We start from the raw sequence: 72089 nt of genomic DNA on the forward strand, positions 1-72089 counted from the left end.
ACATGTCTCAACAATTTGTTGGGTCAAAACTGTAAGGAATCTCGCTTTGAGCCAAAAATTAAAGTTTCTTAAAATGATGTTTTACATGTCTTGGAATTTTTTGATAATTTTCTGGGTACGTTTTTTGTCCTACTTACATTGTTCCGACAGTGTACGAAATTGTTCCAAATCAGTGTATCATTTGTTCCAAATCAGTGTACCATTTGTTCCAACATAATACTTATATTGTTCCAACAGAAAATCTTTTTATTTTTTTTCTTTAAAATACATTTTTCCGACATTTCTAACCTCATTTTTCGAAATTTTTTATATATTAGACTCGTCTAAATTAGACGGTCATTTTAAGATCCTTGAAGCTCAAGTAAAAAAAATTTCGGTGAACGGAATCCAGGTGGGCGTTTTCTGGCAAGGAAAAAGGTACCCAGAAAATTCTCAAAAAATTCTAGAAAATGTAAAACATTATTCTAAGAAATTTTAATTCTTGGGTCGAAGCGGGATTTCTTACGGTTTAGTCCCAATAAAACTTGTTCCTTAATTTTATCCATTTTACATGCTTCAACAATTTATTGGGACTAAACCGTAAGAAATCCTACTTCTGCTCAAGAATTAAAGTTTCTCCAAATAATGTTTTACATTTTTTGGAATTGTTTGAAAATTTTCTGGATACTTTCGGATATCTCACCGGAAAACGCTCATCTAATCGCCAGATTCCGTTGATTTGGGATTAAACCGTAAGAAATCTCACTTTGAGTCAAGAATTAAAGTTTCTCATAATAATGTTTTACATTTTCTGGAATTTTTTGAGAATTTTCTAGACATTTTTTCTCACAGAAAAACAGGTCGCCGGATTCCGTTCACCGAAATTTTTTTTTACCCGAGCTTCTGGGATCTTAAAATGACCGTCTAATTAAGACGAGTCCAACAGTATAAATGTTTTTGAAAAACGAGGTTGGAAAAGTCGGTAAAATGCATTTTAAAGAAAAACAATAAAACAATAAGGCTGGTCACACCATTAGAAATGTGTCACACCTGATCTCTCCTATATATATATATATATAATTAAACTTGTATTATAAACCAAGAGGGCAAACATCATCGAGAATTTTCAAGTGAGAGAGAGATCGTGCCTAATCATCTAATTTGTGTGCAGGAACATTCGCTTGACTTCTCTAAAAAACAAACTCAACCGAAACAAATGCTCTTGCCACTTCAATTATGTCATCAAGAATTACACCCAACCAATTTGACAACTTTTGATCTCATTAAAGTAATGAAATCACCGAAGTTGAATCAGATGCAACTAGAATCCATTTATACCCATAATCCTTAATGACACTCAGTGAAAATAAAATCGCTAATAATTCAGCATGTAAAGTAGAATTTCCGGTCTAACGGTTGCTTGAGGATATGTTGGGCGAAGGGAGACTACGACCTAATCAACATCAGTTGGTAGGTATGAGCCTCATAATACTCTAAAATGATTTTAACAACCTGTGTGAAGTCTGGGGGAGCTTGAAATTGTGTGTCTTCCCTTTGATGTGGTGTCAAATGTCTCATATATACGAAGACATGATAATATCGATCAAACATGTAATTAGTATCCTAGAGATTCAATGGCTTATATGCATATGTGATGAACTTCGCATAGATGGATTGAGTGAATGGGGGTCGTGATATCATAGAAAATGTAGGACCATTCAGTGGCTAAACCATGCACCATAGCTAGAAGAAAAAAGAAACATAAGAAAAAGGCATGGAAGATGCAAAACCTAGCGTTACAAATAACATAAGTAGTTTCTTTCGGCTTTCCATGCAATTTTGTTTCTACTTATAGTGTGTGGAATGCTTCTTCCATACCAGTTCTCTTGGCATAGCCCACGTTCTCTTCTTTCCTGTGTTGTGAGGCCATTATAATGATAAGGCTTTGATACCCCCACGATTTTGCTGACAAGTTGGTCGATTGTCTCGGGGGCTTGATACCCCTATGAGTGTGATAAGACTTTGAGATGTTGGGAGAATGATGAAAGCTACAACCACTCCTTTCTCTGAACATGACGGATCCATGATAATTTTCTTAGGTGCACGCTCTCCACACCAATGATAATTTAAGGGGAAATCTTTCTTAAAAGGTCTAGACTACTTCCAAGAAGATCCGACCATAAGTTGGTTTTGAATCATGCAAAACAAACACATAGGAGTTGGTTGGATCCTGACGAGGGACTTTCTGATGCTCAAGTGAATTTTTATCTAAATAGTGAAATAGCGAGTATTTGTAAAAAGGAGAAAGAAGTTTTCTATATGTAAAAATGTGTACCTTTTTTATGAGCGTGGGGATTCTTAATCTGAATAAGCATAAACTGACTCTTATTTAAATAAAAAATAATTATATTTATGTAACCCATGCGGGTCACATTGAAAACACATAGGAAACCAAGCAATTATCATAATTAAGCACAAACACCAATATAACTACATAAAGGCTCCTCATTTATTGCCGTCTACATAATTAATAATCGCCCCTCTCTTCAGTTCTTTCCACTCTTCTTTTCTCATTTTCTCTCCAAATTTCATCATCTGTCAAGTTTTCAAAGTTTTCTTCTTTTGACGATCTACTTTGAGTAGGAAGATGGAAGTTTGTCTTCCTTCTTCCTACCCCACTACGGGTTAGCTTTTATGTATTTTATTTCGTTGCTTTTTTCTTTTTAGTCAATTTCCATATATTTTATCGGATCTCTTCATCCGTCTGAATTGTATCTGCTTTCTATTATTCTTTCATTTATACCTTTTTCGAATTTAGCAAGAACGGAAATGATTTATCTTGTCCGTGGATTAATAGATCTACGTGGTTGCATCAACAAAAAGGATTCAGATCCGAATATTCGAAATGACCTAAATACTGAAGATTGGATTGCATCTACTTTTCTGCAGATTTTGATTTACGAAAAATATATGTTTTGTTATTGTTTTGTGTTTTTTTTTATGCCTTTATGGTCTATTTTGCTCTTTGTAGTCGGTTTGTCTCTTTGTAGATCTCGTAAGGTTTGATTCCTTACTGTGTTTCTTTGTTGTACTTATTGTGTTTTAATCTAATGAAATTATAAGTATTTTCATCAAAAAAAATCTCATAACGAAAGAACTAAATAACCAATCAAATAACTTAATCTGTCAATAATATTAATTTAAATTTAAGCAATTAATCCAATCCAATAATATAATAAATTCTAATGAATGTCCCTAAAATTTGCTAATTGGAATGAGACATTTTTGCTGGCCAACCTGAATGCGGAATGAAACTAAAAAAACACTAGCAAACATGAATCTTCCGAACTTAGCCTGAAAATTTCAACGTGGCAAGGGTAAGATGTCTACTCAATAAACATAATTACATGTATTTATATACATAAATATATACATACACATTGCCCTTCTTTTTTTTAATTTATTACCCGAGTTCTGTTTCTGATTCATTGTTACAATTTTGCCATGATCTGGCTAATTAATGCATTGTTTTTTTTTGTTTCAAAAAATATATATATATATATATATATATATATATATATATATATATATATATATATATATATATATATATATATACATACATACACATATATACAATTAATTTCATGCATCTTACATTTAATTAATTAAACAATCGAACAATCAATCAATCAAGAATAAAATGTGAATATAGCATCTCGTATATGACTCACTTTACTTCAAACAATAAAACTATAATTGATTATGTTTGTTTTAAAGGGCCCAGTTAGACCTAAGCAATGGTCTTATAGTTAACAATATTCACAGTACAAGCTTAGAGCAAAATAGCACCCTATCGCCTCCCTTCCGAGACAGGTGCATGCAATCACATTTATCAAGCCTCCAGACCGATGTAGATATTCACTTAAGCTAACTATTTATCAAACCTCCACACAATTTCATAATTCATTATCTTTTTAATCTCATCATAAATCAAATCATATGAACTTCACATTATTTTGTTCTGATCACATGACAATAATCTTAGTAACATAAATATCTCATTCATGTCGTCTAAATATTTCACAGCAAATACATCTATACTCAATAGTTCAAACCACTCAACCCAAACAATTAGTATTCGTATAACTAACCATAGATACATACATACATAAATAAATAAATATAAGCAATTACGTTTACCTCTCATCCAATAAGCTAATCAAATTGTTCGGGTTCCTGTTGATTATCACTTGCTCCCCTATAAATGTAGAATGTATTTTCTATAATTGATCAACCTATATATCAAACTAAATATGCTTATGCATGTCAAAATAAACTCCAAGGGCCTTAAAAAAATCCAAGAATTTGTATTTAAAGCTCTGAAATTCTTAAAAGAAATTTCAAATCGATCAGACAAATATGGAATTAAAACAGAGAAAAATAGTGAAAATGAAAAACAAAGTTTTATCATATGTATCAAATTACGAATCCATTTTGAAGCTTTTAGAGTTCGAATTTAGAATCGTTTCAAATCTTTTTGTTAACCTATGTCTTAGGTTTATTCTCCAATTTGAATCGCTACAATCGGAGTTCGTATGAAATAGTTATGGTCAAAATACTAATGGTTGTCAATTTTGCCAACAGTTATGAATCTAAAAGAGAAACGAATTCAGCCTTATTTCAACTCCAATTGCCACCAAATTCGACCAAAATGAAGCCAAAACAAAATTAATAGTATAAAAGCTTTTTAGAAAAATAAATACTTGATTAAAATATGTTTTTACATCATCAAAACAACAATTTGAAAGTTAATCATGAAATATCAAAATCCTAACTCATATGTTCTTCAATTGAAATAAAGACAAAACTTTAAAAGAAATTGACATTACCTGAAATATTTTTTTAACGAGGATTAAGAATACGATGTTCTTATTCTTCAAATATCATCGAACAAGTTTTTATGGTGGTCGGAAAATAAAGAAGAAAACAGAAAACAGAGGAACAAAAAGAAGATGAAACGTTTAACCCTAAAAAAAGCATAATAAAAGAAGTTATTAAACTCTTATATAGGTCTTCCAATAAAGGTTTAAATACCAAAAAGCCCTTAAAAAATATGTAGTTCTTTTAAAGAGAAATTACCAAAAGCTTATGTTGGCGATATTTTCGAAATATCCAAATTTTCAACCTTGATACTCGAGTGTGGGGATTAAAAATGGTAAAAAATAATGCGGGCGTGCCAGAGAAGCTAATTCTCAAAAGATAAAACGGTAATTGAATAAAATAAATAAATATAGTGCGTCTAAATTACTTGAATTCTAAACGAAAAGCGATTAACGACCATTACAAGGATTGAAAATAAAAACAACGGTCTTGGATCCCGACATTACTTGACAGGTCGGTCGGGAAATTTTTTTTTAAGATAAGTACCAAAAATAAAAGCAATAGAACGACACAAAGATATACATTTTTTAATTTTCTTTTATATTTTTATTGATTTTGTAGATATTTTTCAATGTTTTTTGTATTACAAATAAGCATAAAGCATGAAAATTACAACTTAAAAAATAATAACTTTAAAACTAGAAATATAAATAAGTCATAAAAAACAATATGTAGGGGATTAAATAAAATTAACCGATCTCTTTGACATTGTTGGGATGCGTGAAAATAAGGACTGGAACTCTGAAAACTCGTCTCGGGGGCAGTTGCGATGTTCGGGTAATTCTGGACAAATTTGGAGCAATTTAGAGAGTGCAGGGACTTGACCAGAAAGTTACCACCAAGTCAGCAACAATTCTGGGACTAAAATGATGCTTTTGTGGGACTTTCGGGCTCGATTTCGGGGGCTGTAGAGATCTGATTGGAGCAAAACGAAGGCTAATATTCAAACTTAGTGTGCAAGGGAAGGGTCTGGAATTGGAATTTTAGAAAAACGTCAAGTAACAGAGTCGGAACAAATTATTGAAAACGGGCCTGACATAATAGTTGTTTGATGGTTGAAAAACAAAAAGCTTGATTCTGTTTCGTGTAGGGCACTTTAAGGGCGGTTTTGAAAGCTATAGAAGGTCGTTTTTTATGAAATAAAAATTGGGAGTTCTATAACTGATGTAACTAAGGAGATTAAAATTAATTTAGGATAAAATGATAGACTAACAAACTCGGAATAAATTTTGAAAAACGGCTCTCTAGAAAAGTTGTTTGATGAATTCTTCCATAATGAAAAATTCAAAATATTATTTCTGGGTCTTTTTAATTGATTGAGATCAATAAAAAGTTTCTAAACATGATTTGGAATAGGTGTATAAACTAAAAATGACTCGAAAATGGGGTTTCGATGATCTCGGTTTCACAAAAAATGCTTAGAGGCGTTTGGTTTAAACTTCAGAATCGGAATATGGCGGAATCAAAATCGGAATCAACATTTATTTACTTTGTTTGGTTCAGTTCGGAATCGGATTTGATTCCTTTTGAAGTTGTTTGGTTCTTGACCAGAATCGGAATCAGATTCTCTTTGAAATTGTTTGATTCTTTCATGTTCGGAACGAAATTAATACAATATTTTTAAAAATATTTTATTAAATAATAATAATAATATTAACTTCAACATAAAAAAAAATCAAAATCAAAATCAAGAAAATCAAATCATCCTAAAAATAGATGTTCTAGGACCAAGAAAAATACACGCAATTATATAATGTCTTCTAAAAATAAAATTCAAATACTCCAAATCATCCTAGGCATAGATGATCTTGTAGGAGGGTAAAGAAAACTCATTATATATTCTCTTAAGGTGTGGTGGAGCTTGATAGAAAACTCTTAATTTATTTTGTTTAGCGGTGAGAATATCTGCAGCTTGTAATGCCTCAACACTTGTTAAACCTTCAATTTAAAGTAAATGTTCTAGCACCGTATTGCTTTTATTAGCCATTTCTTGTTCATGTTCCTCTGCACGAGACCAAGCATTTGCCATAGTACCAAGATGTGTGTTCATATTTTTCATAAAACTATTTAAATTGGAAGATACATTTTGAAATGTAGCAACCATGGTACTTGAGATTCTTTAGGCTTAGCCATGCTTTGCTTCCTTGATCTCTTAAGTTTTGAATGAGGTTTTGGTTGAGTCACTGATATTTCATCATCATCTTCATTGTCTTCATCACTAATAAGATTTTTTTCATCATCTAATTCTTTTTCCATGTTATCTATAGCTTCATCAAATGTCTCAACATCCTTCCCCGTTGCTCTATCTTTTCCGCTTAACTCTCCAATTTCATGAAAAAAAGGAAAATAATCTTCCAGAGACTTCTTGCTTCTTTATGATTCTACAATAAAAAAAACACAAATAATAAAAATTTAAATAATTATAATAAAGAATAAAAATAGTATAATTTACCTTGCACCATTCGTCATAAACACTCCTTTCGCATTGTATCATCTTTGACATATCATCCCAACCAAATCCAGATTTGTTCAACATTTCAGCAATGGCATTATATTTTGCTTTTAATGTTTTCCACCTAGAATCAATATGAGGATCTGCTCTTATACCACTCATAGGAAGTTTTTGATTAATCAACTCTTCAACACGAACAAGATATCCATTTTCCCAAGTATTGTCTTGTTTGAATCTATAATCGGTAGCTACTTCTTGTGAACTTTCTATTGATGCTTGATCATCTTGTAAAGTCAAAACTCTTTTGTTTCTATCTCTACCACGTAGAGCTTGACTACTCTCAAATAAATTCATCCTAGTGTAAATTCAAACATATCAAATATTGCAATATATAAGCATAATAAGAAAAATATCATATTTAAAAAATCAATTACTATTTGATACACAAGGAAAAAAAATAAAAGTTTATAAATCAAATTATTAACTTCTATTAGAACGAAACCTCCAACTATTGAACATTTATTGAGCAAATGTATTTCTAAAATTGGTCCAGTCATTCGATGTTTGAATTGTAGTAATAAATTCAGGTTCATTGACATCCATATCATTCTCAAAATCTTCATCAATTTATTCATAAAGTTGATCCTCCATAACATCAACATCAATGGGCATATATTTTCTTATTAAATTATGCAATAAACAACATGCCATGATGATACGTCCTTGAGTTTTTATTGGATAATAAAAACAACTTCTAAGTATTGACCATCGACCTTTAAGTAAGCCAAAACATCTTTCAAACACATTTCTAGCCTTGGAGTGTTTCATATTAAAATACTCTTTTGCGATTTGTGGTTGTCTATCGCCCCTCCATTCATTAAGGTGGTAACGTTGGCCTCTATATGGAGCAAGAAACTCATTTCCATTAGTGTAGCCAGCATCGACCAAGTAATAACAACCTTGACATTTATTAAAGAAATTAAACAAATTATTTGTTTTGACATTAAATAATTATTTTCTTTATTCAAATAGAATATGTTAGTACTACCTTGAGGAACTTTTAAACCATTAGCTCTAGATATAGCATCTCGTAAGACACGACCATCATGAGCCGAACCCTCCCAACCAGGTAGTACATATATGAATTGCATATCAGGTGAACAAGCACCTAAGACATTCATTGCAACAAATAGGTGTTGATTGTCCTATTTTTTTTATGGTGAGATAATATATATAGAAACATTGCAACAATTTCATCTATTGATATATTTCTAGTTCCTTTTAGACCTCCTACATCTCTAAGCATCTCACAAAATTTCACAAATATAAACCTATTCACACGAAGTTCACTTTTACATTTGACGTCACTCTCCCTAATTAGCATATTTAGATTTTCAATTCTTAATCTCTTCTTACTTTCTCTTTCCTCTCAACTCTTGATCAATGAAAATATTTGATCCCATCAAATACCATATAATATGCATAATAAAAACTATGTTAATAATAGTAACAACCAATTGTAGTTCTTGTAAATTCCGCTTCCTTCTCATTGATAGGCCACAATGATCCATTTATCTACATTGTCATATAAAATTGAATGACATAATAATATTCAGAAAAGTATAAATATATTATATATAACAATTAAATTAAATAAATAGTCATTTGACAAAAATGATAAAGGAAAAACATTTTAGCTTTAAGACTATTTTTTATAATTTTATAATACTTCTGCATAATTTCTTTGGATTGTGCATTTAAAAAGTATTGTAGTATTGTGGAAATGTTGAATGTCAATCCTGCAATATATATAACTCGACCTCAACTTGGTATCCTAATCTCATTCTACAATATATCTACTTTCTAGACACATTAATCAAATTGGGAATTGAAATTAGGGGACCTACTGCCCATTAATATATGCTTTCATTGCCTAAATGAATTGATTGAGATATAAAAAAAAAAGTCCATTAGCTATACTTAATTTCCTATAACAAAAATTCCAATTTCGATTAATTTGCACCAGGGACTATAAATCCTATAACAAAAAGTCCATTAGCTTATACTTAATTTGCACCAGTTTGACTCTAAAAATTAATTGAGATGTTGCCAGCCTAAACGAATGGAAAACAGAACTTTGGGAACCAGCTATGGGATACATGTTTTGCAATTCAGGCATTGATTGCGACCAATCTGACAGATGAAATATTACAAGTGCTGAAGAAAGGACAAACTTTATTAAAGATCACAGTGCAGAGTTTCATACTTTTAAAATCGGTGAGCCACTCCTTCTTGTTAGGTGTTATTTCTGGGTGAAACTCAACCACGCTTTTGTCTTTTCTTCCCCAAAGTTTTTCATTGTTCTTTTTTATAGCTTTCAGTCCTGCTGTTCTGCCTCTAAAAAAATTGAACAAGGAAGACATGGATCTATGTTCAATGCGCAGTCACATGATTTCTCTAGATTATTCCATCCTATAATGGGTTAACCTATCATCTTTTACAAAAATAAACTCACAGTCCAGAATTTTAGAATAAAAACCAAGGATTCAAATCATACAATTTCAAAAGTCCAGAATTTTGGAATAAAAACCAAGGATTCAGATCATACAATTTCAAAAGATAAAGAAGAAATCCAGGTGATGAATCGACATTGAAGATAGAAGCTATTAAAATCATAAATGCATACCAATGAAGAGGAAAATACATGGATCCGAGCTTGAGAAAAACAGAGCTGGAAAAAGATGAGTTGTTATTGAGCTAGAGAAGATGACTGATGTTGGAAGGTGAAGAGATGAATGTTTTTGTTGTTGTCAAGAGTGCGTGTTTTATTCTAATTTGAGGAGGGAATCAAAACTGATTAACACATAATCAGGCAGGAATCCCTCATTCCATTATTTCAGGGAATCCAATTCCCATTCAACTTTTAAATCAACTATCCAAACAACAGGAATAGCAATCACGTATCTTCATTCCCATTCCATACTATATTTTTTATGAACCAAACACCCCCTTAAAATTTTGAAGAAGATGATGATGGTGAAATTCGTTCTAGACTAAGAGAGCTTGAATTGAGAATTTGGTAATGATCTTACTGACTTAACTAAGAGATTGCCAAAAAACAATTTAGGAATTAATCGAGTAAACTAAGAGAATTTCGGACTTAAAGTTTCTGAAAATTTGAAGCTTTGTTGAAAAAGGAAATTGAGAGCTTGTTTAAACTAATTAGATGCTAGAGAATGATTTCTAAGAACCTAAAGATTGATAAAATGACCGAATTTGGCAAGAGATTTGATAGACATTGATTTGAAGATTGACTTGTTGTGTTTTTTTATTGAGTTGAGTGGGAATTGGAATGAAGGAATTGAGCTCAATTTATAGACTTTTGAGCAACAAATGTTGTGCTTAAAATTCTCCTCCATTATTCCCATTACCTTCCTATTAGTTAAGGAAAGAACATGGGTGAGTTAGGAGCTAGAAAAATGGAGTCGAGGCCATGAAACACGTTCTTGAAATGTGTAGAAAAGTTCAAACCCGTTTTTCAACACTAGTGCTTTTTGAAAAATTCTACCGGCTTCGTTGTAGATCCATTTTGCTCCGTTTTTTACATTCCGGAAAGCTAACGTCCTGAACTTTCTGAGACAAATATTGACCGTCCGATATTTCGCTGTTTCGGGGTCCATTTTTATTGTCGAAGTTGCTAGACTAGTTGCTGAAAAAATGGTGCAAATTTTCCCCTGATTTCTATTATTTCTTTTTCTTTTTCGTTTTTATTTTGGTTTTGTTTTTTGATAATAATCTTTGATATTGTTTCTTATTTTTTTATCACATTTTGATTTTGTTGAGAGATAAATTTAATTAAATAAAAATAACTATAGAGTAAAATTATAACCTATGCTAAAAATATAAAAATTTAATTACTCCCCAACAGCTTCTTATTTAAAACATTAAAATTAAGTCTTAATGCATATATACACACCTAAACTTGGCAAGTTTTGTCTAATGGCACCCTGAACTTTTAAAATAACCTATCACACACCTATAGTTGCATTTAAAAACCTATCGCACACCTATAGTTGACTTTAAAAACCTATCACACACCTATACTTGGCTCATTCAGACCTCTTACACACAAAATCGTTGACTTTTCATCTTTGATAGATGAGGTGGCATACCGAACGAACTCCCACGTTTTTCTTTTTTTCTATAACACGCATACCACCTCGTTCGTTAAAAACGAAAGCTCAACGATTTTGTGTGTAGGAGGTCCGAATGAGCCAACAATAGGTGTGTAATAGATTTTTAAAGCCAACTATAGGTGTGCAATAGGTTTTTAAAGCCAACTATAAGTGTGTGATAGGTTATTTTAAAAGTTCAGGGTGCCAATAGGCAAAACGTGCCAAGGTCAAGGGTGTAAAGATGTATTAAGCCTTAAAATTAATATATGTATACTATATACAAGTTAACAGGACCAGCTCCAGTATTTTAGAGGCCCTATGCAGGGTCGGTCCAATTTTTTTATGGGCCTCGATGAAAAAGGAGATAAAGAAGCCCTTAATTAAAAAAAAAATTGTACTTAAAAGTTTAAAATAGAAATTTAGATATATTTTAGATCTAAAATATCATATTATTGGTGTCTTCTATGCTTACTTTGTTTTTTTACAAAGTAAGCTTTATTTTGTTTTTTTCCTACCATTGGATAAGCTTACTGAGTGTAAAAAACAAAGTAAGCATAACATAACTCTCATATTATTTGGTCATTTAAAAAAATTACTAGATATACAGTAAAAAACAATTTGAGGCCATTTTGGATCAGGTCCTAGGTGATCGCACTCATGGCCTATGTTCAGGGTCGGTCCATAGAGATTTGAGCTTTTTATGATTTATTGTCCTACTAGATTGTAATTTTTATTTTGAATTTGTAAAAATATTCAGCATAAAAAATTTGATCGGTACAGGTTGTTATGTAATTAACTCAATATGTTATATTACAAAAAAAATATATTTTTTTTTATTAAATCACGTCATAAAACTCGAACACCGGTACAGGTGGTCCATAACGTTTTGTGGTGGTCCATAAATATTCGAACCTTCTTATAAATTGTTGTCCTATTAAATTATAATTTTCATTTTGATTTTGTAAAAATACTCACCATAAAAAAATTGATCGATACAAGTTGTTATGTAATTAACTCTTATATGTAATTAACTCAATAGCATGAGTAAATTAGTGAAAATTAATCGTGTCCTAAAATATATGGTAACAAGTAAATCGATATATATTAGTCATTTTAGATTGAATATATATTAACATTTTGGTTTAAAGAAAAAATTAAAATTATTAAAAAATAATTATTAAAATTATATAATAATAAAAAAACAAAACATATGAAAAATAAAGAGAAAAGAACTTTATATACTAATAAGAAATATATAAGAAAATCAGGAATAAAAAAATGGAAATTGAGAACCAAAACATTCATTTCTGGGAATTAAACTCACACCCTCTCAAATAGATCTACTATGTCTTTACCATTCAGCCTAACAATATATTTTGTTATATATCCAAGTCTACATATTTTTAACCATTGTAATTTTAATAATTATCAAATTTGAAAAAAATTCCAATCGGAGGCCCGTAAGTCGGAGGCCCTAGGCGGCCTCTCCGTAGAGCCGGCCCTGCAAATTAATGAAAATTTTGGGATGTTACAATTTAAGTGATGACTCAGTGGTGTTTAGTTGTTTCCTTTTCACTTTGAAAATGAGAGTTTTATCTATTTGGTTAGACAACTCATGTTTGTCTTTTATAACTGAAAAGTAGTTTTTTTTTTTTTTAATAAAAGGATGATTTTGAAAAAACAGCAAATAGCATGTAAGCGGAACAGACCCTCTATAAAAAGTAGAAGAAAAATTCATATGGCCATAAAGTTCCTAAATGGAAAGAAAATCAATTGGATATCTAGAAATTGTGGTTTTATGTAGTATGAATTAGTGTTATTGTCTTTTATAACGTTAATAACCAAATTTAATTGGGTTTGAAAAATGTTAATATAAGAAGAATTTTTCCTTTTGCTTTTTCCTTTTTTTCCCCTGGAGTGAAAGATTTTTTTCCCATTGCTGAGTTGAATTTGAGAATAGAATAGTAAGGAAGGAGCGAATGATGTTGCACTAGTGTAGTGTGCTGGTCCACCACCCAACGGTCCACATTGACTCATCTTTTATTATACAATCTCAAAAGGAAATTCACCTTATACGGTTGATATGTAAGCAGAAAATAAGTTTTTTTTTTTTTTTTCCGAAAAAAAAAAGAGAATAAGTTTTTGATCACTAGTAATAATGACATGCTACGCTATATAATACAAGCCTTTGCAGGAGCTGGAATGCCTTTCTGTTCAAAAATACCATCACTTTGTTTTTTAATTTATAACCTCAATTTTAACTTTTTTTTTTTTTTTTTTTTTTTTTTTTTTTTTTTACAACTAGTGACCACTCATTTTTAACTAACTCCTCAAAATAATCGTTAACGATTTCAAAATAAATATATTCACTAACTAAAGTTATTCAGAATGACATTTACAATGAAACCGTATTTTTTATTTTCCAAAATCACATTTTTTGGAGCTTTCTCTCTCTAAAATTTCATTATCTATCTCCTCAGTAAACAACACCTAAATGATATCAAAACGAAAATTTTCAAGATTTAAAGTTCCTTGAATATCATTAACTCTTCGATTTTTTTATTTTGAGATCGACAACAGTCGTTTTGAAGCGTTGAGTGGTCATCGATGTTAAAAGGTATAAAGTTCAATGGTCATACAATTAAGAATTGAAGTTCAGTGGCCACAATGTTAAAATGAATAAGTTCAATACCATGGGTGTAATTTACCCCTTAAATTTATGGAACATTTCATGGACCTTTTGAACTTATTGGACACCTGAAATTACTTATAATGACTTATTAATAAGATTGCCAACGGAACGATAATCCGCTTCGATAACAATCCCTGCAGGGTGATGATGGAAATTTTTATCCTCAAAATCAGGACGGGAATAGTGTCTCCAGCCTGCGGAGATCCCTGTCCCCGATATGCTCCCACAAGGATTCCTATGTATTCTCCAAACAAATCTTTGTTTAATCCTTTATTATTATTATTATTATTGTTATTATTATATGTTAAATGGGTGTTTGGTTACGCCATTTTTTTTCTCATATTTGCGTTTTCACTTTAAAATTAAGAGTTTTAGGTTTGTTAGAGACATCTTGTTTGCTTTTATAATTGAAAAGTAGTTTTTTATAAAAGCAATGAAACACTGTTTTTTGGAAAACTGTTTTTCTTTTAAAATTTGAAATTTATGTAATTGATAGTAAATTTAGTTTTTTTTTTCTTTTTAAAAATTTGAGTTGAGGATTAAAAAAAAAACAGAAGTGGAGGAAGGAAATGGGGAATGGGGAGAAAATTTTCCATTTTTTTTAGTTGTAGGGGTGAATCCTCATTAGACCAGGGAACAAGGATGGAAAATGCAATCCTCCAACCACTTTATTCCGTTTACATTCTTACTTATTAGCTGAATTTTCATTGACCTCCTCAATTTGGTTAAAGTGATGAGTCAAATCTATTTTTATTCTATCATGTTATCTGATTTTAAGCAAGTCAATGGATTATATAAATTCAAAGAGTAGAATCAGTTATTTTAGCAAGACATTGTACATTGTTTGTATTAAACAAGGCTTGGTACATTATGTGGATGACTGGTTCTCGGATGGTATTAGTGGAAAGCTTCTGTCTTTCATGGAGCATGGTGACATTTTCTTTGCCATTATCTGTCACCAAGTTTGGAAGTGGAGAAACGATGAAATTTTTGGTAATAAAGCTGTCATTATGCCAAACTTAGTTGAGTTCTTCTCAAATAAACTCACCTCTATTATTGATAGTTTCAAGGAAGAGTCTCTTGCCAGATCCTCCCAGATTAATAATGTCCACCTTGTGAGTTGGAGTAGGCCGAGAGAGGGGGTTGTTAAGCTAAACACTGATGGCTCCTGTCTCAGTAATGGTAAGATTGCCGCCGGAGGGGTTCTTAGAGATGCAGGGGGCGCCTGGCTTTCTGGTTTCTCCCAGAATTTGGGGATGGGTTCTTCCTTTTCAGCAGAGCTCTGGGGCATTCTCACTGGTATCAAACTTGCTTTAAGGCTGGGAGTTAAGCGACTTTCTGTAGAGTCTGATAACCTGGAGGCCGTCAATATGATTACTGAAAATCATGCTTTGGGTCTGAACAACCGCAACATTATCAAAGATATTAAAAGGCTTTGCTCCTCCTTTGAGAGCTTTGAGTTCAGCCACATTTTCAGAGAGCAGAACCGTGTTGCAGATCGCTTGACGGCGGCTGGCCATGAGGGGATGTTAGGTGTTTCTACCCTTTCTGATCCCCTGTCTTTCTCTCTCCTCTTCTTTTAGAAGATAGGATTGGGGTTAGCTTCCCGATGCTAATCCCTAGGTAGTTGTTTTTTTTTGTTTGATTTTCCTTTCATTTTCTAAAAAAAAAAAAAAAAAAAAAAATCAAAGTTGAAGGATTCTAAAATGCACAGAGAGCACCTGCGGAAATAGCCCCACCCTAGACTTGGTGGTATGTTGCTCATGTAGGGGGGTATATAGTACTAAACTGTTAGATTATCATAATTTTATGGTCTTTCTTATTTTACCTTTGAACCTGCACTTCCATTTTGTTTTATAGGTTCTTGGAGCTGCAATTGTTTTTATTAAAAGGTGGGAGACTCTTCTACGGTACACACAGGAGACTATAATATAACCCCAAATAGACATCTTGGATTACCTAATTCAATCATTAAAATTAAAATATGACTATTTCAATTTCAACTATTTTATTGTTGCTGTTGACGTTATTTTTTCAGTTGAAATGTTTGAATTTCAAAATTGATGGGAACGTTGCTAATCTTGAGTAGTCCATTAATCACATTATGCATAATGGTGAATGCTAAATAAAGTTTTGTTTTAAGATTAATTCTCCCAAGACCTGGCTTGAGAATGTTTGCCTATAGACCATCAAAAATTGATTCAGTAATGATTTCATCACCCTTTCTATCGCAGTAATCATTTCATAAGTCTTAATATAAATATAACCATTACAATATAACCGTTACAAAAATATAGCCCTTAAAATATACTAACTCTATAATTTAAAAAAAAATCTCATCAATATTTTATAAATAAAAGCATAAAATAAAATACAAGTTTATGAAAAAGAAAACATAAAATAGAAAGTGGATAACTTAGTCTTGTTAAAGCATACACACATTCCAATACTTAACATCACACAATTGTTAAATTTAGCTAAACAATATTGTAGCTTATTCTGGAGAACAAATTTCGAAAGCCTTCAAATGACTAAAGTCGTTATTATCTCGAGCATCTCTCCATCTCTGGTCCTATCCTTATTTTATTTTGCTCTATCTTCTCTAACTATTACGAGAAGTATTATTAGAAAAGATATATTATCTTTTTTATTTATATATTAACTGTTACTAATAGCCAGTTGAAAGTGTTTTAAATAACTTATAATGTTGGAAACGCTTTTACTTACAATCCAATTTGGCAGCACTGTAGCTAGCCCGAGAGCCCAAGCATGTCAAATATCGAGCAAAAGTATATGTACGAAGTATGACGGTCATATATCCAGTCCTACAAAACTACATTTGGACCTCTAACATTCGATAAAGGTTTAAATCACTATTTGGCATCACACTATTTGACCCTAACTGATTCAAAATAAATATTGATTCTTATCCCTAACCTATTATATAGTTATATTTGACCTCTAACCTCTCACGTATCCATTTTTACCCCCTTTGACTTAACCAGTGTGGATAGTTAAAATTTCACCAATTTTGAATATGTGATGCCAAATATTACCAAATAATTAGATAATAGATCAGGGCAAAGACTAAAATTATTATAGGTCACGAGACAAATATTCCCAAATGATACGTCAAGGGCCAAAACCAAAGAAGCCAAATAATGCTTTAATCCTAAATAAAAATGATGAAGTAACCAAAGATGAAGGTGAAAGGTGAGCATCAGTCGGACCAAGAACAACAGCATGAAGCTTAACTTGCCAAGGCTGGCCCAAAAGAGCTGTAAAGAGGCTAATTTTCTCCACCTTTGTTTCCTTTTAAGTTATAAGGATCAGATTACATTTCATATTAATCTCTACCTCTTTGTTTTCAGAGATAACGAGATAAGAGACTGGAATTGATGGATGAAAATGACATCCACTAATTCCCACCCATAGTCAATACTCGCTCAATACAACATCAAAAATAAAATAAAAAAGCGCCCTTTCGCCTATCTTTGTTATTTTCACACACTCGTTTACATGCTTACACATTAAACCCTTAAAATTCATAAAAACAAAATATCAGAAATACAATATAAGAAAGCAAAACAGCAAACAAGCTTTAATCCACAAAAGATCTGCCATTGTCTCTCATATTGATATAAATGGCAGCCAAGGCCCCATTCACATTTCAAGTCCTTTTTCGATTTATAGTTTTAAGGACATTGATAGCTTAGCAAAGCAAAAACACCATGAAAAGGAAAGTTAAACGAGATAACAAAAACTCCTATTATTAGATCATAACACAACACAGAGAGGTCTGCATCAAATAACCATTTACATGTTCAAAACACTGTCAGATACTTATTTTCAACAACTACACATTTCTATATATCAAACACTAATTGCAAAACCCAGTGGATTTTAATCACTCTTTCACTACTTTACCATTTCTACGTCCAATTCAAAGAAAGATAAGTAACAGTAACAAAAATTTGAGCACAAATAATCTAATAGTCTGTCAAGAGTGAAAGGAAGTGAAAAATTTATAGCAGAGATTCAAATTTATATACAGAATTATAACCACCAAACCAAAGGGAAAAAGAAAGGCTTTTTCCTTGAGTATTCATTCCCCTTTGGATGGTTTTTTCTTCTATTTTACAATTTGTCATTTCAGAACAAAAACCCAACAACAACAAAGCAAAAGCAATCTAAAGACCAAACTCATAAACTATTAATTTAGCTAGCTCAAAAGGGTTTCTTCTAAACCATAATCAATCTTCCATCAATGGCGTATATAGACAAAAAATTTCCACACCAGAGAAAAATTACCAGGTGGAAACTGAGACCAAATCAATGCATCATCATCAACGCCATGAAGAAACAGTAAGCAAAGGCACCTCATTCCAGGCTAGAGAAAGAAACCCTGCTGGTTCAGATTCTATCAGAGAGTACAAGGAACTGTAATTATAGTTCCATAAAAGAATCTTAGCCTGACTTATTGCATAATGGCTAAGTGCAACTGATTCAAAACCACAATTTTCCATTAAATTCCTCCATTCTTCTTTATCTTCAATCCGTTCTCTTCTTATCCCTGGTTCCTCTGGCCCAACAACACCAGCAATTCTGCGACCGAGTAACAGTTTCTCAATTTGGAGTCGTTCCGGTGAATCCCTGGTCAAGTTAGGCTCAAGAGATTCAAACACTGCCGAGTAATATCTCAGAGCATTTCTGAACCGGTTCAAGTATCCAATATTGTTCAAACTTGCTTCATATTCTCCTAGGGTTACAATTTTGGGGTCCAACGATTTAGCCATTCTAAGAGCGGTTTCTACAGCAACAGAAGTTTCATCCAATAAATTATACAATTGAAGCATGAAATTCACAGCTAATACCTCATCGGGATCAACTCGAAAACTCGATTCTTTCAACTCCTGAATTGGAGTAAGAATCGGCTCAAACTCGAAATTCAAATCCAGAAGCTTTGCAAAATCATTAAGCCTATTACCAGTAGCAAAAAGAGAAGCTTCAGGAGATTTACCAAGAACTGGTGCAGGTATACCAGAAATCCGGATTCTTGCTGGTTTCCCAGCGGAACGAGTAGCCAGAGCTTGTAAAAGAGCAGCCCATTGAACTCCTTGAACGATCCCGAAATCAACTATGTGAATCTTGCTTGCTTTCTCTGTAGCCTCCAGGATTGCTTGATTCGCCGTTAAATGAGCGAACTTAGAATAAGGGCAGGCATCGTTGAAGGCCTTGTAAGAGAGAGTAAATTCTTCGCTGGTGTTTTCAGAACTGGTTAAGCGTTTCTCTGCTTGAAGTGAAACTCTGGTGTTTAATGCTTCAATGAAGTAAAACGCTACTCTTTCAGTTGGATCTCCATCATCGGATACTGATTCCCTGAGTTTAACAAGGGATTTCATAGCTTTCTCAGGTTCTGACTCGGCCAGTCGAGCACATTCAAGAAGAGCCTTCAACAGCTCCGGTGCAGACTCGATATCCGGTGAATTGTAAGAGACACCGATAGTCTCTTTCTTGACCGTCGATGTTAGGAGAGGATTAGCGTCTTTCACCGCCGTTTGCGGAAGCGGCGGCGGTGGAGATGGAGCCCAGGGTGGGACTTGGAGCGGGTTAGGGCTTTTGTGAGTGGTTTCAGTAAAGATGACTCGGTTGAGATCGGACGGAGGAGAGCAACGAGTTGGACAAGTGGCAAAAGGATCAGGACCGTAGAGACCAAACTGAGCACTATTTTGCCACGCGTCACAGGCAGAGGGTAGATTAGAACTATCCGTTGAGTCTCCTCCACCCATCAAACTATCCATCCACTCATCCGAGTCAAACTCGGCGCCCCCGCCGGCACCACCGAAATCCGAGAACCTAAATCCAGCAGAGTGGTGTTCGATAGGGGGGAACTGAAATCCAGATTCTCCGGCATCTCCAGCAGCAGGAACCTGAAAAGGATCAGCGAAGGCAGCACCGGCGAGTCCAGCGTAAGTGAGATTAGGATTAGTAGCCATAGTAGTCGCGGACCAAGGATTATTAAAAGGCAAAGGGTTAAGGCCCAAGAGTTGCTGCTGCTGCTGTTGTTGCTCTTGTTGTTGTTTCTGGTTAATAACTTGTTGAGCAATTGCCATTAGATTGCCGCTGTCAGTACACATATATGCCATTCTCCGGCCAAATCTCGCCGGAAAAGTAACTGCAATCACATTAAGAAAGGTGAGTAGTGGCAAAGAGAGAGAGTGTAGAAAGGTTTTATAGCTAAAGAGAGAAAGAAAGAGTACATACGTAGTAGCTACAGCAGGAAGGAATGAATCAAAACTCGCAACTTGGATTTGCTTCGGAGAGGGGAGAGAGATCTTTGAAGAAAGAATGAATGAATGAAAGCTCAAAGGTGATAGGCTGTGCTGAATAAAGACTAAAAGTCCATACAGAGTGGGGCCTATTTGTTCGTTTAATTAAGAAAAATATTTAGTAGAAAACAAATAAATAATAATGGGAACTTGTGTAGTGTAGCTAGCTGTGCTTTCTGTTACAGTACAGTATACAGTACTTCACTTGCCTACTAGTACTGTCTACACTCTCCTTTTTCCACTCTTCAAACAAAATGTATCCGTTCATAAATACTTGCTTAATCTTTTGGTTTGGTCTATCCAAAATTTATGCATTTAATCTATTATTTGGTTACATTTCATCCCTGACCTATCAAATTAAATAAATTCAATTCATATTAAATGGAAAATTAACTTTATTAGAAAATTAACAGCAGTCACCAATATAAAAAAAACACATGACACATAAATAAAATTAATTTTCAACTAAAGATGGTAATAGTAACTATTTTACACAATAAAAGAAATCCTAAAAACTTTTCTAGTGTTCCGATAGAGTGAAAATTAATTTTATTTATGTGTCATGTCTCATTTTTGTATTGATTACTGCCGTTAATTTTCCAACACAGTTAATTTTTCATTCAATATGGGTTGGATTTTATCTAATTTGATAGGTTACCAAATATGACCAAATAATAGGTCATGGGCCAAATACACAAATTTTGGATAGGTTAGGAACCAAAAAGTGCTTTAAACCTAAATAGTTCGCGGTAAAATTATGGTACCACCCACATAAATACATCAAAATAAAAATAAAACAAATCGAAATTATTTGTTTATTCTTAATTCACATTTTCTAAATTATATTTGGGAAAATTATAAAACTGGGTCAAATGGGAGGCTCATTTACATATTTAACCTATTTACTCATCCTACTACATATCTAGACTGATTTTATGTGACTTTCCCATAATACCCTCAATATTTACGTGCGTCTGTCTCCCTCCCGTCTGACTTCACAGATTCGACCATATGCGAAGATTGCGAAGCTAATGTTTGGATGTACTTAATGAATTTAGTTCGCATATGCGAAGCCTGCGAAGCTGAAGTTTGTTTTACTTGATGAATTCAGTTCGCATATGCGAATGCTGGATATGTTTTGAAGCTAATTCGCGAAGTGGTATATAACAAAAAATGGCAAACAACAACAGATTCTAACATTAAAATCATAACATTATCAAAATTTACAACAAGATTGTCACAATGAACTCCTAACTAATCATTTCAAAGTGAACCTAACTAATCTGGTACCAATTTTGAAATGAATGAGTAATCTTGGTGTGCACCATGAGACACATCCATCCCAAAAGGTATGGACTTCCATTTCTCATCCCAAAAGGTCTGGACTTCCAGACCTTTTGGGATGGACGTGTCCCACGGTGCACACCAAGATTACTCATCCGATTTAAAATTGGTACCGGATTAGTTAGGTTCACTTTGAAGATTGGCACCATAGGATGGACGTGTCTCATGGTGCACCCCAAGATTGACACAACCTCTCCTAAACAACCACTTTAGGAGTGAAAGTGTCAATCTTGAGGGAAGTTAGTCCATATACAGGAAGGAAAATCATCTCCCCTGCAGCCCAGTACGTCGCCTTCCAGAAAGGGATGTTACGTATTCAACCACATTCAGAAAAAATGAATCATGTTAGGCAGGGAAAAAGATGATTTTGGCTTCGCGAAATGAAGATTAGCGAAGCATGCGAATGTAAATGTGCAGGGAAAGAGGTGATTTTACTTCGCTAATAGATTTTTTCGCGAAGTTTAAGAGGTCTGAAACGTGACGATCTACGTCGCATATCGATGCTTTCGCGAATTCCGCGAGGTCTGAAACGTGAGGATCTATTCGCAGACTTCGCGAACTAATCGATTTGCGAGGTAGATCCATACGTTTCAGACTCTTTTGTTGAAACATCTTTCCACATAATTTTGATTTGACAAAATTGTTTAAGTATAATTAAAAACATATTCTAAAAACACTAAGTTTAAATGCTTTGATTTATTCTACTAATGTGTTTGTTCAATGTTGAGTTAAATTGTTTATAAGACACAAGGATTAAAAGGCCCAAGCCCAATACAAGAGTCAAAGCCCAAGTCAAACGGTTCAATTCAACTCGGCCCGCATTTATCAAAACGTTGTCGTTATAGACAAAACGCAACTCAGCAAAAGAAGGATCTAGAAGACCTTCAAGGAACAACTTCGGAACGAAGCTGCTGAGTTGATTCGACAAAGCGTACAAGACAACAGCTGGCTAAGGAAAACTTTCAGACAAAGTGTTTCCACTTTGGGTAAAGTTCAGACGACACAGTATGCTGTCCAGTTGACTTTACCATAAAAGGAGAGACATTCTACTGAGCTGACCAAAAGCTGACCGAGGACAGAAGATACTCAAATCTGATTGGCCGAGAGCTCTGAGCAAGTCAGGATGACAACGACAGGAAGCCGTTTCCCTCCAACGGTTATTTCGAAATTCGAAATGACCGATGCCTCAAGACGTCTCTATAAATAGTGCCATCAGAAGCTTCATTCATATAGAACTTGATCAAGCCATTACGCTGACCAAATTTCTACGCAAGTTCTGCAAGCAAAAAGCAAAGCAAATCTTACACTACATTTCATATCTTTGTGTAAAAGTCTAGAGTGATTATTTAATCATCTAAGGTGTCTTAGCAATCATTGTTTAGGACAAACACTTATCATTTATAGAGATTAGAAAGGAGAGGCTGAGTACTCGGTTATAGTACTCAGCGAGAGATTAGGATTGAGTAGAGGTATAGAGGAAGGTACTCTTGTTATACTCAGTTGCTAAGATTATAAAAGGTTTGAGGCTCTACCTTTAAAGAGCTCAGTAGAGAATTCGAAATCTCGGAATGTGTTCCGGGGACAGGACGTAGGCTTAGAAGAAGCCGAACCTGGATAAATCTGCTGAGTAACGTATTTCTTACCTTAAACTCCTTATATATATTGATTTCTTAAATAACCAAAAACTGACCAAGTAAAGAGGTCAAGCTGAGTTGTGCGCATCGAACATCTGAGCTCAGGAATAGACTTTAAGTGCTATCTCCTGACTCAAGTCAAGAAACTGACCTAGTCACCAGTTGACTAAGCCAGTATCTTGCTGTTTACTCAGCGCCGCTGTTTAAAACCTTTTCTCTTAAGAAAAGAAGTCTGCCCTAAATTTAAAAAGTTTAAATAGTTTCTAACCCCCCCTTGGAACTATACTTGTAACGTTATGAGGGACCAACAAGTGGTATCAGAGCTTAAAAACTCACTATAAAAGGTTTAACAACCTTGAGCTGATCCCTACTTTGGGCGAAAACAGTACTCGGTTTCTCCCAGGAAACCAAACAACTCAGATATTGCCTGAGGGGCTGTCCATCACTCGGCCTCCCCTATTCTTCGGGTCTAACTATACCTTCTGGAAGAATAGGATGAAAAATTTCATTCAGGCTACAAATATGAGTGCCTGGCTATCTATAGTGCAAGGCCCATTTGTACCTGTCGAAGTTGTGGCTGGCCAAACAGTTGTAAAAGCTGAGGCCAAATGGACAGAGGATGATCTCAAGAAGCTTCAAAATCACGCTTCGGCTATTAATATGCTTCACTGTGCGCTCGATGCTGCAGAATATAATAAAATTTCAGGTTGTGAGTCGGCGCAAGAGATCTGGAAGAAGCTGGAGGTCACCTACGAAGGAACCAATAAAGTAAAGGAGTCCAAGGTGAACCGGCAGATGAGACTGTACGAGCTGTTCGAGATGAACAATGATGAGGGCATATCTGACATGAATGCAAGGTTTACCAACATCATAAATGAGCTTAAGAGACTTGGGAAGATCTTCACTGAGGAAGAACAAGTCAAAAAGATACTCAGGAGTCTTCCTAAAGACTGGCAAGCAAAGAAGACCGATGTTGAGGAAGCTCAGGATTTAACCACCTACAAATATGACGAACTCATCGGCTCGCTGCTGACCCATGAGATATCTATGAAAAACTTCGAGGTGAAGGAAAAATCTGAAGACAAGAAGCAGAAGTCTCTTGTCATGAAAGCTGACTCCACTGACGGGAGCTCAACAGATGATGAGGAGATGGCTATGTTCACAAGGAAGATGAAAAGGCTCTTCAGGAAGAATGACAAATATTCTAAGAAGCCTTACAGAAAGTTTGATAAGTATAAAGCTGACTCCAGCGACAGCAAATACAAGAAAGACAACTCAAAGCCCATTACATGCTTTGAATGTCATCAAACTGGCCATATAAAGTCAAGCTGCCCCACGCTGAGGAAAGATAAGAAGAACGGCAAAAAGGCAATGGTGGCTACATGGAGCGACAGTGATGAGTCTTCATCAACAGAAGCTGAGGCCACCGAGTCAGCAAAGATATGATTCATGGCTGACGAACTTGCTGAGCCATGCGTCTCTGAGCATGCTGACCCCTCCGTTGAATCTGACGATGAGGAGCAATCAAATGAGGTAATATCACTTTCCCAGCTCAGAAACGAAATGGGTAATGCCCTGAGTGATCTCTATACACTTGTCAAAAAGTGTAATAAGAAAATTAGAGCACTCAGCAGGCGCTGTGATGAGGTTGAAGAGGTCAACCTGAGTGACCTCAGATACCTTCTTCAGGACAACTCAACTCTGCATGATAATATGAAGATCATATATGAGTCTGTCTCTGAAGTCCAGTCAGTTTCAAAGAAACTGAGAAAGGACGTCACAACTATCCAGAACCAATTAAAGGTTCCAAATAAAAGAAACATTCCTCTGAGAACTCAGTACCAAGGTACTCAGCAGAGATGGAATCCCCAGTGGAATGTCCAGTGTGAATTCTGTGGGAAGAAAGGTCACACCACAAAGGTGTGCTGGCATGCTCAGCACTGGAGTGCTGACCAGTCAGTGAGACAACCTAAACAGAAGGTTAGCTGTGACTTCTGTGGAAAGAATGGCCATACTGTCCATGTATGTCGCCATAAAATAAAATATGATGCTTTACCTATTGCACCTAACAAGCAAGGACCCAAAAAGAATTGGGTACCTAAAAGTAACTAGTTACAATGCAGGTAAGCCTGAGATGTGCTGAGAAGTCAAAGATGTGGTATATTGACAGCGCATGCTCAAGGCATATGACTGGTGATGAAACTCAGTTCATCACGTTTGAGCGTAAACGAGGAGGAAGCGTAAGTTTTGGAGACAACAAGAAGGGTAAGATAGTAGGGTCAGGAACCATTGGAGGTAATCCTACTATTGAATCTGTCTCCCTAGTCAGCGGACTCAAATATAACTTACTCAGCGTAGCTCAGCTATGTGACAATGGGAGAAAAGTTATATTTGATGCTACTGGATGTAAAATATACAAGGGTGAATCAAATGAGTTAATTTTAACTGTCCCTCGCATAGATAATGTCTTTATGCTAGACTTAGAGAAAAAGTTTTCAAAAACTGTATGCTTAGTATCAAAGGAAGAAAATTCCTGGCTATGGCACAGGAGACTTGGTCATGTAAGCATGGACCTCCTGGCCAAATTAGCAAGAAAGCAATTGGTTGAGGGACTGCCTGAACTTAAATTTGAAAAAGATCAATTATGCCACGCTTGCCAAGCTGGAAAACAAACCAAACAATCTTTTCAAAGCAAAAATATTGTCTCAACTAAGCGTCTGTTAGAGTTACTACACTTGGATCTCTTCGGTCCAGTCCAGCCGCTGAGTCTGGGTGGAAGAAGATTTTCCTTGGTCATTGTAGATGACTTCTCTCGGTACACTTGGGTCATCTTGCTGAGTAGTAAGGATGAGACCTTTGAGACATTTTCAAATTTGGTTAGAAAAATTGAAAATGATAAAGACCTAAAATTAGCTCACATCCGAAGTGATAATGGTGGAGAATTTAAAAACCAAAAGTTTGTTGAATTCTGTGAAGCCAGCGGCATTGACCAAAATTTCTCTGCTCCTAGAACACCTCAACAAAATGGGGTTGTTGAAAGAAAGAACAGAACTCTGGTTGAAATAGCCAGGACAATGCTGGATGAGCATAGGCTTCCAAAGTATTTTTGGGGAGAGGCTGTTAACACATCGTGCTATATTCTTGATAGGGCTCTAGTTAGACCTATACTCAAGAAAACCCCCTATGAACTTTGGAAAGGACGAAAGCCCAATATTGGATACTTTCGTGCCTTTGGCTGTAAATGTTTTATTTTAAATACCAAAGATAGCTTAGCAAAGTTTGATTCAAAAGCTGATGAGGCTATCTTTCTAGGCTACTCAACAAACAGCAAAGCATACAGAGTTTTCAATAAACGAACTCAAACTTTAGAAGAGTCAGTACATGTTGAGTTCGACGAGACTAACCCTGCAGGTAGATACCAGCCACTGACCGAGGATGATCCACACTCAGTAACCACTGATCAAGAACCAGCTACTGAGTCATTCACTAAAAGGCTGACCAAGAGTAAGAGTGAACCTAAGATTACTTTCACTGACCAGTCTACTTCTGCAGAGATTGTTGAAACACAGACAGCACAAGACATAAATCTACCTAAAGAGATAAGGATTCCAAGAGGGCACTCAGAGAGTGCAATCTTTGATTCTGCTGGAAATACCCTGATGACGAGGAATCAACTCAGGAGGTACCTCAGCAATGTAGCCTTCGTCTTAGTACAGGAACCTAAGAACTTCACTGATGCTGAGGAAGATGAATTCTGGATGAGCGCAATGCAAGAGGAACTTGACCAATTCAGAAGAAATGATGTATGGGAGCTAGTGCCACATCCAAGGAGTCAGAAGACCATTGGAACAAGATGGGTCTTCCGCAACAAAATGGATGAGCAAGGAAATGTAGTCAGGAACAAAGCAAGGCTTGTAGCTCAGGGCTACAGTCAGCAAGAAGGTATTGACTACGGTGAGACCTTTGCCCCAGTGGCAAGGCTAGAAGCTATTAGGATCTTATGTGCATATGCATCTTACATGAACTTCAAATTATTCCAAATGGATGTTAAGAGTGCATTTCTTAATGGAGTTATAAACGAGGAAGTTTATGTTAATCAACCTCCAGGGTTTGAGGATCCAAAATTCCCAAACCACGTTTATAAACTCAAAAAGGCTCTGTACGGCCTCAAGCAAGCACCACGTGCTTGGTATGAGAGGCTGACCAGTTTTCTGCTGACTAGAAATTATGGACGGTTTCAACCCCTGCTTCTATCAACACTATTGGGATCTTGTGGGACCAGATGTTGTGACCTCATGTCTACAATGGCTTAACTCAGGTACGCTCCCGGGAAATATCCATGATACACACTTGGTCCTTATACCAAAGAAAGCGAAACCAGAACTAGTATCTGATCTTAGACCAATAGCTCTTTGCAACGTTATATACAAAATTCTATCAAAAGCAATTGCTAACCGTTTAAAATATGTCCTTCACCTTATCATCTCCCCTACTCAAAGTGCGTTTATCCCAGGACGCCTGATTACTGACAATATTATGCTTGCTTTTGAGATGAACCATTATCTGAACAGAAAGACTCAAGGGAGAACATGTTTTGTTTCCTTGAAACTGGACATGGCCAAGGCATACGACAGGGTTGAGTGGAACTTTCTGTCTGCAATGATGAAGAAGATGGGCTTTGCAGAACAATGGATACGATTGGTTATGCAGTGTGTAACAGAAGTCTCCTATCATATAGTTAACGGGGAGCATGTAATTGGCCCGATTCGTCCGAGCCGGGGACTGAGACAGGGAGACCCCATCTCTCCTTATCTCTTTTTGATATGTGCGGAAGGGATGTCTGTTGCACTATCACAGATGGAAAGTAGAGGTTCGATACATGGTTGCAGGGTGGCTCGCTCTGCTCCGCCTATCTCACACTTACTGTTCGCTGACGATAGTTACCTTTTCTTCAGGGCCACGGTAAGGGAGTGCACCGCCATCAGGGAGTGCCTGACTTTGTATGAGAAAGCATCTGGTCAGAAAATAAACTTCAGTAAGTCCTCCATTTCCTTTAGTCGGAATTGTAACAGTGAGATTCGCACAAGCCTGAGCTCTCTTATGAACATCCCAATGATAGCAACGTCGGGGAGATACCTAGGCTTACCATCACTGGTGGGTAGGAATAAAACAGAAGTATTCCGGTATGTGGGGGACAGGATCAAGGCTCGACTCAGTAGCTGGAAAGCTAAACTCCTCTCTAAAGCCGGGAAAGAAGTTCTTCTAAAGTCAGTGATACAGGCATTACCTTCATATGCTATGAGCCTGTTTCTTCTACCTGAATCTCTATGTGATGACCTCGAGAAAATGATGAATGCTTTCTGGTGGGGATCGGTAGGACAACAAAGCACGGGTTTACACTGGAAGGCTTGGGAGAAAATGTGTATTCCAAAGGAAGAAGGGGGATTAGGTTTTAGAAGAATGCACCAATTTAACTTAGCCCTGTTAGCAAAGCAGGGCTGGAGGCTTCTGACAAACCCATCATCTCTAGTAGCCCAGGTATACAAGGCTCATTATTACCCGGAAACATCTTTCCTGGAGGCTGAAATTAACAACAACCCAAGCTTCATGTGGAGAAGCATATTGGCTACGAAAAACATAATAGTGAATGGAGCTAGAAGAGTGGTCGGCAATGGTAGGAGCATTTACTTGTGGGATGAACCATGGCTACCGGACGATAATCCCTACATTGAGAGTGATAAAATCCGATATCATTGACTGTGAATTAGTATCAGACCTGCTGATACCGGGGGAGGCGCACTGGGACACGTTCTTAATCCAAGGGATTTTTACTGAGAGGGACGCGGATCTGATATCTAAAGTGCAATTGAGCATCCGTGATGTCCCTGACTCGTGGGAATGGCGCTGGCTTAATACGGGACGCTTCTCAGTTCGATCAGCATACAAACAGATCAGGGAAGTAGAGATTATCTCACCAAACAATGTTGTGGGGTTAAACTGGAAGGCAGTATGGAAGCTACAACTACCACTAAAAGTCGCAAACCTCACTTGGCGGACCCTTTCTGATTGCTTACCGACTCGGGCTGCTTTGAAACGGCGCAGGGTCCCGATCGAGCAACATTGTACGAGGTGCAATGCTGGGATAGAAACAGCGTTCCATGCGCTAGTTGATTGCAGGTTGGCAAGACAAGTGTGGAACTACTCAAGCTTAGGAGATGTCAGCAGCAGATATACAAACTTCCAAGAGTTCTGGTCTGATATTTCATCGTCCCTGTCGAAGGAAGCTGTGGAGCTCGCGGCGGTGGTTTGCTGGGCCATCTGGGCTGATAGGAACGATTTTGTGTGGAACAGGAACCGTACACCGGCTGGAATTGTTTATAACAGAGCTGCAGCCTTCCTAGCGCAATGGCGTCTGGCACAGCAGAATATACGGACAGCAGTTCCGCATCGGTTGATAGGCGCAAGCAGTTGGTCACCACCGTTATCGAACAACTACAAGGTTAACGTGGACGGGGCAGTGTTCGGGAACCTGGGATGTGGGGGTTTTGGAGCTGTAATTCGTGATGATAGAGGGCGCTTTGTTGCTGCGGCTAATGGTGTCCTGCAGAGCGTTTTGGACCCCTTCCTGATTGAAGCGCTTTCGTGCCGGGAAGCGTTGAGCTGGATAAAGACGAACGAATGGAGAAATTTTATGCTCGAATCGGATTCACAAATGCTAGTGTATGCCCTACAGCGAGAAACTAGCGGCAATTCGACACTGGAGCTAATTATAGCAGATTGCCAGAGCCTCTTAAAAGACCTTACTGATAAAGTAGTCACCTTTGTTCGCCGATCAGCGAACACCGTCGCTCATAGCTTAGCAAGAGCAGCGTGTTCTTTGTCTGACCGAGGGGAATGGATCTCTGATCCACCTCTGTTTATTTGTACTGAACTTCTTTCTGATTATTATTAATACCATTTTCTCCTTTTCAAAAAAAAAAAAAGACACTAGATTGAGTTTTTTTTTTTAAATTTGACAAATTAAACAAAAACAACAAATTCCTTAAGAGCCAAAGCTCTGATACCAATTGATGTGATATTGGTTATGAAAGAGAAATAATAACCAAATCAACAAGTTTTCCTGATCTATCTTAAGGAATTAACACCATCAAATAACAAGCATAAACTGGTGATAACAAACCAATCCCAAAGAATTAAAGACAATGAAATGAGATTTAACCTTACACCTTTCGAATAATTAAATTGGAACCTGAGTGTTTGGCGATTCACAAATACCTTACCAAAATACTTGTTCACGATCAAGATAATATTGCAAGAATGATGACCCGGTCTCTCAAGCTCACAATAAAGAATTCAATCCCGGATTGAAAATAATTCCCAAAGGAAAAAAAGAACTTTTGTTCATAAAAATATTGATGTCTGATTGATAAAAATAATGAAGAATACAAGCCTTTATATAGGCTACAAAATAAACCTAAACCTAAACTAAAAAAAAAAGTTAAATCCTAGTGCACCAAGGTAAAAGAAATCCTAATTAGACAAGGAAAAACATTAAATTCGTTTTTGTCCTTTAGAGCCCAATTTCAGCCCACTAATTAACATTATTTGGGCCTTTTAATTAGCTAGAAATAAGCCCAATCAAACCTATAAGGTTATAGCATTAATTTTAATGAGTCCCAATGGGTTTTGCACATGCCAAACACATGCAAGTCCAAAGCTTCTCTTAAAACATGATCAACCTTTTTACATATCACTATTATGGGCTTGGGCTTGGATACAACACAAAAACACACCATCTTTAATGACTTCGCTAGAATTCAGTCCTTGCTTAAAGAAGCTCAAGATGAGTCCATTAAGCATTTGTTGGTCTTTCTTTGCACGATTCTTCGTCATAGGTCCAATTGACAGCTCCAATGGATCCCTCATGCTTCTACTGGGCTCCTTAACTCCAAGCTCATTTGTTCCATGCTTTTGTGCTTTTGATATCACATCATAATTGGCCTTCAATTTCAAGCCACTAGAGATCAGAAAACGCCCTAATGTTACTAAAGTACGAATTAAGGTAAAAATCAGGAAGCACTACTAAAAAGGAAACGGTAATGCATCAAAATCATACCAAAGGCGTGTGGTAGTTGATGAAGAAAAGCATCCCCTAGCATAGCTCCATCCTATGAATGGCCAAGAGAAACAAGATCAGAATGAATGAAACCATAAATATCCACATAAAAAAGTTAATGGCATCCAAAAAATTCAATATACATTGAGGATGTGCAAACATTGATAGTCATAAATGACAATTGGTGAAGAACTAAGCAGTTTTTGGTACTGACATATGGAAATAACACAAGAAAGAAAATATAAATAAGTTTTAATATCTTTTTGGTATAATTAGATAACATCTCTTTCCTAACAATAACGACATGGAGGCAGTTGGTACAGTCAATTTGGTAGATAAAACTGGAATTGGACAAATTAGAAAACACAATTAAAATGGATTCCATCACTATACATATACAATACGAAGATATTATACTATACATACCCAATAAGAAGATCAGAAAACTAATAAAACTTAATTTGTTTATCTTGGACAGGGAAAGCATCACATACGTGAAGCAAACATTCCTTCAATCAGAAATTCGTTATGGTACATTCCGAAAATCAATTGCCTTAATATTTATCCCCTTGCACCGTTCTAACAAGCTTCAGAATATATCCGACAGCTCTAACCTTACCAATTTCTTTGCTGGTTGCCGAAACATTAAAGAAAATCAGTCTACCGTTTATGAACTCAGTTGTGAAAAGAAATTGGAAAATAAAAAATAACCTCAGGGCATTGTCAATCTGTTCTTTATTCCCAAGAGGACCACTAAGAAATATAACTCTAGTCTTCTTTGAAAGGCTCTGCAAGGAAATAAATACTATATTACATAATGCAATGAGCAATCAAACAAACAGACTTAATATAAAACAAAAGTAAGTTTCCAAAAATTATTAGGCCTCCCATTCCACTAAACATCTTGAATCAAACATGTACAAAGGACGAAACGTGATGTACACAAATGAGCATGGCAACGAAAAAAAGATCACAGATATTAATTGAAATTTCAAGTCTTTAGCCATTTAGACCACTCGATAAAAAGGTCGTAGTACTAGCAGTTGAAATTTCCACACTATTGTTTCAGAACTCAAAAAGAGGTTGTGGATTAGGCCTGTCTGTATATTGACGCCAGTATCACCTTAACTCTATATTAATTCATAACAAGAAAACCACATACTTGCTAGGCGCAATGTTATAAAGCCATGACATATTAGTTTCCAACACAAGTACCAGGGGATATTACATAGACATACTCTGTATTTTGAAAATTCTACCTGGAAATTCCAGACAAATTTAAACAAGGGTATAAATGATTTCACAAATGCTGGTGAATACATAATTAATCACCAAAAGCCACAACTAAAAAAATAGAGAACAATAGAAAAGCATGAAAAAAGAGATCTAATCTTTCAACAGTTCCTATCGTTAACCAGGTAGCTTGAATTTTAATGGGTTAAAACCCTACAGAAAAAAAAAACAGAAAAGCCACAATACTTAAGGTTTTCAGATGTTGCAAAACTTGAATTAGATCTGACTACGTCTTCTACCAACAATGAAGGACTACATGTCAGGTTCTTGAATTTGAATAAGAAAATGTTGAATAAGAGATGAAAAATGGAATATGATTTAGCGATTTTTATCATACCTGGATAATTGTGAGAAGAGAGAACCTTCAGAGGAGGAGATGGTGACCTGAGGGAGAGATTCACGTGAACTCTGGTGGGAGATGAGGAGGGAAAAGGGAAGGTTGTAGGCTAAGGAGCCGCACCGTCAATCTTAGGGCAGATAGGAGAAGGTGGGTTTCAAATTTGGAAATGGGATTATTTATTAGGGCTTCAATTCAATTAAGGGAGAACTGTGCGTATCAAAGGGTAAGGGAGAGGAGGAACATGGGTAGTGGCTCATGTGTTGGTGGAGGCGGGAGGAGAGAAGATCAGGAGGGGAACAAATTAGGGCTTCAGTCTTTTTACATGGTGATTCTTTTTCTCCTTTTTTTATTGATATAATAAACACTTTTATTTTATCATTTTTTTAATATTGTACTCACCGACACAGACTACGTCGGTCTATAAATACGATTTGTAGGTGATAACACCGACATTTATAATCACCTACAATATTTGTTGGTGATGAGGACGGAAATAATCCACCTAATAATCACCTACACATTATGAGAATATGTAGGTGCGTTGTAGGTGATTTCCGACACATGACTTCCATCGGTAATCCGTCGGTAACACCGACACAAATATTTTTGTCGGTCAGATCCGTCGGTAATAGAGCTTTTTCTTGTAGTGTCCATTGGATAAAAAATAAACCGAACCATTATCAACGGTTTTTTAATCATCCAAATCGAAATCGGTCCATACCAATCGGTTAATCATACATCGGTTAACCATTAATTTCGGTTAGGTTTTTCGGTTAACGGTTTTTAACCAATTCTCACCGATTACCCAAAAATCAACGGTTAACTATAGTTTTTACCCAAACCTAAATTTTTAAAAAATATTAAAATACACATAATTTCAAATATCCGAATGAAGTGAATTCATATAAAAGTTCATAATTCAAACATATATACCGAACTGAAAAACAATCTATAAAAAAAATCTATCAAACAAACATTGCTCAACTAGCAGTAATAAACATTCGAACATAAGTTGATCAATAATCCGAAAGTGAAAGTGGTCCATTTCAATTTTTAGTTATATACTTAGGAATTAATAAACAGACACTCAATACTAAATATTGAAATGGTCGTAGTGTGCACAGTTGCATGCATCATTTCATTTTACAGAAATCTTCTACTTCTACTGATAAAACATTTTTTTTTATAATTTTATTTATCATTTAATACCCTACTACAACTTCTTTAGATTTCCAACTATATCCTCTTTTTAGACTTCCAAGTATATTAATTGTTATAATATATGTTATTTAATATATTAATTTTTTTAAATATATATTTATTAAACGGTTCGGTTAACTTTAAACACTCTAACTCGAAACCGAAATCGAAACCGATATTAATCTATTTTTTAAACCATTAAGAAAACCACCGATTCGGTTAACCACTTTTACCGGTTCGGATTATCGGTTTTCGGTTCGATTACCGATTTGTCCGGTTTTTTGTCCACCCCTAACACTAAGTCCTTCAAATGTCTGCTATTTGCGTCAAGGGCGGAGCCAGTCCGAGACCGAAGCCTCCGACCATTGGTTCCACCATTGAGTATCGTTAGTTTTATCTCGTGTAGTCTTCTCTAATATTGGTATATATTTAACATATGTAGTATTATTTCAATAGTTTAAATTGATTAAGTTGGTTAAGAGTTTTGTTTTAAGATGAAAAAGTCTCAAACACACCAAATTTATTTTTTTTGTTTTATTTAAACTTTAACTTTCAATTGGACTCTTTATTATTTTATTTAAATTTATTTTTATTATATCTATTTTTTTAAGAATTTATTAGCTATAAAAAAATCAACACACCAAAACGGTAAAATTTCACAAAATTTCAGTATGTTGGAATGATGGATTGGACTTCGAAAAATTACTCTTAATAATCGGATTAAAATTAGCCCCCATCAATTCGTGACTCCGTCACTGGTTTGCGTGGACAGCAGGTTGAAGCAGATTCAGTTTCTTGACAGAGACCAAGTCGGAACATGTTGAAGGTAAACGTTGATTCTTCCCGTTATTCCAGGAACGGGTTTTCTAGGACTGGGAGCTGCTGTGCGCAATGAAAGAGCTGAGCTTTTGCGACTGAATTCCGAGAGACTTCCAGCAGATGGGAATACGAGAGGTTCTGAGTTGGGTGAAGGATCCTCGTTGGGATGGTGTGGATGTAGAATCAGAGGCTGGCTGTGGTTATGGCGCGCATTACATATCCTAGTTTTAGATCTATCTATGCTGTTCTCTTTGATTACTATAAATATTTGTCGGGTTTAAGGTCAGTTATGTTAAACATTCTGCGAATGAAGTTAGCTCAGATATGTCATTCTCTCTCGGAATTTATGGTGGGTTCATGTTTCTTTCTCAATCTTTATATACTGATATTTTTTAATGAAATATTTTGTTTAAATAAAAAAAAGACAATAATATAATATCCTAATAAACAACTTTCATGATGATGCCTAAAATATTATATCAAGTTTTTTTTATAACGACGACACCTGTCGTGTTAAAGACTGAAAGACACAATATCAGGGCATAGAGCCGATCAAATAAAGAAGAGACTATTCTACTTAAATGGATAGTATAATACAATTGATCCGAACTAAATAAATTAAGGTATAAACAAATATATAGAGATGGAGCGTCATCATGTTTAAAAACCCAAAAGAAATAAGAACATTGAGGTGTAAACATTAGGAAAACAAGTGTCTACTTGTGAAGCCAAAATCGATATTTGATGGCCACGTATCTTTCTACAAATGCTACGTGCTATCGCCCTTTTAAAATATCTATTGAATCTGACAAAATTGCTGACCTTAAAAGAAAGCCATTTAAATGTCTGGCTTCAGGCTTTGTATTGATTTCTATATAATAATAATACAATCAAAGAGAGATTTCAGAAGATGAATATTGCAATCCGATCAATAACAGGAGCAGAAGTTTTGTTATCTCCTTCAAAGATTCAACATAAGAATTGTTCAGTGGTGAGGTTCAGGAAGCTTGCTACTACTACTGTGTCTAGCAAGCCTGACAGCAACAAAGATAACATGGACAAGCCTGATCAGAACCCAGATGAGAAATTCAATGAGTGAGTTATATCTTTTTTTGTTCCATGTTTGAATTTGTTTAAGTTATTAAGGAATGAGTTTTGATTTGAAAATTGGGAAGGGATGTGATGTCCCATTCATTTGGAGAAGGGTATGCTACAAGGTCTGATGAAGAAGGATTTGGTGGAATTTATGGAGGAAATCAAAAACTTCCTAAGGTTGATGTGGACAAAATAATCCATGAGAGTCACCCTGGTATGGTATTTATATTCTACTCTTGTATATATTTATAATTGGATAGCATAAGAGAAATTGGAATACTGTTTCAGGTTATGACAGGAGCCAAGGAAGTGAAGTGAAGGAGAAGGAAAAAGGTCGGCACCAGAGCGATGGTTAATGTTGGTTATGTATCAATATATTTGTTTTCATGTTCTTCTTTAAGTATGTATGTATTTTTCATGGTTTTTTTTTTATTTATTTATGGAAAGCAATTAATAAGTAGATAAATGTTCCTAGAAAATATATTTCTTTTTGCTTTGATCTAAAAAAAATTGAATAAATGGATGATAATAAAGTTGGATTGGATTGGTTATTAATCACCAATTCAAGTGGTGAAGAAAAAAAATTAAAAATGAATTACTTGGAAAGTTGACAAGTGAAAAACAATGGGAAATATGTAAAAATAGAAAAAAACCATAAAAATATGGTGTTTTAAATTCTAATATAATTTATATTTGTATATGTTGATATTTATATTAATATTTTATTTTCTATAAATTCTAATATAATTTATATTTGTATATGTTGATATTTATATTAATATTTTATTTTCTATAAATGATTGTAATGAAAAAACGAGATTGATTTCAGTTTATTTATAATTAATTTTTTTTAATTTAGATGGTTTTTTTTTAATTTAGATGGTTTTAATATTTATTGAGTATTTTTTTATATACTAAATTTTAAAGATATTATAAAATTGAACAATGATCCATTAAATTCAAAATGGAAAGTTTAATTTGAATTTGAATTTGAAATAGATAACAGTTGTATTAAACTTGATGAAAGTAATAAATTTTTGGGTTAATTATAAAAAAACTACTTTGTGGTTTGGTCGATTTGTGATGTGGTACCTGTGGTATTTTTGTTACAAACAGGTACCTGTGGTTGTCGTCGTTACCAAAATCAAGGAGACGGTTGTTTGACTGTTAAATTGTATGGGTATTTTTGGAAACATATTTTTTTGACTTTTTTGTTGACTTCATCTTCTTCTCTTCTTCTCTTCTTCGTTCGTCTTTTTTCTTCTTCTTCTTCCATTTGCTCTTCTTCTTCTTCCATTTTACATTCTTCTTCTTCCATTTTCTCTTCTTCCTTTCTTTTCTTCTTCTTTTTTTTCCTTATTTCTTCTCTTCATCTTCCTCTTGTTTTCTTTTTTTTTTTTTTCAATTCTGGAAATTTTAGATTTTTGGATTCCAGACGTGATGAAGATGTTCTTCACGTCTGGAATTTTCAGAAATCTGGAAATTCCAGATTTTGGAATTTCCAGATTTTTAGAAATTCCAGAATTAAAAGAAATTAGAAAAAAAAAAGAAAAAAAATAGGAAGAAGAAGAGAAGAGAGGAGAAAGAAGAAGAAGAAAAGAAAACGCAGAAGAAGAAGAAGAGAAGCAACGATGAAGGAGAGAGAAAAAAAATTAAAAAAAATTAAAAAATTGAATTTCTTAAATTGCCTCTGTGCCACGTCAGATTTTTAACAGATTTTCTACCGTTTCCTTGATTTTGGTAATGGCGACAACCACAGGTACCTGTTTGTAACAAAAAATACCACAGGTATCACATCGTAAATCGGTCAAATCACATGGTAGTTTTTTTGTAATTAACCCTAAATTTTTAGAAAATTATAATGTAATGATTAAATTTTTAAACTAGAATAGTTGACCAATTTTATAAATTATATAAAAAATTTACAATCAAAGTGCTTTTATTTGTATTTGTTATTTATGTTTTTTTTCATTTTTCTGCTTTTTATATTTTTTAATTTTTACAGTTTTTATATTTTTTTATGTTTTTCTATAAATTATTTATTAAGTGTCTTTTTTTGCTATTAAAATCTTATAATTTTTTTTAAGGTTTAGTTTGGATCGGTTATTAACCGATTAATAATCATTAAATTAATCAATCCATATGAAATAATTTATTATTTTGTTATAACTGATCTAACAGAACAAATAAATTAGTAAATTAGCTATTTTTAAGTTGGATTTTGTAGTTAGAATCTGAGATTCTTGATTCGTTTTGGTTTTCCATTCCTGATGAGGAAAGAGCGGAGGTTTTGCATGCCATTCCTATGGATGGTACGTTCAACCAAACAAGATCTCCCTTTCATGCTCGTTTGAGCCCGTAACCGGTCAAAGGAGAGGCGCGAAGCGTGGTAGGTTTAACTTAGAGGGGGAAAGAATCGACGAATAGTCAAAGAAGAAACAATTCTTTCTTCCCGCTCTTTTCCCTACTAATTGTGTAGTAAGAAAAGCTGATGCCCTTCCTCCGAATTGGATTATATTAAATCATTAGATTGGTTAGTTTTTTGGTTATTTTTTTGAACACACCTAGATGATGGAGCTTTCTACACAACCAGTCAACGAAGCATGAAGATATTTCTATTGGAATATTAATAAGCAAAATTACCATTAGAAGATTAATAAGCAAAAGGAGTGAAGATATTTCTATTGGAATATTAATAAGCAAAATTACTATTAGAAGATTAATAAGCAAAAGGAGTGAAGGGGTGTTTGTTTCTTTTTTATTTTTTTTTTCTTTTTTCATTTTAAAAAAGAAGAATAATTTTAAGTGTTTGGTTAGTGATTTGCTGTTTTTGACACATGAAAAATAAAAAATCAATGCTTTTTTGAAAAATAGTTTCGCCTTTTCCAACAGTCTGTAAAACAAATGGCCTGAATCTCCACTACAACTATATAGTTAATGGAACCATCAAAGAATGTATTTATAAGAGTTTCTTTTGTCTGTCTTTCCATTCACTTTCTGAGTTTCTTTTGTCTGTCTTTTCATTCACTTCACTTTCTTAAGGATGTGCTCCTTGAGGAGTTCAAAATAATTTTAATTTTTTTTCCATATTAGGCGATCCCAAATATTTAGGGAATGCGGATACTTTTTTCAATCACATATAGAAAACTCGAGCTCCTTAGTGACATTGGAACTCAAATTGATATCAATCGATATCGAGCTACTGTCATTAAAAAAAAGAAGACATATTTTTAAAAGGTGATGCACCATCTCTATTGATACAGAGCTAGAGATGTACCATATTGAAGGAAGGAATTGAACTCTCCATAAAACAGTATGACATACTATTTGTGACAGCTCTTAAATAAGCTTTACAAGATAGGAATTGAATCCTCATGTCGATCAAAAATAGGAGGAGAGGGGTTGTTCCTTTAATCTTCAAAGGCTGAAATTTCAATTAAATACAATTAATTAGTTTTTATTTTAAAAATAAAAGAAAACTAACATTATATTTTAAGTTAAAAATATTTTACCGAAAATTCACTTCATTCACACCTCTTCTTCTCCTCTTTCTTTCTCAATCAATTTAGAAATAAAAACAAACTGATTTCATATAGATAGAAGAAAAGAATCAAGCAAACCACCTATTTTTAAATATCAAATTCAAACCACATATTTCAAACCAGAGAAGCAAAAAACAAATAGCAAAAACATACCATTTTGAGTTAGCAAAGAATAGCGAGAAGCACTCAAATTGATAGTCAAAAGCATTCAAATTGATAACTGCTAAATAACAATTACGACTGTGGATACTCCACCATGGACTCTGTGATAGTTATTGTCCATGGAATATTTGTGGAAGATCAATGAATCCATTCCCTGATTCCTAACTAGGAATCTAAAATTGATGTGTATGTACAAAATTAAAGAGAAATTTGAGCGTTGATAGAAAAAGAATTCCTGGATTTGTTCATCAATCAATAGAAATTGAGAAAGAAAGAGAGATGAATCAATAGAAATTGAGAAAGAAAGAGAGATGAGAAGAAGAAAATGGGTGAATGGGTTGAATTTTTGGTAAAATATTTTTAATTTAAAATATGGTAGTTTTTTAATCTTTAAAATAAAAACTAGTTAATCATATTTAATTAAAATCTCAGCCTTTAGAATTTAGGAAAAATTATAAAATTGGGTCAAATGGGAGATCCATTTACATTTTTAGACCCATTTGGAACCAACTTACATATCTAAACTTTTTCAGTATGAATTAATACTCTTTGTATATATACAAATCAGCCAGGATATCTTCTTTAATCTCTCTATCTCTATCACTCTTCATTTCATTGGGATCCTTCATTTGAATACCTTAAGCCAAATCCAAACTTTTTAATGTAAGTATTATGGTAGTTTCATATATATAAATCCCTTTTAACTTGTTGATGTTGTGTTTTTGAAGTTAGAAATTTATAAAATCTGTATTTCAAGTTAGTTTTTAGAAAACCCGCAACTTTTGCAGATTGTGATTTTTCTTCACAAAATCACAATCTGCGAAGTCTGGTAGCATATATACATTCGTATATGATGCGAATTTGCAGACTTCGCAGAAGTATGATTTGCGTAGACTGCGAATTAGCATATTGAAAATATGCGAAGTCTGCAAAGTGTATTTTATTTCGTTGTTTGACACACTATCTTTTGGTTTCTATGTTGTTTATCATTGGTAGCAGCATGTCAACCGACCATTTATTATGTGTGATTATGTGGAATGACCGATAGAAAATCATTAGAAAAGCCATGACATACGAGGGAGGTGAATCGAAGTTGCTTCAACTGTCAACGGGAATCAACTTGGAAATGCTTCAAGAAAGAGTATACATTTCTGCTCGTGTTGATCCAACATCATTTGACGTGCGTATGACTATGCAAATTACATACTGTCCAAACAAAGTTCTTGGGATAGTAGTTCTGATTGTTGATTCAAGTGATGTTGAGTGGTTCTTAGAGTATTGTCGGATGAATCGAAGCGATGTTATCCCACTTTATGTTAATTTTGATTCACGAACAATCCAACCATAAGCTATGAAGATAGAGAATGTTATTCATTCAAGTTGTGATGTCGATGCCACAGCTGAATTGGAAACAACCCTTGAAGGAGACACAACAGTTAAACTCCGAACTCATCGGTCAGGAAAAGAAAAGATCACTGAGTTCAACCTTGCATCCAACCCTGGTTTAAATGATATTAACTCGAATCCGGTTTATTTTTTGGATGAACCGGCATACGAAGAAGACATTTGGGGTCATTTTGACACAGAGGAAACGGTAAATGATGAACAACCTATCCCTCGAAGACAATCTCATTACGAAGCTGTTCCCTAAAGCAATGTATTGGCAGTTATATATGAGGCGGGTGATGTAGAAATAATAAGAAAGATCACTACAAGAAAATTACAGCATACCAACGACATTTTACCAACGACACAAATGCCGTTGATAATAGCGATAACATACCTACAAGTTACATACTAAATTATTCAATCAACACAATAGAAGAAAATACCGAGAAAATACAAACGACTTACATACGACATAAGTTGCCAACGACTTATGTTGTTGGCAATACTAATAACATTACGTGGAAATGACTTGTCGTTGGTAGTATAAAGAACATACCAATGACATACAAACAAAATATTTATTTGAAAATTATAAAAAAAAACTAGTTTAATTTTTATTACTAAATTATCACTCAAAATATTATAAATTACTAATAAAAAAATAAAGAATAAAATAAAATTCCCCCCAAATTTCCCCCTTTCATCTCCCGCTTATATCCCAAACTTTCCCTCTAAAAATTTTCACTCAACAACTGCAATTTTACCCTAATCAAAAGAGATGAGAACATCCCTTCTCAATACGCCGCTCACTTAGTTCTGAATTTCTCATCTTCTATCTTCGATTTCTCACATTCTCACATTCTCCCAATCTTTAGTTCGATTTCCCCCAATTTTTACCTTCTTTCAATCTGACCGATAGCTTCATCCTCAACAAATTCAGAAATCGTCTAACAGAAAATTGATTTAGGGCAAACAGAGACTTTAGCGATGTGGATAGTGATATGAATACCATTAATATGGCGATCAATTCTCTTCCTGGCTCCATGGATTTCGATTCCTTTTCTCCCTGATTTCACTCTCATTTACTCTCTATCTGGCTCTCTCTTTTAACCGTCTTTTACGGTTTCCGATTGTTACAGACGTTTTGGGTCTGGTCGGATCAATTCGAGGACAGCGGCTGCTCTTGCCTCAGATGAGAATCTCCGAGTTCCTAAGGAGGTTCAATCGGTCTAAACCTGCATGCAAGGGTGAGTTTTTAAAGTTTGTAACTCTTTTGTTCTCTCTTTCTCCCGACTCGTTTTTTTTGGGGGGGGTTGTGATTTTCACTCCGTTGCTGCAGTTGAGATGCTTGAGTTTGTGATGCTTGCTGTGTTTCTTTGTTGGATGGGTGTTTTTTGGGATTATTTGATATGAGATATCTATGGGTTGTTTGTTCTGTTGGTTTGATTTGGTGATGTTCATTCCATGTTCTGATATGTGTTACCAGCGGTATTTGGCAGAGGTTCAAAGTCTGTCAAGAATAAATAGTTATATGGCTGTTTGGTTTGGAGCTGGGATTGTCTGAAGTAGGAGAGAGGAAGATGATCTCCTATACTAGTTACTCAGAATTATTGTGAAACATTAGAAAGAGTGGTTTCAGACTTAGATTTTCAATGTGTTTGGCTTTCACTCTTGCTAATTTGAATGTTGCACCAAAATGTTTAGGAAAAGCATGAAGATTTTTCTGTTGATTTAGTGATTATCATTGCCTGCTTACAGTGTTTTTAGTATGGATTATGTTTGTTAGAGTGTGATGAGAAAGTGAACTCTATAGAATTGCTAGAATGCAATGTGATTAATCTCTAAGGAAGCTCGGGAACATACAGGTTGGAGTTTTGACGTTGGAATTTCCCAATTAATTTGAAAAATTGGATCCGTTTATGTGAATGCCTATTCTTCATCCATCTGTGTTCTTTTTTCTGTTTGCTCTGTTCTTTTGTTTCTTTGTTATTACCGAATTTGCGGTTTAGGTGTGCAACTGCAGTTTTCAGTTATTAGTTATGAACTGCATTTACCAGGAAGAAAATTATCTTTCAATTAGTGATGATTTTAGCTTAGAAATAGTGAGCATTATCTTTCTGATATTGCAAATGAGTTCAGAATTCCATTTATCCATTTTCGAACTATAAGTGCTTGTTCTTTCTGGACTTATTTCTCTGTTCTTGATGTTGTTCAAGCTGCCCAACTTCCTATCAAAGGTAATTTGTTGGATAAATTGCCTATTTTGATCTTTAAACTTGCTCAATGTGTACATTTAGTTTCTCAATAGGTAGTCCATGTACTTTTTGGGGATTAGATTGACCTCTCAACTACAAAGTAAAGTTGTTTTACAGATTGAGTTAAGCACAGAGGTTAAAGTTTGCTTTAAGTTCCTTTTCCAAATTGATGCTAGGAACTTGGTTGCTTTAATATTGTTCAAGAAACTATATCCTGGCCATAGAAAGAAAGAGATTGAGAAGTTTATTTCTAATGCTGTCAAATACTTGGAAGATGTACAAACTTCTGAAGGGGGATGGTAAGTATTAACATTATTATTATTTAATTATGCTAATTAACCTTAATCTTAATGAAAACTAGGCCGTAATCGAGCTGAGTTGAGTTTTGGCCTGTTTATATTTGGGTCGGTAGAAAATGGATGAGTTCGGTTTGAGCTTGATAGTCTGTTCGAGCTCAGTTCATTAAGAAAAACGTGAGTTGTTCGTGAGCGGTTCATTTATTTGTTCACGAGTTTTGTTTACAAGCAGTTGGTTAATTCTGTTCATGAACTTGGCTTGCGAAGAGCTCTGAGTTCGACAGACAATGGACAAACTCGTTTCATTTAGAAAATTGATCCGACCGTGAGCTGCTCGTTTATTGTTCACGAGTTTTGCTCAAAAACAAGTCGTTAATTATGTTCATTAACTTTGCTTGCGAACAACTCTTGGTTCGACAAAAAATGGACGAGTTTAGTTCATTAAAAAAATTATTTAATCGTGAGCTGCTCGTTTATTTGTTCAAGAACTTTGATCATGAAGAGCTTGTTAATTCTGTTCATGACACGAACAACTCTCGGTTCGGTATAAAATTGACGAGCTCTGTGTATTGAGAGAAAAATATTCTAATTGTGAGTTGCTCGTCTATTTGTTCAAGAGCTTTGCTCATGAACAACTCGTTAGATCAGTTCATAATGCGAACAACTCTCAATTCAACAGAAAATGGACGAGCTCGGTTAGAGCTTAATATCTTGTACAAGCTCGGTTCATTAAGAAAAAATTATCTGACCATGAGCTGCTTTCACGAGCTTTGCTCACGAACAGATCGTTAAATTCTGTTCATGAACTTTGCTCACGTACAACTCTCTGTTTGGCAGAAAATGAACGAGCTCGGTTTCTTGAACAATATAGTTTATTGAACAATATTAAAGCATGCATTGCAGAAGATGTGCACTCCACATATTCATGTTCTATCAATATTATTTTTAATGGAAACTTATAAACTCAACTTCCATTAGTGTTTGTTTGTTTGTTTTCTACTTCCATGAATCTTCTTGGCAGCCGAAGGGCATATTGCTTAATCCTTAATATTTGATTTGTTCAGAATTTGAGATCTCTTTAGGTTAGTTTATGTTAATGTTTGGAGATGCTAGAAACTTGCATATTTGGTAAATCTCCCTATCCCAATAGGTTGGAAGATTTCTCAATGACTTTTGCGCCTATTTGTGGAAATTCTGTATTTTGTTTCCATATACTGTTGAAAATTTGAATGTTTCTGTTTTTAGGTTCTTTTAGGGTTGAAATTCAACTCTTGATAATGGATACATTTGAAACACTCGATTTTTTGTTCCTTTTTTTCTTTATTAAACTTGGTTAATGTTCTTTTAATGTGTTTGATGTGATACGAAAAGCATAGGAAAGAAATGAACTTTATGTTAGCCATTCAATTGGCAATGGACTAAAAAGATTCATCCTGAACACTGAAATGTTGTTTTGAAGTTGGATATGGATTCTGAGGTAGTAATGCTAAAATTCAGTACTTCTAAAAATTCAATGCACTTCTTTGGCTTTTCAAGTTAAGTTAGAATGATGTCAACGTATCATCATTTCATGTGCTTTATGGCTTTTAGTTGAAGAAAGTTATGGCTTATTGAATCATTACCTATTTTTCTAGCTTTCAATATTCCCTACATTTTTGGACTGCAGGGCTGAGTACGACCCGAAACATGATTTGTTGGATCAGGAATTTATGCTGAGAGGAAAATGGTTTCAAAGGAAGGATGTGGAGGTAAATACTTCACCATTTGAGATTTGAGACGATTTTATCTAATCTTACATTCTCATCTTCAAGCTGTCCCTTTCTGGGAGAGATTTGAACTTGCTAAATACTTCACCATGTTACAAGCTGCTTAGCTGTTGGAATGAACTATATTTAAAATAGATTGCTGATAAAAAAAGTGAAAATTCTACCGATGGAATTCGATGAGCTTTTGTTATTAATATATTCAAATTTATCTTCTCATAGAAGTGCATATTACTTAAAAATTAACCGTCTAATGCGGCTTTATTGACCCCTGTGGAGGAGGGAAACAATTAAAGAGTAAAAGATTCAAGATGCGGTATTGTGGTATTTGTATCAAGGACCTTCAATATACGTTTGATTTTACCTTGCCCAAATTTTGATTTTACCTTTTTTTACATGCTCTAAATTATTGGATTGGATTATTATGGAACCCAATTGTTGTTCTGTGGCCTTATATTGATTGTAGTTTTGCTTATTTGAAAAATGCAATTAACATATTATATGTTGTGCAGGTAGTACAGGAAAGAGCCCTCCCAATAGGACCAGAGGAAGGTGGATTTGGAATGTCATATGAACTAATGTATGGAAGAGCTGGGTTTTAGTAAGTAACTGAACACACTATAGTGTCACATTAGTGTCCTTAATTTTAATTATTATACCCTAATATTATGTTACACTATATTTATTTATTGATTGGAGAATTAATTGGGTATTATGGATATAGTTTGGCGGCCAATTTCATGCTTTAAGTGTAAAATTAGAAGTTCAAGGTAAGTTTTAAAAGAAGTTAAATTTTAGAGGGACCAAAAGGGAGATTTTCCATTAGTAGGAACATAAATCTCAATGTTCAAGACATGCATTTCGTGCATCATATTTCCAAGGCTTTTGTTTTTGGAAGAATTCCCAAATTCATCATCTCCATCTCATCCTCTCCATTCAAACACTCAAATTACATAGCTTTAGTAATCTGATGATATCCGAAGTTTGCATGGTCCGATTGAGCTGATTTGTTTACATTAGGTTCTAGACATCCTAATACACACTGTGGTCGGTGTGATTTTGATTTGGAGTTTTCTATCATAGGTTCAACCTAGTCTGATTAGAGGGACAGATTTGAGGCTTAATGTGCTTATTTTCTCAATTATGGCTGAAGTAAGTAACTATCAACTACCCTTTTGAGTTTTTATGTATAGATATATATATACAACTCTATATTTTCCAGAAAATTAAATTTTTGTGATGATTTTTGCCATGCAGTTGATTAATTGGAGTTTTTATAATTTAATTTTTAACATGAGCTTAAAGTTAGGTTCAGGTAATTATATATGCATTTCCATGCCAATTTCAACCTATAATATATATTTATGTATACATGATTTGAGTTTTGTTTTAATGAACTTAGTATATTTGATTAATATTTGTGTAAGATTTGATATTTTGAATAGTAGAATGTAAAGGAAAGTGTATTGAGAAACTTTATTGCTAATTGGTTTATGAATAAAGGTATATATATATATATATATATATATATATATATATATATATAGGGGTGAGATCCAACGTGACAAGGGCTTAAGTTGTGACAATAAGCTTATTGTGTGACATAACAAAACTACGTCGTTTTGGCAATAAAATTCAAACAAAAAAACACGCGTCAATTCTCCTCTGTTCCGCACAGGAAAAACGCGCGAATCAAACATCATTCTTCAACATTCTTGATCGATTTTCTTCTCTCACAATCATCGATCGATTTCTAATCTGTATTGAGATTAAACTCTGATTTTCTTCTCCGTTGAATTATCGATCGATTTTCTACTCTCAACATTACTGATCGATTCTCTTGACATCAACATTATCGATCAATTTCTCATCTGTATTCATATAATTCAATCTGAATATGGAATACGAACACCAAAATATGGAATCTGAAGACAACAATCAGTGCAATATGGCACACACCACAATATCATCTCCAGGTATTTTGCTTATATCTGAAACTTTACATTTATCTGATATATATGGATTTCTTGATAATAGTTGTTCTAAACTTATTCTCAGACTTGATAATAGCTTTCTTACACTAATTATTAACAAAAACTGTACTGTGAATTCTAACAAATTGTACTTCTTCTTCCATGTGACTATATCATTTGTTCCAAATTAATATATTATTTGTTCCAACTAGATATACTATTTGTTCCGAACTAATGTACCATTTGTTCCAAGTACATATTTGTCCTAATCTCGATTCTCTTACCTGTTTTGTAGATTTGCTTTCGCCTAGTTACTCTTCTACTGCAATTGTACCTTACACACCAGAAGTAATTACAAGACTCAACCCTAACGGAACAAAATTATGGATTCCTAATTGTTCAAATGAGTTAAAACCTGCTCTTGGAATGATATTTGAGAATTATAATAAAGCTCAAGAATTCTACAAATCATATGCATGTGCTGCTGGATTTAATAGTGGGATATCAACTTCAAGAAAGAAACAAGGTGTTATAAAAGAACAATTTTTTGTATGCAATAAAGAAGGTTACAAATATAACAAAAAAAAGCAACATCCAGTGATATAAAAACCAGAAAAAGGACACTCAGTCGCGTAGGATGTAGTGCTAAAATGATTATCAAACTTTCCGACAATGGAAACTATGAAGTGACACAGTTTAAAGAAGAACATAATCATCTTCTATACACTCCAGGATGTATACAATATCAAAAAGAGGGCAGAAACATGAACATTCTACTAAAAAAGATGGTAGTTAATAATGCAAAGGTAAAACATCTTCTTCATAATAGTTATGCATTATAAATACTAAACTGTTTACTTATAGAATTTTGCTCATTTTATCTAAAAATAAATAAATTCTGATTTGGTTGAACAGATGAATGTTGGTCCTCTAAGAATTTATAGACAAGCAAAGGAACTTTATGGAGGATATGAAAATATTGGTGCATCGAAGATAGATTTTAAGAACTTCTAGAGAGACTTGAAAGCATATATTAAGGATTCAGGTGCACAAATGTTTGTAGATAATTTTCAGAAAAAAAGGAGTTATGGAGTGCATTATTTTTCGAATTTGAAGTAGATCAAGAAGGCAGACTATGTAGAGCTTTATGGGCAGACCCTGTATGTATCAAAAACTACGCTCTTTATGGTGATATGGTCTCATTTGACACCACATATAGCACAAACAGGTACTACATAATAATTTTTGACATAAAATTATTGCTTTCTGCCATTCATATACTGATTTTGAAACACAAAAATTGTGTCATGTTCTTCAAACAGAAAACTTATTTTTATGTTACAATGAACATGTATAATATGATATTTGGACCATTTACTGGGGTTGACAACCACAAAAAATGTATTACATTTGCATCTTGTTTCGTGGCTAATGAAGATATTGCATCATTTGAGTGGGTTTTTAAAACATTTCTCAAAGCAATGAACAACAATGAGCTGACTTGCTTGATAACAGACCAAGATCCAGAAATGATAGTTGCAATAAAAAAAGTTTTTAAAAAAACAGAACACAGATTTTGCATTTGGCACATTATGAAGAAGATGTCAGACAAAATAGGTACGAAAAATCATTCTATGCTATTTATTTTCTATTATCCCATTCAATAAATACAATGTTCCAACAGAATACATGCGTTGTTCCATATGAATACATAAAATGTTCCAACAGGATATATGTGTTGTTCAATACGCATACATTCATTTTATTCTAAACTCTTTTCTTACTAATACAGGAAGACAAATAATACAAGAAACAAATTTTATCACAAAGATAAATTCTTGCATGTGGAGTGTAGAATTGGAACCAGAAGAGTTTGAACAAAAATGGATGGAAATTATTTTGGAATTCAATTTACAAAAACATGGATGGCTGAAACACATCTATGATATAAGATCAACATGGATTCCTGCTTATTTCAGAGACTCATTCCTAGCGGGCTTAATGAGAACAACCTCAAGGTCAGAAAGTGAAAATCACTTCTTCACTTCTTTCACAAAAAGTCATTTAACTCTCATTGAATTCCTCCTCCGGTTTGAGGGTGCAATGGAAGCACAAAGACATGCACAAGGAAAAAATGACAATGATTCTAAAAACTCAATACCTATGACTCAAACACCAATTCCTATCGAAAAGCATGGATCATAAGTATTTACAAGAACAATCTTCTATGAATTTAAAAAACAAGTGATAGATGCTTCATTTAAATGTGGCGTTGATGATATACAGAAACACACTGACAAATGCAGAATCACTGTAAGGGAAAAAGGTAAAAAAACAACATATCAGGTTGTTTATAATACAGAAAACAGTGACAGAACATTTTTGTGCAAGATGTTCAATAGAGCAGGAATTCCTTGTAGACATATGGTGCTCGTATGGAAGGATAGAATGCTGGAAAAAATTCCTGACCAGTATGTGCTAAACAGATGGAAAATATTACCAGAGATAACATTGCAAAATAATGTTATAGAAGAATGTGCTAGAACAATGGGAAAGAAAATAATATTGAATAACTTATGGAGTGAGATTCACATGACTGTGTGTTTGGCTGAAGGGGATGAAGAGGACCTAAATAATCTCACAAGAAAAATTCAATCATTGAGGACAGAGCTGGAAGCAAAGAAAAGAAAGAACATCAACAATTCTACTAAAATTCAAGACATAGAAATGTTGGTTGGAATAAGTCGGCCCTCTAAAGTTCTAATCAAAGAACCTAAAATTTCTAAAAACAAAGGAACTGGGATTCAACTTACAAACAGTGAGAAAAGATTGAAGGGAGAAAAAGAGAAAGCAATTGAACAATCACAGAAAAAACAAAGGATGTGCAAAGGATGTCACCAATTGTGCAACCACGACATTAGAAACTGCCCAGAAAAAGCAAAGAGATAAGGTAAAATCCATATGTTTAAACTTTCTTTCCTCTAACAGTATATTTTGTTATTTGACTTCCTTGGAAACCTGTGATTTTTTTTGGAACAACTTGTTATTATATGTCTTAATAATACATTTCTTACTATAGAACAACATGTTCCATATAAATATAACATTTGTTCCAACTGAATATATGATTTGTTCCAAATAAATATATCATTTGTTCCGAGTTAATCATTATCGCGACCTAAAACATCATTGTTATATTGCTCAGTCTTGCGTTTCAGATTCTTCTTCACTTCAATCAGCTTCTCCTTCAAATCCACTTTCTCCTCCTCTCGTTTCACAATGAAACACATCACAGACTCGCAAAATAAACACATAAAAGCGTTTATGCCCTTCAGCTTTGCCATGGTGGAATCAACATCCCCTTCAATAAACGTTTCCTCCATATCAACAATGACCTTAAAAAGTTCATCAGGAATATCACTACCTGCTTTACGTACTGAACCTGTGTGTTAATTTCAAACAACATATGTTTACACTAACAATATATGAACATTAATAACAATATAAAAAACATAACAAAAAAGTATATCATTAAATAAAAAAACATACAAACATAAACATAAAAAACATACAAACATAAAAATAAAAACAATTGTTCACAATAAAAAAACATTAAAAAAATCATTATCAGGACCCAAAACATCATTGTTATATTTCTTAATCTGGTCCTTCAGATTCATCTTCACTTCCTCCAGCTCCTCCTTCAACTCCACTTTCTCCTCCACTCCTTTCTCAATGAAAGACATCACTGAGTCACAAAATAAAGACATGAAAGCCTTCATGCCCTTCAGCTTCTTTAAGATGTCGTCAATATCCCCTTCCATAAAAGTTTCATTCATATCTTCAATAACTTTAAATAGCTCATCAGGAATTTCACTCCGTTCTTTAGGTACTAAAGGTTCAACAGGAGAAGAAGACCTCGTTCTCTTAGACGAACTCGAACTGCTTCCTGACATCTTTGTTTCAATTCAACTTCTACTAAAAAAATACGATCAATAAAGAGAGCAATACTATTTATAGAATTTTATTTAGTCTCTTCAACTTCCTACTATCAAACACGCTTTCTTTCTTTCAAATGATTATCTATTGGGAAACTCATCAGCTTTAATTTATTGATACTCTTCAAATTCTACTTTTCCTGCAATGAAACACGGCTTTTCATTCAAAATAAATGTATATTGGGAATCTCAACAGTATTAAGATTATTACGTATATGAATTTTTTTATTAAATGCAAACTAAAATAAATCTGTGAATCAGTCTCTTAAACTATTGGTATTATTTCCTATATTAATTGAAATTTAAGTACTAATAAAATATCAGAATCAATAATTATTTCCTCATTTATTTATTATTGCAAAGGGGATGAATTAAAATCAAATTAAAATAAATCTATATTCATTTTATTAACAATTAAAACTTTAATGAAACATATACCATGTATTATTTATATTCAAACAAACAGTGATTACTTATTGATCCCTTATTACTGAAACAAATGTAACTATATCATTTCATTTTCTATTTTACAGGATGAATCCTCAAAAGCAAACTTACTGATCAATTGGATATACTCTTATATTCTTCCAACGGTATACATAATAAGTTCCATTCCATGAACTGTATTGTTCCATCCGAATACATATGTTGTTCCGGGATAAATATTACATTGTTCCATCAGAAATAGTTACATTCTTTTTATTTACTTTAATGTGATCTAAACTCATTTCCCATTCCAACATAATTTGTTTAATAAAATGATGTTTATTAAATGGATAATGTATATAAAGTGGTTTTAAGTATGAACCATTGGATATGCTCTTATATTGATCCAACGGTATACATAAATTGTATAAATTTTTTAATATAACAATATCATTTGTTCCAACTTAATGTACCATTAAGTGGTTGTGAATATTGAAAAAGGCTGTAGACTGAATTCTACCAAATTGTACCACTTGTTCCATGTAATTATATCATTTGTTCCGAATGAATGTACCATTTGTTCCATTCCATGAACTGTATTGTTCCATCCGAATACATATGTTGTTCCGGAATAAATATTACATTCTTCCATCAGAAATAGTTACATTCTTTTTATTTACTTTAATGTGATCTAAACTCATTTCACATTCCAACATAATTAGTACTATGTTACAACACAATTTGTTTAATAAAATGATGTTTACTAAATGGATGATGTATATAAAGTGGTTGTGAGTATGAACCATTGGATATGCTCTTATATTGATCCAAAGGTATACATAAATTGTACAAATTGTTTAATATAACTATATCATTTGTTCCAACTTAATGTACCATTAAGTGGTTGGGAGTATTGAAAAAGGTTGTGGATTGAATTCTACCAAATTGTACCACTTGTTCCATATAATTATATAATTTGTTCCGAATGAATGTACCATTTGTTCCAATTAAATGTAACGTCTGTTCCAAATGAATTATATCTGCTAAATATTGAATATATTGACGTCTGTTAAGAATAAACAACTATAATTTGAAAAACCTTTTTAAATATAAAATTTTATATACAAATTCTAAAGTATATTTACAAATTCTAAAATATATTTACAAATTTAAGATACAAATATGCTATTCTAAATTTAGTCCAGCTCCAACAACCCATTCTTTTGACTTCTTATCAATTTCTTCAATAAGCTGATTTATTGGATTCAAAAGAATGCTCCAACAATAATGAATTCTAAGCTTTCTAAAATCTTTTCCCTGCAAAAAAAAAAGATATAAAAAAATAGAATAATAGTAATAAAAACTGTTACATAAAGAATTTACAACATATACCTTAGAATTCTTTGTCAATCCAATATTCCACTCCTTCACACTCTGACTCATGTATGTTTCCATATGCTTCAAAAGAAAAATACCACAATCATTGTGGTTATTGTTGCTTCTCCACTTCATCCTCAGGATTTGCACTTTGTATGCACACATTTGTTTTAATGAAGAAGCATCATTTTTGAAAACAAAATGAGCATAGGATTTTAACTACAACAAACAAATCAGAAAATATGTTATCACATATACAAAAAAAAAACCAAAGAATGAAGTAAATCATATTACAACATACCAATTGTTCTGGACAATCGTCATACTTATCAGCACGACTGATTCTTCGAAGGAGTGTACTATTATCCAATATTTCAACAGTCTTTGAAAGATTGTTGACAACAATCAGATAAAAATGGGCATGAGAAATAACAGGGAAAAACACCTAATAAACACAAAAATACATTAGTATCTCAATACATTCTACAGTATTCAACTGCTGCTGTTCCACCATAAAACTTACCAATTCAACATCAGCCAAGTTTTTAAAATTGAAAAAAGAAAGTTCATTCTGAAGCTTTTCCTTAAAATTATATTCTCTTGATCTACTAGCTCCAGAAAATAATCAAAACAACATTTAGCACAACAATTATTTACAAAATGAAAACAAAAAACAAACTTACAAAGTTAGGAAACATACAAAAGCATATGTACTGAAATTTTTTTTTTCAGTTTTCCATTATATTTCTTCAATTCTTCGGTGTTCAAAATTGAACTCCAAGCATCCACAACATATTGACAATATGATCATTGCCAGACAGTGATAAACTCTCCAGTTTATCAATAAAGGTTTGTCCATCACTGAAAAATACATCACTTCAAAACAAGGAAAAAACTATCAGTATATGCCAAAATAACATATAAATTCATATAACAAACATAACTTCAACTTCTTACCTGCTTAAACCAGGACTCAGTGCAAATTCAACAATCCTCTTTTTACGACTATCCATGTTCTCCATCAACTTTGGATGCCGAGAAATAAATGGAGAACGAAGGTACTTAGATTCCTTAACAGTCCTCCTTACACGATCTCCTCCACCATTTTCATTATCAATACCATATCTCAAAATAATTTCTCCCAAATCTCGACGTAATTCATTCATCACATCTATACCGTAAGATGACCTCATAGCATACTTATCCCACTAAAAAACATATCACAATTAAAATCATGCATCAAAACTATAACTTCAACATGTCACATATTAAAACTAATTGTTCCAAGAATAAACACCAATTGTTCAAAGAAGAAACACCAATTGTTCAAAGAATAAACACTTACAATATTATCAATCTTCAACACTTTCTCAGACACTATATCATCCATGTACTTCATCACATAATAACCACAGCTTTTTGTATCTGTCTGAGATGGAATATTCTGTAAAATAAAATACAAACAACTTAAAAACAATAAAACAAAAATACACAAATATACATACAAATTAAACACGTACCACAGGGCAAATCCATTTTACCAAAAACTTCTCATGATAAAAAGAAATAATAGATCTGCAAAACAAATTCATATATATGTCAAACTATTGCATTCAAAAAATAAAATACATTATAAAAAAGCATTTGATTATTAAACATACTCATCAACAACATATCTCCATTGATCATTTTCCAAGCCCAAACGAGATTTCAATGGATCCAAAAGAAAAACACGTTTCCGCTCAAGATCAACGACAGTCAAAGTCCAATGATACCTGAAGAAAACAAACACATTAGTAAAACTATAATACATTATTAACCAAATAAAATAAATCATCAGTATAAACAAATAATGCATACTGTTTGTTTCGCGGTATCAGATACAAACATTTGTTGCCGGACTGTTCATATCTCTCTGTCAAAAACTTGATCTTCTCCCCAATCGTATTAACTCTTTCAAAATGATTAGTTATGTTTGGATCAACAAGGCAGAAGGTGGTATCCAATCTATCATTATTCACAATCACATCATAAAGGTGCCTGTACAAAACACACACGAAGCATATACAGTAAACATGCCATTCAAAAAAATAAAACAATATAATCACTAATACAAACATGCAATTATAGATAAAAAAAACCTCATGTAATACAAAATTGGGCCACACCCTATTGGAGCTAGATCAGCCAATTCACGAATATCACTCCTCAATATAACTGCTTTCACCGGATGACCAAAAATGTAATCTTCAAACGTGGTAAAAACTGTCCTCCCATGACATAAATAATTGTTAGCCCATCTACACATATCGGCAAATTCATCTGGAACATCTCCAGGCAAAGACTCCAAGTCTATATCATCATCATCATCAGAATCAGACATCTCTGTCTCAATTGCATCATCGATATCACTGGTGAAAATATAAAACAACTCAAATATATAACAAAAAAAAAATGTTCCACACATATACAAGAAAGGTTCCAAAAAACTGAACCATTTGTTCAACAAATAATAACTTACACAATTTCATCAGTACGATCAACAACCTCATCCCCTTGATCTTGATTTACACAAACTAAAGCACGAGCCCCAGAAACTATATCAGCAGCCCTACAAAAAAAATAAAACATCAATTAATTCACAAATATTAACTGGGATGTTCCAAATCAAAAAACGGGAATTATTCAAACATAATAAATTACATTTCAGATGAAACAGGTTCATCAGCTAAAGACTGGCTTAACAACTCAAATTGAGGAGCAGAATTCATCTTTATTTTCAACCTCAGACCTTCAGATGACCCTACTTTCCCTCTAACTTTCTTCACTACTCCTCTCTTCTTCTTCTTATTCTTCTCCTTCTCTGCTCCTCCTCTCTCTTTTTCTGAATCTTCAGCTATCTTTCTCTGTACCTGCTTGTTATATTCTTCATTAACAGCATTATATTCTTCCCAAAAGCCAGGCAGATTAAAAAAATCATTATCCTCATCAGATTCTTTAAATAATCTTCCCGAATGCTCACTTGCTGGCATTCGCTCGGAACGCTGGCTCATCCTCTCTTCCTTACTCACTCTGTACTTAGTAAAAATATTTTCAACAAATGTATTCATCTGTACAAGTAAGTCATTCTCCTCAAACATATTTTCAGCTTCATCCACCAACATAAACATCTCAGTTACAGCATTAGCTAATTTTCTAGCCACTGATTTAAACCTGAAAGTGAATTCCTGCATTTATAAAAACACTATTTACTAATTTATCAAAACGAAACACAATCTTCTATATAAAAGAAAAACACAAATGCATACCATGAAGTAACTGGGACAGCCAGAAACTCCTTCTTGAGTACCTTTTTCTTCTCCTTCTACATGCTTATTCTTCTTCTCTTCTTCTTCTTCTTACCTTCAACATTAGGGCCTTCACATTCTACCTCTGGTTCAGATTTCACTAATCTCTTCAATACAATTCCCTTACCAAAACCACTGGCTTTTTCCAACTTAATTCTTTCAGAGATTAGAACATTATTCCACACAGAAGTTAGTGGAAAGGAACGTGGCCTCAAATCAACCCCACGTTGCAAACGATCAAAATAACATATCTACAATAAAAAATGAGAAAAACAAATTATAAGCAAATACATAAATTATTCAAAATAAATTCCAACATATTAAAACAATTACCAGTATAAATGGAAGAGGGCCTGTGAAAAAATATGGCTTAGAATCATTCTGGAAAGAACGAACAGAATCTATAAGATGCTTAAAACTAAACCGGCACCAATCCAACTTCGAAATTTCAGTCACATTCATGCAACTGAATAAAAACTTATTGTACAATGACCTATTCTTGGTTGAACGAATGCAACAATTGACAACAATAACAATGAAGTTCCAAATGAACTCATCACAAACATCCACTTCCAACAGATTTTTCAGCCTATAAAGCACATCTTTATCCTTAGGACTGCCACTACTTAGACCAAAAGACTTCCTCCAAGTCTCTAAAAAATTACATCAACTATCCCCACTGTTACTATCTGCTTCCTTAATTTCATTTCCTCCAGATGGCAGGCCATAAACACAATGGAAATCCTCTTCACTCAAATCAATCCGGTCATTACCAGGAAGAATAAAACAGCATCTGTCAGGATCAACAGAATCCACAACCTTGCGACAAAACATTCCATTGAGCTTCCCAATATCCAGACACAAAAAACCACCAAACCCTATCTTCCTAATGGCAGCTTTGTGTGTCTCTAGCATAGTTTTAACAAACTTAATAAATGCTGTTGGACGCACCCTCTGATTCAATACTGCACCAGATAAATCTTCCTCCATAACAGAATAGCAACTATCCTTCTTCACAATCCTTCTTTCACAATCACGGTTCACAGATCTAGAAGAACCAACTCCTTTCACAACCTCAACCTTATTCCTCTTCAACCTAGAACCACCAGATACTTTCACAACCTCAACCTTCTTCATCTTCAACCTAGAAGAACCATCTCCCTTCAAATTAACTCCAACTTTTCTTTTCTTTCCAACACAACCAGAAACAACATATTCATCATCTGCTTGTTCTTCAGATGATGTACTCGCACTGATAACAAAATCAGGATCATTCATATTATCACTGTCGCTACCGGATTTTTCATGGGGCACGAACGCCGGAAGCTAAATTGGTTAATAGTTTTTCCTAATTAAAACTATTTTTTAGAGTCGCCACCAATCAAAATTAAGGCGTGATTGGACACTGAAAATGGTTGAAATTTAACGGATAATGAGGTCTGCGAAATAGAGATTTTTGGTTCGTTTGTCGGTTACGTGTAGGGAAGAAAAACTTGATTAATCACCCTACCCCGCCCAAATATTGGTATTAAAAAACGTGATTTGTTGTGTTAAATTTATTTGATTTACTTCGATTTTTTATTAATACTTTCTTATGTATTTATTAATGTAAGAGTATAATTTTATTAATTTCGATAAATGTCTAATTCATGTTTCTATGACATAGGCACATGAATTAGTTCGTTTTTTAAATTTTATTACTTTTACCACTCTTTACACCCCCATAACATGGACGTATAAATTGAGGTATTCCGTTTGAATTAATTTTATTTTTGAACCACTTTCATACCTCTATGACATAAAAGTATAAATCGATTCGCATTAACTTTGTTAGTTTCGTACACGTTTAACTTATATCCCTATAACATAGGGTTATAAATCAAGTCGTCCAATTTTAGTTAGTTTTTATTTTTTAACCGATTTTTATACCCCTATGACATAGGCGTATGAATCGGGTGTTTGTTTTATTAGTTATTTTATCTCGGCCGTTCTCATACCCCTAAAACATAGACGTACGAATCAAGCCGTTTTAATTAATTTTATTTTTAGACCGATTTCACACTACTAAACATAGACGTATGGGCGAAGTTGATAATTATCGGAAGGACTAATAATGCAAAACCATTAAATTAAATTAAATTGAGCAAAATGAGACATGAAGTAATAGCATTAAGATAAAAAAAAACAAATAAGCAAGGGTCTGATGTGGATGTATCCATGGAAGTGGAAGCTCTAGTGAAAAACACCATGTGTAAAAGCTTGCAGGAAGATTTAATTCGGAAGAAGCCTAGAGATATGGCAGAATTAATTGAACGATGCAAGGACTTCATGGAGGTGGATGATATCCGCAGAGAGTCATTGTCTCTGCCCAAAAAGGACAAAGGCGAATCTCGCCATCGGGATAAGGAGAAAGACAAGCACCCGGATTCGTCCTCTAGAGGTCGGCGAAGGGGCTCTAAGAACAAATCGGCATTCGTGTCGTCATTTACGCCGCTCAATGCCTCTAAAAGCGAAGTGCTAATGTGGATTGAGAACAGCCAGCACAAGCGGAGCATTTCATACCCCGAACCAAAAGGGGGGGAGTACACCAACACCGGGAAAAATCCCAAAAATTATTGCAAATACCATAGGAAGAATGGCCATGACACGGACGCATGCTGGGAGTTAGCCGGAGAGATAGAAAGGCTTATCGAAAGGGGAAAGTTGGACAGGTTCGTCCAAAATGATAGCAAGAAGGGAGATGGTGACAGATCCAGAGATGATCAGAAAAAGAAGGCAAAAGGGACCATCAATGTCATACCAACCTGTGTTGAAAAAGGCAAAAACCACTGCTCTGGATAGGGCATCACTTAATCACCATTTTGCAGACGTCGGCTCAGAGATCTCTCCTCATGCGGATGCCCTGGTCATTACTATGATGGTGGAAGGCTGGGAGATGAAAAGAGTGATGATTGACACCGGAAGTTCATGCAATGTCATCACAAGAGGAGCATTCGCGAAGCTTATGGTCGACCCAATCCAAGTGGAAACCACCATAGTGGACATCCTGGGAGTAACAGGGCACACCATCCAAACAAAGGGCCATGTAACATTAGATTGTGAGTTAGCAGATGAAGATCAAATCTGGAAAGGAGATCTGGAATTCTCCATCCTGGATGGTCAGTTAGCTTACAATATCATCCTTGGGCGACCCTTTATCTCCGAAGCCGCAGCTCTCATCTCTATACGTCACTTAACTATTTACATCCCCATAGCCAAGGGAGGTGTAATGATCCGAGGAAGCCAAAAAGTGACTCAAGAGACGTATTCGGCATCGTTAATGATTCGCCCGCAGTCTAAAGATGAAGACAAGGAAGAACTTGTCACAATCGCCTTGGGTGAAACAGAGATGTACCTCATGGCGGATGAAAAACAGATACGGATGGCTAAAGGGCTAAAGGGAGAGATTAAGGAAGCTATCGCCAATGTTCTCCATGAGTCAGAAGATGTCTTTGCGTGGAAAGATGAGATTCTTCCAGGGATTAGTCCAGATGTGATCACTCACAAACTCAACATTGACAAGGACGCAGTCTCGGTGGCACAAAAACGAAGAAACCATGGCCCTGAGAGGCAAAAGGTGATAGAAGAGGAGATCACCAAGCTCAAACGGGCGGACGCCATCGAGGAGGTGCTTTATACACAGTGGCTGGCGAATGTAGTCCTCGTCAAAAAGGCAGGCGGATCATACCGCATGTGTATTGACTTCACAGATCTCAACAAAGCTTGTCCCAAAGACAACTACCCCCTACCGTGTATTGATATCCTAGTAGATGGAACCGCAGGACACGCCATGTACTCCTTCACTGATGTGAAGTCAAGTTATCACCAGATCCCGATGGAGCCTTTGGATAGAATCAAAACTTCGTTCGTGACACACCAAGCCACCTACTGCTTCAAAGTCATGCCCTTTGGGCTTAAGAACGCGGGTGCAACCTATCAACGGATGATGAACAAAATATTCGAAGGAAGCAAAGGTGATAAATTTTCTATCTATGTAGATGATATGATCATCAAAAGTACCATTGTAGAGAAGCATGCAGATGATATAAAGGAGGTACTAGGCGTACTCCGACATCACAACATTAAATTGAATCCGGAGAAATGCACCTTTGGAGCGACGTATGGAAAATTCTTAGGATTCATGATCAGCCAGAAGGGAGTGAGCCCAAACCCCGACAAGATCAAAGCAGTCTTGGAAATGAAAGCGCCGTAGAATATTAGGGAAGTGCAACGTCTTAACGGGCGTATCGTAGCCTTGGGCAGGTTTATCTCATGTTCAGCTCGACGATGCCAACCCTTTTATGAAGTGATCAAGAAACAAAAGGCGTTCGAATGGAACGAGGATTGTGAGAAAGCCTTCCAGGGGATCAAACGGTTTCTCACGGAACCACCCCTAATGAGTCGACCTTTGAAAGGTGAGAATCTCTACATGTATGTCTCAGTTACAGATAAAGCCGTTTGCACGGTCATGATAAGGGAGGAAGATGGCCAGCAATATCCTATCTATTACGTGAGCAAAGTATTAAAGGATGCGGAAACCCGATATTCCAAGCTGGATAAAATGGCACTGGCCGTCGTCACCACCTCCATACGCCTCATGCCTTACTTTCAAGCTCATACTGTCATAGTTCGTACAAGCATACCAATGAGGAAAGTGTTGCAAAAGCCAGAAACTTCGGGAAGATTGATGGAATGGGCAATCCGCCTGGGAGAGTTCGATGTTCGTTATGAAAGCCGATCAGCCCTAAAAAGTCAAGTCTTGGCAGAGTTTGTGAATGAATTCACTGAAGAGGGAATGAATCTCCCCAAATCTAAAGTTGAGGAATGGACGATGTACACAGATGGGGCTTCTTCGGCAGAAGGTGCAGGTATTGGCATCGTGATCAAAGGTCCACAATATATAAAGCTACACTACGCAGCAAAATTGGATTTCCTCGCAACCAACAATGCAGCAGAGTATGAGGCCTTAATATTGGGACTACGCCTGCTAAAGGAAATCACTCCCGAGCGGATCGTAATCTACAGCGATTCCAAATTAATGGTCAACCAGGTGATCAAAAATTTTGAGGTATAAGATGACATTCTTGCCAAATATGTTGACGAGGTTAAGAAACTGCTAAATCACCTCGAAGCCAAAGACACCAAGTGGGAATTGATCCATGTGCCTCGCGGATCCAACACAGAGGCTGATCACTTAGCCAAAATGGCTTCAAGCAAGGAGCATTGGGCGGATCTGCAATGCCCGTTTGAGGTCAAGACAGCGCCGACATTCGCCTCAGAGATGGTATCCTTACTCATGTCTGTGGAGAGTGATTGGAGATCACCAATCCGCCAGTATCTAATAGATGGAACATTGCCTTTGGACAAGGAAGAAGCTCGACGGATCGTAAGAAAGGCGGCTTATTTCTCCATGATAAATGATTGCCTATACAGAAAGTCTTTTAGCCACCCCTGGCTTAAATGCATCGTGCCGGAAGAGGGACAACAGATCCTCAAAGAGTTGCACGAAGGCACATGTGGAGCCCATGAGGCATCTGCCTCCATTTTGAAGAAATCCAGGTTAGCAGGATTTTATTGGCCAACAGCGGAACTTGATGCTCAAAAGTTAGTAGAGTCTTGCCATAATTGTCAGATTCATGCAAATGAATCACACACAGCTAAACACCTTCAAAGGCCCATCATTGAAGGTCGACCCTTTGCAGTCTGGGGAATTGACATCGTTGGACCATTTCCTCCTACCCGAAGACAGATGAAGTATGTGGTAGTGGCTGTGGATCATTTCACCAAATGGGTAGAGGCTGAGGCTGTCTCCTCTATCAATGCTGAACGAATGGTGCAGTTCGTCAAAGATAACATTGTAGGAAGGTATGGAGTTCCCCACACGATTATCACTGATAATGGAACGCAATTCAACTATGAAGAGTTCAAAACTTTCTGTGAAAAATTGGGCATTCAGAACAGATTCGCCTCAGTTTATTATCCTCAATCAAACGGTATGACCGAAGTTACAAATCGGACTATCGTTAAGGGAATAAAGAAAAGATAGGGGGAGCATGACAAGAAGTGGGTGGATCAGTTAATGAGCGTCCTATGGGCGTTTCGCACTACTCCTAGAATAGCCACGGGCGAGACGCCATTCGCCCTTTCTCACGGTGTGGAAGCTGTAATCCCAGTTGAAATACAGGTCCCAAGTGACAGAGTTGCATTCTATTGCGAGGATGAAAACAGCTAAAGATTGAAAGAAAGTCTTGATCAAGTGGAGGAAAAGCGAGAAAAGGCATATGTACGCATGGCAGCTTACAAGCAGCGGATCACAGCTTATCATGATAAAAATGCCAAGCTTGTAAACTTGAATGTGGGAGACCTCGTGCTCCGCAATGCGGACAAAATCCAATCTAAGTAAGGGAAAGGAAAGCTGGGACTCACCTGGACAGGTCCGTACAAAATAGTCAACAAGATTGGATTCGCCACATTTAAAATTCAAGACATGGAGGGAAATACGATGCCGCGTACATGGAATCTCCAAATTCTCCGCAAATATGTCGCCAGAAAATAGAATGTAATCAAGGTCTTGAGTACTCTTTTTCCTTTAGTAAGCTTTTTTCCCATGAGGTTTTTCTTATTAAAGGTTTTAATGAGGCTCACATATAAGACCCGCTTGCTGTAATAAAGCGTATCGCCATTCAATAAAAGGCAATTGTTCTCTTGTCAATATTCTTTTTTTTAAGTATTTTCTTGTAGCAATATAGATATTCCAACCTAAAAAAGAAGGGGGGGCACCCAACGCTTCCCCACACAAAAAAATAATGCTATCACGACATAGCTACTTTTTCTCCTTGAAGATAGGAGAACAATCTCATGGGCGGATCAATCTTTAAATGATCACCATTAGAGATAGAGTTAAAACATTTCTCGGACACGAGATCTTTACACTCTCTTACATCCTTCCCAGAGAAGGGTTCGTAAGTCCTAAGGGCGGATCGATTCACCTCAAAGATAGGAAGCAAATCAATCCCCTAAGGCAACTTAACTTCCTCTAAAGGAATAAAACAGCTTAAAGCCTTCACAAAGGTTCACACCATGGGGTATGGTTGGCCACCTACTTCAAATCAATCCTAAAGCCTATAAATTTACTTGCACAAAGCATAAAGTAAACATAAATAGTTATAGCAAGGATTAAAAATTGTACTTAGTTTTACAAAACTAAACATTTACAGGAGCATCCTCCTTAGCATCTTTTACATTAGATGCGCCCTCCAGTGGGGCTTCCTTCTCTACAGAAATAATTTCTCCTTGAGGGATGGTATCATCGATTAACAGCTCCTCACTCTGGTCACCCGCCTTCGGAGGCGCTTTATCGGGGTCCTCTGGCTCAAGGTCGACAAGGGGTTTGCTTTCTTCGGCGGATCCGCTCATCACCTTGCGAATGTGATCGCAGATGTAGTCCTTAACTTCTGGAATTTTGCGATACTTAAGGACCACATCCACGTCAGGAACCACGAACTTCGGATCTGTAAAATCAATCTCGGGATGCGCCAGTTTAACATACGCCATGATCCATTCGCCGTAATAGTAAGCTCGCTCCCCTACCAAAATCTTCGTGTCCTCTAAAGCAGCTTCATGTTCTTTAGCATCCGCATCCATTTGTTTCTTCAATTTAAGGATCTCAGCATCCTTTAGAGCAATGGCGGACGCAGCGTTCACATTGGCAACGGTGATCTCCTTCTCCAACCTTTCTATGGTTGCCTTATCCGCCACTCCTTGAAGGAGATCCGCTTCCATGGCACGCATACAGGTGTATACCTATCAATGCAAAAGCCCAATTCAAGCGAAAGAACGACAACAAACATCTCCCCAAAGGAGGTCACTCTTTCATCCAAAAATGCAAAAGGATAGAAAGAACTTACCGTGAGAAGCTCCGTTTTTCCCATCTGAACATGGGCTGATCCTGGGATCTTGTTTTGACTCTTCCGCACCTCGCCTAATTGACCAAGAGCTTCGTCCAGGTCATTGATGATGGATTCATTCCTCAAAGATCCCTTGTCACCATGTTTGGCGGACCAGTAACCGCCTAGATCAGGCTTCACCATCTGCACAAGGATTGGAAGGTCAAAACTTAGATTCACAATATGGAGAAAAGAAACATTAAAGCAGCTTACCTGTTCTTTCTCCACAGTGGGCATCGCGGCTCTCATGGCATCCACCATAAACTTTCGTCCACCGGAAGTTGTAGGCTTCTTCTGTTGAAACACCTTTCCACATGATTTTGATTTGACAAAATTATTTAAGATAAATTAAATATATTCTTAACACACTAAGTTTAAATGCTTTAATTTATTACACTAATGTGTTTGTTCAATGTTGAGTTAAATTGTTTATAAGACATAAAGACTAAAAGGCTTAAAGCCCAATACGGAAGTCAAAGCCCAAGTCAAACAGATCAAGACAACTCGGCCCGTGTGTGCAAAACACTGTCGTTATGAACAAAACGCAACTCAGCGGAAGAAGGATCTAGAAGACCTTCATTAAACAACTTCAGAATGAAGCTGCTGAGTTGAATCGACAAAGAGTACAAGACAGCAGCTGAGCAAGAACAACTTCCAGACAAAGTGTTTCCACTTTGGGTAAAGTTCAGAAGACACAGCACGCTGTCTAGTTGACCTTACCATAAATGGAGAGACATTCTGCCAAACTGACTAAAAGCTGACCGAGGACAGAAGATACTCAAATCTGATTGGCCGAGAGCTCTGAGCAAGACTGAGTGATAATGACAGGAAGCCGTTTCCCTCCAACGGTTATTTCGAAATTCGAAATGACTGATGTCTCAGACGTCTCTATAAATAGTGCCCTTCAGTTGCTTCATTCCACACAGAACATTATCAAGCCATTACACTGACCAAAATTCTACTCAAGTTCTGTGAAGAAAAGCAAAGCAAATTCTTACACCAAATTATATATCTTTCGTGTAAAAGTCTAGAGTGATTATTCAATCATCTAAGGTGTCTTAGCAATTGTTGTTTAAGACAAATCTTTATCATTTCTAAAGACTAGAAAGGAGAGGCTGAGTACTCGGTTATAGTACTCAGCGAGAGATTAGGAGTGAGTAGAGGTATAGAGGAAGGTACTCTTGTTATACTCAGCTTCTAAGTTGTAAAAGGTTTGATGCTCTACCGTTAAAGAGCTCAGTAGAGAATTCGAAAGCTCGGAACGTGTTCCGGGGACATGACGTAGGCTTGGAGGTCGAACCTGGATAAATCAGCTGAGTAACATCTTTCTAACCTTAAACTCCTTCATATATATATTGCTTGCTTAAACAAAACTGACCAAGTAAAGAGGTCACGCTGAGTTGTGTGTATTGAGTATCCGAGTTCAGGAATAGACTCAAAGTGCTATCTCCTGACTCAACGAAAGAAGCTGACTTAGTCACCAGTTGACTAAGCTAGTGTCTTATTTACTCAGCGCGCTGTGTAATCCTTTTTCAAAGAAAAGAAGTCAGCCTTAACGTACTTAAATTTTAAATAGTTCCTATCCCCCCCTTGGAACTAACTTGTTACGTTATAAGGGACCAACAAGTGGTATCAGAGCTTAAAAGCTCACTGTGAAAGGTTTAACTACCTTGAGCTGATCCCCACTATGGCTGAAAACAGCACTCGGTTTCTCCCAGGAAACCAGACAACTCAGATCTTACCTGAGGGGCTGTCCATTACTCGGCCTCCCCTATTCTTTGGGTCTAACTACACCTTCTGGAAGAATAGGATGAAAAACTTTATTCAGGCAACAAACATGAGTGCATGGCTTTCAATATTCCAAGGTCCGTTTGTTCCTGTTGAAGTTGTGGCTGGCCAAACAGTTGTCAAAGCTGAGGCCAAATGGATAGAGGATGATCTCAAGAAGCTACAAAATCACGCTTTGGCTATAAATATGCTTCACTGTGCGCTTGATGCTGCAGAATATAATAAGATATCAGGTTGTGAGTCAGCGCAAGAGATCTAGAAGAAGCTGGAGGTCACCTACGAAGGAACCAACAAAGTGAAGGAGTCCAAGGTGAACCAGCAGATGAGACTGTACGAGCTGTTCGAAATGAACGATGATGAAGTAATATCTGACATGAATGCAAGGTTTACAAACATCATCAATGAGCTCAAGAGACTTGGGAAGATCTTCACTGAGGAAGAACAAGTTAAGAAGATTCTTAGGAGTCTTCCTAAAAACTGGCAAGCAAAGAAGACTGCTGTTGAGGAAGCTCAAGACTTAACCACCTACAAATATGATGAACTCATCGGCTCATTGCTGACCCATGAGATCTCAATGAAGAATTTCGAGGTGAAGGAAAAGTCTGAAGATAAGAAGCAAAAATCTCTTGTCATGAAAGCTGACTCCACTGATGGGAGCTCAACAGATGATGAGGAGATGGCTATGTTCACCAGAAAGATGAAAAGGCTGTTCAGAAAGAATGACAAATATTCTAAAAAGCCTTACAGAAAGTTTGATAAGTATAAAGCTGAGTCCAACGACAGCAAATACAAGAAGGACAACTCAAAGCCCATTACATGCTTTGAATGTCATCAAACTGGTCATATCAAGTCAAGATTCCCCACGCTGAGGAAAGAAAGGAAGAACGTCAAAAAGGCAATGGTGGCAACATGGAGCGACAGTGATGAGTCTTCATCATCAGAAGCTGATGCCACTGAGTCAGCAAAGATCTGTTTTATGGCTGACGAACATGCTGAGCCGTGCATCTCTGAGCATGCTGACCCCTCCATTGCATCTGATGACGAGGAGCAATCAAATGAGGTAATATCACTACCCCAGCTCAGAAATGAAATGGTTAATGCCCTGAGTGATCTCTACACACTTGTCAAAAAGTGTAATAAGAAAGTTAGAGCACTCAGCAGGCGCTGTGATGAGGTTGAAGAGGTCAAGCTGAGTGACCTCAGATTCCTTCTTCAGGACAACTCAACTTTGCATGATAACATGGAGATCATACATAAGTCTGTCTCTTAAGTCCAATCAGTTTCTAAGAAACTGAGAAAGGACGTCACAACTATCCAGAACCAACTAAAGGTTCCAAACAAAAGAAATATTCCTCTGAATACTCAGTACCGAGGTACTGGTCAGCAGAGATGGAATCCTCAGCGGAATATCCAGTGTGACTTCTGTGGGAAGAAAGGACACACCACAAAGGTGTGCTGGCACGCTCAGCACTGGGGTGCTAACCAGTCAGTGAGAAATCCTAAATGGAAGGTCAGCTGTGACTTCTGTGGAAAGAATGGCCATACTATTCAAGTATGTCGCCATAAAATAAAATATGATGCTTTACCTGTTGAACCTAACAAGCAAGGACCCAAAAAGAATTGGGTACCTAAGAGTAACTAGTTACATTGCAGGTAAGCCTGAGATGTGCTGAGAAGTCAAAGATGTGGTATATTGACAGCGCATGCTCGAGGCATATGACATGTGATGAAACTCAGTTCATCACATTTGAGCGTAAACGAGGAGGAAGCGTAAGTTTTGGAGACAACAAAAAGGGTAAGATAGTAGGGTCAGGAACCGTTGGAGGTAATCCTACTATTGAGTCAGTCTCCCTAGTCAGCGGACTCAAATATAACTTACTCAGCGTAGCTCAGCTATGTGATAATGAGAGAAAAGTTATATTTGATGACACTGGATGTAAAATATACGACGGTAAAACTAATGAGTTAATTTTAACTGCCCCTCGCATTGATAATGTCTTCATGCTGAACTTGGAGAAAAAGTTTTCAGAAACTGTATGCTTAGTTTCAAAGGAAGAAAATTCTTGGCTATGGCACAGGAGACTTGGTCATGTAAGCATGGACCTCCTGGCCAAATTAGCAAGAAAGCAATTGGTTGAGGGACTGCCAGAACTTAAATTTGAAAAAGATCAACTATGCCACGCTTGTCAAGCTGGAAAACAAACCAAACAATCTTTTCATAGTAAAAATATTGTCTCAACTAAGCGTCCGTTAGAGTTACTCGTCCGTTAGAGTTACTACACTTGGATCTCTTCGGTCCAGTCCAGCCGCTGAGTCTGGGTGGAAGAAGATTTTCCTTGGTCATTGTAGATGACTTCTCTCGGTACACTTGGGTCATCTTGCTGAGTAGCAAGGATGAGACTTTTGAAACATTTTCAAATTTGGTTAGAAAACTTGAAAATGATAAAGACCTAAAATTGGCTCACATCCGAAGTGATAATGGTGGAGAATTCAAAAACCAACAGTTTGTTGAATTCTGTGAAGCCAGCGGCATTGACCATAATTTTTCTGCTCCTAGGACGCCTCAACAAAATGAGGTTGTTGAAAGGAAGAACAGAACCTTGGTTGAAATAGCCAGGACAATGCTGAGTGAGCATAGGCTTCCAAAGTACTTTTGTGGAGAAGTTGTTAACACAGCGTGCTATATTCTTAATAGGGCTCTTGTTAGACCTATACTAAAGAAAACCCCCTATGAACTTTGGAAAGGACGAAAGCCCAACATTGGATACTTTCGTGCCTTTGGCTGTAAATGTTTTATTTTAAACACTAAAGATAGCCTAGCTAAGTTTGACTCAAAAGCTGATGAAGCTATCTTTTTAGGCTACTCAACAAATAGCAAAGCATACAGAGTTTTCAATAAACTAACTCAAATTTTAGAAGAGTCAGTACATGTTGAGTTCGACGAAACTAACCCTGCAGGAAGATACCTGCCGCTGACCGAGGATGATCCACACTCAATACCCGCTGATCAAGATACAGCCACTGAGTCATTCCCTCAAGGGCTGACCAAAGGTAAAAGTGAACCTCAAATTGTTTTCACTGACCAATCTATACCTGCAGAGATTGTTGAAACACAGACATCACAAGACATCAATCTACCAAAGGAGATAAGGATACCAAGAGGACACTCAGAGAGTGCCATTCTTGATGCCGCTGAGAATACCCTGATGATAAGAAATCAACTCAGGAGATACCTCAGCAACGTAGCCTTCGTCTCAGTTCAGGAACCTAAGAACTTCGATGATGCTGAGGAAGATGAATTCTGGATGAACGCAATGCAAGAGGAACTTGACCAATTCAGAAGAAATGATGTATGGGAGTTAGTGCCACATCCAAGGAGTCAGAAGACCATTGGAACAAGATGGGTCTTCCGCAACAAGCTGGATGAGCAAGGAAATGTAGTCAGGAACAAAGCAAGGCTTGTAGCTCAGGGCTACAGTCACCAAGAAGGTATTGACTACGGTGAGACCTTTGCCCCTGTGGCAAGGCTAGAGGCTATTAGAATTTTGTGCGCTTATGCAAGTTATATGAACTTTAAACTGTTTCAAATGGATGTTAAGAGTGCATGCCTTAATGGAGTTATAAACGAGGAAGTTTATGTTAATCAACCTCCAGGGTTTGAGGATCCTAAATTCCCAAACCACGTTTATAAACTCAAAAAGGCTCTGTACGGCCTCAAGCAAGCAACACGTGCTTGGTATGAGAGGCTGACCAGTTTCCTGCTGACTAGAAATTATGTCAGAGGCAAAGCTGATACAACCTTATTCATTAAGAGAAAGGGTAAAGACACCCTGCTGGCTCAAATATATGTTGATGATATTAGTTTCGGTGCTACTAATGAGTCAATGTGCAAGGAATTTAGCAAGCAAATGCAGACTGAGTTTGAAATGTCAATGATGGGAGAACTCAACTTCTTCCTTGGACTTCAAATCAAACAAGGGAAAAATGGCATTTTCATCAGTCAAGCTAAATATGGTTTGATAGGGGTCAAAAACCCCTATCTTTGGGTACGGTTTTAGGACGGATTTTAGTGTTATTTAGTTAATAAGCGAGCAATTCTCGCATTTAAATGCTTTTGTGTGAGTTAGTTAGAAATTGGAAATGTTTATTTACTTTTCGCTGTTTAGGCTCATTTTGTGATCAATTTAGGCAAATACGGGCAAATTGGCATGCATATAATAATTCCGTTATCTTTTGAAGCTAATTGATCCGTCAAAAGTCGTACCAAACGAAGCGTTTGCTCAAATAAGCGATTGGAGGGTCAATTTAGCCTTTGGACTAATGTTATCTGGAGTTTTGTGCATGCACAGGGATAAATTCGGGCGAAGAACACGTTGATTGGCGTTCGATAAACACGCGAAGGCGTATCAGGCAAGACAGCTCGCCGAGCAGGCTGGCAGAGGCCTGCTCGCCAAGCAGGCAATGCCTGCTCGCCGAGCAGGCCTGCGGGAATTGGTCAAAAAGACCAATTCCGCCCCCACGACACCACGATGGACCCCACGACTTCCTACCTGCATAAGGACACGAAATAGGTCAAGAAAAGGGGCCGAGCCGCGTCTATAAATAGGATTTTTCCAATGTAAATTAGGCATCTTTCATTATTTGTAAATTACTTTAGCTTTCCCCTTGAATTTCCTCTCCATCTCCTCCATCTTCATCAACCTCCATTGAAGCTCCTTCAAAGCTGTTCTCGAGGAATATTCAAGGTCCGTCCTTAAGACCTAGGAAGCCGATTGCAGAGTAGATAGGTTCCTTAAAAGGGATTTTCGTATCTCCTTTTACTTTTCCTTGTTTTTACTCTTTGATACAATCTATGAATCCTAGGCTAATTGTATCCTGTGACATTGTTCTTCATCTTTAATAATATTTTAGCTCTTGTTTTGTTCTATGATTGTTTGTTTAATCTTTGTCTTACGCTTTATTCAATTGGTTTAACTCATTCAAAAGCCCCAAAATCGAGTAGGCACATATTATGAGCTGAATCTGACCTAGTCAGAGCCTAGGAGATTGACGACCTCTTAGTTGATTAAGCCCAAATTGCTGAGCCTTAGACCTAGTTCCGGCCTTGCAAGGGAATCACGAATTAGGAACTTCAGGAGGGTAAGTAGTGTTAATCGCCTTGAATACAAGTGACTTAGATTAGGTTTTTAATCAATAGACCTAATAACCTAACCTCATTATTATCGTTCATACCATGTTCCTTCGGGTAATTGCATTAGTGAAAGATCACTTAGGAGTAGTTTAACTTAATTAGGAGTAGTTTAACTTAATTAGGCGTAGAATAACTTAGTTAGAACTAGATAACTTAGCTAGGAGTAGCGTAATTCAACCTAGGAG

General features: G+C 35.5%; 4 protein-coding genes and 1 long non-coding RNA gene across 16 annotated transcripts; 2 read left to right on the forward strand and 3 right to left on the reverse strand.

Moving 5' to 3' along the window:
- Positions 1–6651: 6651 nt before the first annotated feature.
- On the reverse strand, positions 6652–10229 carry LOC136210988 (uncharacterized). Of its 4 annotated transcripts, XR_010678270.1 has the most exons (5): positions 10062–10229; positions 9642–9772; positions 8890–8950; positions 7376–7730; positions 6652–7304 (listed from the first exon to the last, which is right to left on the reverse strand). XR_010678270.1 is itself a non-coding variant. In XM_066002475.1 (3 exons), the coding sequence occupies exons 1-3, from the start codon at positions 10079–10081 to the stop codon at positions 7239–7241; spliced, it is 441 nt and encodes a 146-aa protein (XP_065858547.1). In that variant the 5' UTR covers positions 10082–10182; the 3' UTR covers positions 6652–7238. The 4 variants fall into 4 exon arrangements, 1 of the variants encoding a protein (XP_065858547.1); XR_010678273.1 differs by lacking the exon at positions 8890–8950 and having other exon boundaries at positions 10062–10225; XR_010678279.1 differs by lacking the exon at positions 9642–9772 and having other exon boundaries at positions 10062–10221.
- Positions 10230–18249: 8020 nt separating this feature from the next.
- Positions 18250–20665, reverse strand: LOC136205088 (SCARECROW-LIKE protein 7-like). 2 transcript variants are annotated; one of them, XM_065995579.1, is made up of 3 exons: positions 20507–20665; positions 19263–20417; positions 18250–19052 (listed from the first exon to the last, which is right to left on the reverse strand). In XM_065995579.1, the coding sequence occupies exons 2-3, from the start codon at positions 20386–20388 to the stop codon at positions 18589–18591; spliced, it is 1590 nt and encodes a 529-aa protein (XP_065851651.1). In that variant the 5' UTR covers positions 20389–20417; positions 20507–20665; the 3' UTR covers positions 18250–18588. The 2 variants fall into 2 exon arrangements, with proteins under 2 accessions (XP_065851651.1, XP_065851643.1); XM_065995571.1 differs by having other exon boundaries at positions 18250–20417.
- Positions 20666–31068: 10403 nt separating this feature from the next.
- Positions 31069–33634, reverse strand: LOC136205104 (uncharacterized). 2 transcript variants are annotated; one of them, XR_010675825.1, is made up of 4 exons: positions 33296–33634; positions 32377–32453; positions 31666–31717; positions 31069–31550 (listed from the first exon to the last, which is right to left on the reverse strand). It is a non-coding gene; the product is annotated as an uncharacterized lncRNA (long non-coding RNA). The 2 variants fall into 2 exon arrangements; XR_010675823.1 differs by having other exon boundaries at positions 31069–31566; positions 33296–33633.
- A 2548-nt stretch (positions 33635–36182) lies between these two features.
- LOC136205113 (uncharacterized) lies at positions 36183–36891 on the forward strand. The gene is made up of 3 exons (XM_065995600.1): positions 36183–36412; positions 36493–36626; positions 36701–36891. The coding sequence occupies exons 1-3, from the start codon at positions 36228–36230 to the stop codon at positions 36766–36768; spliced, it is 387 nt and encodes a 128-aa protein (XP_065851672.1). The 5' UTR covers positions 36183–36227; the 3' UTR covers positions 36769–36891.
- Positions 36892–42230: 5339 nt separating this feature from the next.
- Positions 42231–48984, forward strand: LOC136205124 (isomultiflorenol synthase-like). 7 transcript variants are annotated; one of them, XR_010675828.1, is made up of 7 exons: positions 42231–42752; positions 43937–44059; positions 45723–45804; positions 46332–46420; positions 46903–47795; positions 48088–48598; positions 48708–48984. XR_010675828.1 is itself a non-coding variant. In XM_065995620.1 (5 exons), coding segments are annotated over exons 1-5 (303 nt in total). In that variant the 5' UTR covers positions 42231–42744; the 3' UTR covers positions 48709–48984. The 7 variants fall into 7 exon arrangements, 1 of the variants encoding a protein (XP_065851692.1); XR_010675830.1 differs by having other exon boundaries at positions 46903–46971; XR_010675829.1 differs by lacking the exon at positions 46903–47795.
- The last annotated feature ends 23105 nt before the right edge of the window (positions 48985–72089 follow it).

This window comes from Euphorbia lathyris, chromosome 1, assembly GCF_963576675.1.
Source record: "Euphorbia lathyris chromosome 1, ddEupLath1.1, whole genome shotgun sequence".
Lineage (NCBI taxonomy): Eukaryota > Viridiplantae > Streptophyta > Magnoliopsida > Malpighiales > Euphorbiaceae > Euphorbia > Euphorbia lathyris.

Bases quoted from the DNA above. Each gene is read 5' to 3' on its own strand.
- LOC136205113 (XM_065995600.1), top strand. From the start codon at position 36,228: ATGAATATTGCAATCCGATCAATAACAGGAGCAGAAGTTTTGTTATCT. The intron at 36,413-36,492 runs GTGAGTTATATC...AAAATTGGGAAG, and splicing joins CCAGATGAGAAATTCAATGA to GGATGTGATGTCCCATTCAT. The intron at 36,627-36,700 runs GTATGGTATTTA...ATACTGTTTCAG, and splicing joins AATCCATGAGAGTCACCCTG to GTTATGACAGGAGCCAAGGA.
- LOC136205124 (XM_065995620.1), top strand. The intron at 44,060-45,722 runs GTAAGTATTAAC...TTTGGACTGCAG, and splicing joins CAAACTTCTGAAGGGGGATG to GGCTGAGTACGACCCGAAAC. The intron at 45,805-46,331 runs GTAAATACTTCA...TATGTTGTGCAG, and splicing joins TTCAAAGGAAGGATGTGGAG to GTAGTACAGGAAAGAGCCCT.
- LOC136205088 (XM_065995571.1), bottom strand. From the start codon at position 20,388: ATGGCATATATGTGTACTGACAGCGGCAATCTAATGGCAATTGCTCAA.
- LOC136210988 (XM_066002475.1), bottom strand. From the start codon at position 10,081: ATGTATTTTCCTCTTCATTG. The intron at 7,731-10,061 runs GTATGCATTTAT...AATTTACACTAG, and splicing joins ATGTATTTTCCTCTTCATTG to GATGAATTTATTTGAGAGTA. The intron at 7,305-7,375 runs GTAAATTATACT...TTTTTATTGTAG, and splicing joins TTTATGACGAATGGTGCAAG to AATCATAAAGAAGCAAGAAG.